The 71,224-nt window shown below is 49.2% G+C and overlaps 2 protein-coding genes and 1 non-coding gene across 3 annotated transcripts; 1 reads left to right on the top strand and 2 right to left on the bottom strand.

The window, feature by feature from the left end:
• Nucleotides 1-12,209: 12,209 nt before the first annotated feature.
• On the top strand, nt 12,210-12,884 carry LOC142461698 (acyl carrier protein, mitochondrial). The gene has a single exon (XM_075563628.1). It carries the CDS (start codon nt 12,222-12,224, stop codon nt 12,690-12,692), a length of 471 nt encoding a protein of 156 aa, XP_075419743.1. The 5' UTR covers nt 12,210-12,221; the 3' UTR covers nt 12,693-12,884.
• A 27,696-nt stretch (nt 12,885-40,580) lies between these two features.
• RGCC (regulator of cell cycle) lies at nt 40,581-55,012 on the bottom strand. Its single transcript, XM_075563020.1, has 5 exons — nt 54,759-55,012; nt 53,890-54,078; nt 45,261-45,356; nt 42,397-42,459; nt 40,581-40,960 (listed from the first exon to the last, which is right to left on the bottom strand). Exons 1-5 carry the CDS (start codon nt 54,805-54,807, stop codon nt 40,953-40,955), a joined length of 405 nt encoding a protein of 134 aa, XP_075419135.1. The 5' UTR covers nt 54,808-55,012; the 3' UTR covers nt 40,581-40,952.
• Nucleotides 55,013-58,875: 3,863 nt separating this feature from the next.
• LOC142461911 (U6 spliceosomal RNA) lies at nt 58,876-58,982 on the bottom strand. The gene has a single exon (XR_012787080.1). It is a non-coding gene; the product is annotated as a U6 spliceosomal RNA (small nuclear RNA).
• Between the last annotated feature and the right edge of the window lie 12,242 nt (nt 58,983-71,224).

The raw sequence follows: 71,224 nt of genomic DNA, 5'->3' as shown, positions 1-71,224 counted from the left end.
GTCAGAGTAGTGGGCGGGCAGAGAGAGAAAGGAGTTCTTGGGGAAGACAGACCGAAAGCCCCTAATTTCAAGAGGAACAACAGTAACCACGAGCTATTCACTTGGGTTGTGCTGGGCACAACATGGCTTGTTTAATCCTTCCAGCCACTTTTCATCATGCTGATACTGACTCGCGGTGGCCCTCTGCTCCCTTACATGGCCAGTGCTGATTTTTCACAAGTCCATCTTTCTTCGAAGGCACTGCTGGGTGGAGTTGTCGTTTTCTTCCGTGGTTCTGGACAAATTGTCTGTGCTCCTGGGAGTGTCAGCCGGACCTCGTTGCTCTTGTCCTTAGTAGACCTTTGACCTGCAAAATGAGCCGCACGCTAACCTGACCCTTCACCGTGCCCATGACCGAGTACAGGTCAAACCCTTGTGGCCCACTGAGTTTTCAGCGCATGTAGATCACCAGGTCTTTCTTGCTGGTTCATTTGAATCTGGAAGCTGAGACTTCTGCATTATATGGGCATGCCAGTGACTACCCAGAGAACCGAACTCATGGCCCTGGAGTTGATTTTAACCCCAAGCGGCTGTTCAACTCTGTCCTACAGGGCCACCGTGAATGTGAACCTGCAAACTGGGGCACAGCAAATATGACTGGGCTGATTTCTGCCCTCTCACCCTGTCCCCGCAAGTCATGCTGTGGTCCTCTAGCCTCATTGTGCTAGAGGAGAGTCCCAAAGACTAGGTGAGCCCCTCAGACCCAAACTCCCAGACCTTCAGTAACCGCGAGTGGCTTATGCCACACAGGAGCTCCTGAACCAGAGTCAGCCATTGTGTGGAAAAAAAAAAAAAGTAGGAGTCTGAGAGGGCAGGAAGAGGCAGTGAGGCTTGCTGCTGGGGTGGACAGTGCCCAGCTCCTGCCCAGCCCCTGGGGAGAATGGCGGTTTGAGATGAATTCCCTCCTCCACTTAATAGGAGACTCCTACCAGGAGCCTGGACCCAGCGCTCTTTGGAAGCTTCTCTGAGAACTTTTCCTTTCCTTGGAATCCCACCCCACCCCCACCCCTTGGCTTGGCTGACCAAACCATAAGCCACAGCCCTCGCTCCGGCAGCCCCACGTGAGTCATTCTCACAAACTGCCCGGCATCTAAGAGCTAAGAAAGAGAGTTAGTTCTCAGAGCCGCCACAATTTCTCAATAATGCAAAAAGTGCACTGGACAAAGATCCCCAGACTCTGGGGCCCCCTTGAGCAGTTCCAGGCCAGGCAGCCAGGAGCCAGCGGCTTCATACCCCTGGGTGTCAGTGTGTGTGCATGTCTGCCTCCCTCATGCAGGAACTACGAGAGACTACAGGCAGAGCCCAGTTCTAGCCCTTCCCCAGCCCCCTCGGCCCATCTTGCTGCTAGTTCTGTCCGTCCATGCCCAGCTCTCGTGCCCCTAAGAAGGCTTGCTGTCAGCCATTCCTCAGAGCTAGCAGTCCACACACCATAACGAGGAGTCTGGCCCAGGAAGGGGCCCAGGCCTGGAGGTAGCGGGGCAGGGATAACTGGGATGTGGTCCAGCAAGGCAGGCATGGCTACCCAGCAAGCACCTCCCTGGGGTCCGCCAGAGTCCTCACCCCATGGGTTGGGGTACAGTTGATGAGCCCCACACCGCATTCTCCAAAACGGGACCTCAAACTCTGAAATGGTTGCAGCAGGTACATCAGCAGGGATGTGCCAGGGGCTCAAATCAGATTCAGAAGAGGGCACGGAAAGAGGGATCTCGACTGAGAGCAGAGAGTGCCAGAGAAATGTCTGCCCGTGCTTTGTTGACTGTGCAAAGGCATGTGACTGCATGGGCCGTAACAAACTGTGGGCAACATGACAGAGAACAGGAATTCCAGAAGTTAACCGTGCTCGCGAGGAACCTGTACGTGGACCCGGCGTAGAACAGGGGCTAGTGCATGGTTGAAAGTCAGGCAGAGCGCGTCAGGGTTGTGTCCTGTCACCATCCTTCTTCAGTCTCTGTGCTGAGTGACTCCTCTGAGCAACTGGCCTATGGGACGAGCATGGCAGTGCTCACGGACAGCAATCGCAGAGAACTTAACATTTTGTTTGAGAGCAGAAGGGATTTGAAGTACTTGCTGGTGGAGATCAAGGACCACTGCCTTCAGCATAGATTATATCTTAACAGAAAGACAACAAAAACCCTCCCACCTAGACCCATAAGTAGCATCATGATACATGGAGGAAAGATCCAAGTTGTCAGAGTTCATTTGACTTGGGTCCATAATAGATGCCTATGGAAGTAGCAGTCAAGAGATCAAATTTCGTATCACATTGGGCAAATATGCTGCCCCCCCCAAAAAAAAAAGTGTTAAAAAGCGAAGATGTCACTTAGAGGTATGCCAGGCTATGGTATTTTCGATGGCTTCCTATTCATGCAAGAGTTGGACAATGAAGACTAAAGAGGAACCGAGGGATGTATTTGAATTATGGTGTTGGCAAAGCACACTGAATAAACGCTAGACTGCCAGAAGAACAAATAAACCCAACTCGGAAGAAGCGTGGCCAGAATCCGGCTTAGAAGCCAGGATGGAGGGGTTTAGTCTTGTGTGCTTTGAGCATTTCATCAGCAGGGACCTGTCCCGGGAACTGGGAGAATGATGTACTCCCAGGACCCAGGAGCATCGTGGTTGGTAAAGAGGAAACCTCAGCAAGATGGACTGACATCGCAACTGCTACAAGGGGCTCGAACTCAGCAAGGATTGGGAGGCCGGTGCAGGCCGAGGCCGTGTTTGCTTCTGTTGTACACAGGGTCCGGTTGAATAGGAAGCAACTCAAAAGAACCCCAAAGCAATCCAGGGCCCCACTGCCTCATCCCAAAGATAATGCCATATGTAGAAGAGTGTGCACGCGTGTGTGTACAATTCAGTGTTTCTTCACCTATTTCTAAGGACTTACAGCCTCGAGCTCACTAATTTGATCTTCACCTCTGCCCATTCTGCTATGTAGCTCATTTATTGAGATTTTTTTCTAGCAAAATTAAGTTAAATTCCAGAAAGCTTTTTTTCTCTTACAGTGATCTGTTTTTCTTCTTGAGTAAATTAACCTCCTACAGCTTGTTGAACATACTAACTGCACTCAGTTTAAAGGAGTCTTCTGTTTCAGCTATTAGCTGTATTTCTCCCATATTTATTTCAATAATTCCCACATTTAGTTATAGATTTTATGTTTTCCTGTTTTAGAAATTAGTTTTATTTCTTTGGAAGTTAGTTCTATTAGGTGAGGAAGTTTCTTTTGACGCTGTAGGCTGTCCTCAAATATTCGGTGCCTCCTGGTTATCTCTTAAACGCTAGATGAAGCAGATGTGTTTCACCCTCGCATTAGCAGCCAATGTAAGTTCCTGTTGCAGCAGCCTGCCTTCAGCACATGTGCAGAAGAGGGGTGGGGTGTGAGCCCGATGGGCTGGGCAGGTACCTGTGCTGCTGAATGTGGATGACTTCATGGTCCTGGAACGAGTAGCTGAGGCGGGATGCTTTTCCTCCAGCCCTAGGACCCAGAGTAGGCATTTCTTACATGAGAACGTCCCCCTCAGGCTCTGGGGGACAAAATGTTTACTCCCTTTTGTTTCTCCTTGCAAAAACGTTCACTACCTAGACAGTAGACAGGCTGCTGTCTACTTGTCTTGCGTGCCCCACCACGGATGGCCCTCCCTAGCAGATCATGACCATTTCTAGAAACTGGCTAGCGTGGTCAGGGAAAATCTGCTTGCAGAATTCGTGTGAGAGCTGATACCCAGAGATTAAGAAGATTCGGTAGATAAAGGAGAGAGAAGGATGAAGCTGTTCCAGGAAGGCAAAAGGGCATAATTTGGATCATTCCAAAGTCCAGTGGGAAATTCTGATGCAGAGTGCTGTGTCTGCATGGTCTTACAATGTCTCTTCCAGGGCTCTTTATTAATTGCAGGGCAGGAGAGGATTTACAAGTATGGCTAGATGACCAAGTGACTGCCAATCATGAGTAACAAAGGGATAGTCTACGCCTCCGGATGTGATGCTGTGAGGCAGACACCACCTCACCCAGGTCCCAGGAGGGTTTAAGCAACCTGGACCTAATCACAAGAAAGCCCCAGACAAGCTCAAAGCCATCAGTGGGGGGCTGAGGGTGCGAGAGATGGGGGTAGGAGGGACAAGAGGAGGATGGTATCATGAAAAGCAGTGACCAGCGATCTAACTATGGAAGTGTGTGCTGTCAGTATTTTATCCAGAAAACGACGAAAAATAAACAAGAAAGAAGCCATTCTTGACCAATGGCTACCAGGGGTGAAGGAGGAAGAGCCTTGTGGAGGGGCATCGAGTTTGTGTTAACGGTGCGATCGTTTGGAAAGGACTAGAAACAATGGTTGCACCACACCAAGAGTGTAGTCAACGGCACTGGTTACACTTGGAGAAGCTGTTAACTTGGAGAATGTTTTGTTGTGTATATTTTTGCCAAAATTGCAACAAAAAATACATGAATCAATTTTCTAAAATTGGTTGTGGTTAAGATTGCACAACTCTCCTTGATATGATTGGACCATCGAATAGTATGATATGTAGATGGAGTGCCAATAAAACTGTTAAAATTTGTTTTGATAAATAAAGAAAACCAGTGAAGAGAGTGTTTCCAAAAGGAGCGGTTAAGTGTGACAAATGTTCTTGAGAGGTCGCTTAAGAAGCAGATCCAGGACCACAGATTTAGCAAGATGGAGGCCGTGAATAACTTGACACCAAGGGTTTCCAGTAGACTCAGGGCGACCTTGGACCAGATTAGCAGCTCCTTGTTCCAAGGGTGAACAAAAGGCAAAGGGAGTAACGAAGGGGGATGTAGATCTCTCTCCAGATGTGTAGCTGAGAAAGAAAAGAGAAAGGTAATCTACTTCCTACACCACTCCAGTCCCACCTGCTACTTTCTAGTAGCTTCCTCAATTTTTCTAGATAATAACTCCCATTCTTCCAGCTCAAACAAGCTCTTCTGTGATTTCTATGGAGTTAGGCGTGGAAGGAAAGGTAATCACGTCCTCGGTCCACCTTCTGGAACCGGAAGTCTACAGTTCGTTCCCATCTTCTGTGGGTTAGGCATTGGGCTGACCAGCAAGTTGATGGCTCCAACCACCGGCTGGAGAAAGAAGAAGATTGGCAATCTTGGGAATTTGGAATACTCTGTTATAACTTGCATGTAGCTGTGCTAGAAGCTAAAACACCAGTATTTTAAACACCAGGAGAGTATTTATACCCAAGGAGACATAAGGTAAAATAGATGCCGAGATACTCAGGAACCGCCAAAGACCTTCCTTAAGAATCAACAGAGAAAGAGAGAGAGAGAGAGACTTCCCTTTGAACTGGCACCTTTAATCCAAATTTCTAGCCACCTTAACTGTGAGAAAATAAGTTCATTTCTTACAGCTAACTAAGAAACCTTCTCACCATATATTCCTCCTCATCTGGACGTATCGAATACCCAATGTCCACAAAAGCCAGCTCTCACTCATCCCCACTGTCTTAATTTCTGAGAGCTGCTGTAACAGAAATCACATGCACACGTGCACATGGAGCTTTTTAATTTTATTTAAATCATTTTATTGGGGCTCATATAATTCTTATCACAATCCATCCATTGTGTCAAGCACATTTGTGCATTTGTTGCCATCGTCATTCTCAAAACATTTTCTTTCTACTTGAGGCTTTGATATCAGCTCCTCATTTCTCCCCCTCCCTCCCTGCTTCCCCTACACAGAGCTTTAAAAGTCAGAAATGTAGTATCTAACAGCTGAAATCTGAAGTCAGGGTGCCGGCTGTGGGAAAGGCTCTCTCTGGGTTGGTTTCTGGGGGAAGATCTTGGTCTCTTTCCATTCCTGTAGTCCTTGACATCTTGGGGTTTGGCCATCTTCATGGGGCTTCCACCTTTCCCCTTTTGTGCTTGCACCAGTGTCCCATCTGCCCTGCTGTATAGCTAAGGAAGGACTAGGTTGAAGGCACACCCTACACTGACCTGGCCTCATTAACATCACAAAGAAACCCCTCTTCCCTGACAGGGTTACACCCAGAGGCCTCATTCCACCCAGCAGGATGGGCGAGAATGGCCCCACAGGACTTCCAAGGCTGTTAGCTGCAGATATCTTTTTTATTAGTCTCTCTTGGCTTAATCAGCCAGAACCAGTTGCTTACAGTCATAAATCCTGACTGATAAGAAGATCTTGTATGCCATCTGCTATGAATTGAATTATATCACTCCAAACTATGTGTTGTAAATGCCCCCTTTCTGCGGTGGTGGACAACATCATGGTACCTGGAGAAAAGATGGAAGGTGTCCAGGATTCGTTTGTCCTTGAATCCACAATCAACACTCGTGAAGCAGCAGTCAAGAAATCAAACAATGGGCAAACTGTTTCAATCTGCTGCCCGAGACCTCTCTAAAATGAGTCCAGATGCTGTCACTGGGCTCAGGTGCACCATGATATTTTGAATCACCACATTAGAAGCTGTCAGTTTTCTCGCACAGCGCCATCAATGGGTCAAAACCACCAGCTTTCAGTTGGCAGCCAGCCACTTTAACCAGCGGGCCACCAGGGCCCCCCTCCAGAGGTGTTGGGATTAGGATCCCACATGGGACACGGTTCAATCCACAACACCCACCTTCACCAGGGACTCCGTGGAGCTGTTCGGTGGTTGAGGAGATGAAGGAAAAATGAAGGGACACAACACTGAAAAGCTTTCTGGAGGCTCGAATAGGTTTGTCTGTTATCTCCTTAACTCCCATTTGCTCTACTTGGCCTGAAATCAGGCCATGCTTGCCAGCACCCTGGGCTGGTACAGGGCTGTTCAGATCCCATAGATCTAGGGGGTCCTTGGTGGTGTCCAAAGCCACCATTGGTAGAGAAACCCAGAGCGACCAAACAGACAAGCCCACGGTGAATTCCTGACCACGACACTGCCAAATCCCAAAACGGTGTGGTAGAGCCACCCCCTCAGTCTTTTCCCTCACGTCTATCTGTGGCTGAAAAGACTGACGCCTTCCCAGAAGCCTCCCCACACTAATTACATGTGTGGTCTGCTGAGAAAGACTGAGGCTGCCTTGGGGGCTGGGAGGCAGTGAGCGCCAGACAGTAAGAGACTCTGTACTTACCTCGTTCCCATGAGCTAAGATTCCCAGGCAGGCATTCTCATCTTTTCCAAAGAGCTCTATGGCCACATGCTTGGCCCCGGCCAGGTTCCACCACTTCCTCTGAGGCCTGGTAAGGATCAAGGGTGGTTCACAGGACACCAGAACCAGGCCAATTCAGGGCTCCTGATACCAGCTGGGGACTCATCCATATCAACTGTCCGTGTCATCATCCGCTGTGGCGTGGCTTTGTTTGTTGCCATCCAGTTGGCTCCAGCAACGTGCTCTATCACCAAACAAAGCATTGCAGCTCTTGTGCCAGCTGCAGGGCCGTGGGTGTGTTGCCACACAGTGCTGCCACTGCTGTCTCAGTCCATCTCGTGGAGGATGTCCCTTATTTTTGCTGACCTCCATCCACCAAACATGACGCCCATTTCTAGCAATTGGTCTTTCCCGATGATGTGGCCAAAGTAAGTAAGTCATCTTTGCTCCTTTCAGTTCTTCTTCTTTCCATCTTTAAAGAAAAACCTCCCCAAAGGGCATTGATAGAGGTCTAAATAAAGGCATGTACATATGCAAATATATATAATTTAAAACATTTTATTAGGGGCTCATACAACTCTTATCACAATCCATGCATATACATAGATAGGGCAAGATATGACAAAATAACAATTTGTGGATTATCAAGGGCAAATATATTTTTATATGAGGATGGGGAAATAGATCTATGTGCATATATGTATAGGTTTAGTACTAAGGTAGCAGATGGACATTTGTCTTCCACTCAAGTACTCCCTGAATGCAAGAATACTTTGTTCTATTAAACTGGCATTCTATGATGCTCAACTTCCCAACACAATTGGTGCAGACAAATGAGTGCATAAGCAAATGTGGTGAAGAAAGCTGATGGAGCCAAGCTATCAAAAGAGATAGCATCTGGGGTCTTAAAGGCTTGAAGGTAAACTATTGGCCATCTAGCTCAGAAGCAACAAAGCCCACATGGAAGAAGCACACCAGCCTGTGTGAACACAGAGTGCCGCAGGGATCAGTTATCAGACATCAAAAAACAAAAAATCATATCATTATGAATGAGGGGGAAATGCAGACTGGGACCCAAAGCCAATCTGTAGGCAACTGAACATCCTCTTACAGAAACGTCTCTGGGAGGAGATGAGCCAGTCAGGGTGCGATGTAGCAGTGATGAAACATACAACTTTCCTCTAACTCCTAAATGCTTCCCCTCCCACTATCATGATCCCAATTCTACCTGACAAATCTGGCTAGACCAGAGGATGCACACTGGTACAGATAGGAACTGGAAACACAGGGAATCCAGGACAGATGTTCCCTTCAGGACCACTGGTGAGAGTAGCGATACCAGGAGGGTGGAGGGAGGGTGGGGTAGAAAGGGGGAACCGATTACAGGGATCTACATATAACCCCCTCCCTGGGGGACGGACAGCAGAAAAGTGGGTGAAGGGAGATGTCGGACAGGACAAGATATGACAAAAAAATAATTTATAAATTATCAAGGGTTCATGAGGGAGGGGGAATGGGGGAGGGAGGGGGAAAATTAGGAGCTGATGCCAAGGGTTTAAGTGGAGAGCAAATGTTTTGAGAATGATGAGGGTAACGAATGTACAAATGTGCTTTATACAATCGACACATGTATAGATTATGATAAGAGTTGTATGCACCCCCAATAAAATGATTAAAAAAGAAAGAAATGATCATAACAATAAACCCTGAAGAAATGTATCCAAAAGAAGAAAAAAAAGAAAGAAAGAAAGGCCTCCCTTGGACGCGCATAGTTCTCTTGGGACTCACAAAAGGGGGAGAGAAGCAATCAATGGAATCCAGACCAACCCAAAGTATTGGGGCTTGCCTACTCTGAAATGAACTCTTTCCCCAACAAGATGGCGACTCTCTCCGTTCACCATCTCCTGGGCCCCGGGTCTGCTTCTCCGGGGGAGGCTGTTCTGCTCCAAAGCTGTGCCTTCCTCCCACCACGAGGCTGCTGCACAGGAGACTGACAGGAGGAGGCAGAGCAAGAGGGAATCACTCTCCAAGTCTGGCTTCTCATTCCTCAGAGATCAGAACACCACTCAGCCTGAGCTGTGGGAGACCATTGCTCTAGGACAATTTAGTCCATCTTTCCACCATATTCTCTCCTGGACTTGGAGGTGAAAGTACGAATCCTCCAAATGCTAGCCTCACTGCTTCTAACTCCAAAACACGATCTTCTGTGACCTTTCCCAACCACAAGCATTGCAGAGTTGGAGGGTGTTAGAGACTGGCCCCCACAACTCTTCATTTTACAGTCAAGGTGACTCTGATAGGTAGGTTTATTGTGCCAACCTGACCAATAGGAACATGTGGGACTAATGAGGTTGCAGTTTGATTGGAGGGTGAAAAGATAAATGGTTCAGCAAGCTCTGCCCCTCTCTCTCTTGTTCTCTGGACCAGCATGTGGCTGCTTTAGCTAGTTTTCTGTCTCAACTTGTGAGCTACACTACCTATGGGACAGCCAACTGTGGATCGTGTCGCCAGAGCTTGAGGTTCCATCGAGACCTGCTTTGCCATGCTGCTGGTGTGTACATAGCTTGAGTGTGAATCTGTCGGATCCTGCATCTTGCATTGCTTTAGTTCGATATCCCATCTGGGCGTGCTTTGCTAAGCTCCTGAGCTGCTGACTGTTGGTGGCCTGCCCTGCTGTTTGCTGCCTGTGGCCAGACTGCCTGCATTGTTCTATGGAAGACTCAGCTGTCTGCTTCCTTGACCTTGGATTCAGCAGCCCTATGAGTTAAAGGACTTCCAGTATATTAACTGCTCCGCAGAGTGAGTTGAATTGAGCCCTCTGTACTGCAGTGTGGACTAATTAGCTGTTCTATTCCTTTGTGATATATGTATCTATTCATATGTATGATATATATGATATCATATTATATATATATATACATATATATATATATATAATGGTAAGTGTCCTGGTTTTGTTTCTCTAAAGAACCCTAACACAGTGACCCTGCACTGATCAGACTTGATTCAAAGATCCAAGATGCATTCTGAAATGTGGCATGCAGGACACACTTGGGATTCATGTATGGGGCTCCTCAGCCCAGCCTGAAACCCACCATGTGGCACAGACGGGGGAAATAGTTAGCAAGCTCCCAGAAGCTGACTCTGCGACTCTTCTGAACTGCTCTCAACACAAGTCTAGCCAAGCGTGCAGAATGGATGGGAAAGAGACCAATGATCTATCAGCTTTGGAGCCCAGTTCTGAGGCTCACCCTCCCCGAGAGACGCCTAAGCACCCTGAGCTCCTCAGAGTTGCTCGAGCTCTGACGTCTGTCCACTGGGTCCTCAAAGAAGCGAGTTTCTAAGGGAAATCCGAACCATCTGGTAGATCTCCGACAACAACATCCTTTTCAGCTTCCCTGCTGTGAGAAAACACAAGGCCTCTGTTTCTCTGCATAGGGAAGCAGCTAAAGCTCACTCTTCACCCGCAGCCCTACCTTCTCTGACTCCCAGACTTCCTCACGCACAAGGAGCAGTTACCAGGCTAACGTAGAGCCTCCATAGTCTGAAGGACATGCCAGGTTGTGACTGGAAGGGGTACCACAGGAGTCTCCAGCTTCCGTGGAGACCGGTGGGGAGAGACACAGGTCACCTTTGGAGAAGGAGCTTGTGTTGATGTTGCTAGATGTCTTTGAGCTGGTTCCGACCACAATGAGCCCATGAACTACAGAACGGAACCCTGCCCAGTCATACAGCATCCTCACAATTGTTCCTGTGTTTGAGCCCATTGTTGCAGCCATTGGGTCAGTCCATCTCCTTGAGGGCCTTCCTCGTCTACACGGCCCCTCTACTTTACCAGGCGTGATGTTGTTCTCTAGAGACTGGTCTCTGGTGACAACATGTCCAAAGTGTGTAAGACAAAGTGTCAACATCCTTGCCTCTAAGGAACACTCCGAGTATATTCCAAGACAGAGCAATTTGCTCTTTTCTCAGTCCGTGGGACTTTCAACGTTCTTCGCCAGCACCACGGTTCATGTGCATCGATTCTTCTCCAGGCTTCCTTATCCAATGTCCCACTTCATGCGCACACGAAGCCGTTGAAAATACCTTGGCTCTTTTAAGAAGACGCGGCTGTCCTCCCGCCATGCTCCACCCCCCGCTCCCATTCCTGACTCACTGCTGTTCGCTCTCACCGAGGAACAAGTCAGTCAGGAAGCGCCCCGCCACCATGGCATTTAAGGACACCGGAAAGACACCTGTGGAACCAGAGGTGGCCATTCACTGAATTAGAATTACTCTGACCAGCCGCAACGTGAAATCCTTGGAGAAAGTGTGTGCTGACTTGATCAGAGGGGCTAAGGAGAAAAACCTGGAAGTGAAGGGACCAGTTAGGATGCCTACCAAGACTCTGAGAATTACGACCAGGGAAACTCCCTGTGGGGAAGGTTCTAAGACCTGGGATCGATTCCAGATGAGGATCCACAAGCGTCTCATTGACTTGCACAGTCCGTCTGAGATAGTGAAGCAGATCACTTCCATCAGTATTGAGTCTGGAGTAGAGGTTGAAGTCACCATTGCAGATGCTTAAATCAACTATTTTAATAAATTGATTTATCTGTTGGTAAAAACAGAAAACACCCTGGCTTGCATCAGGCGTGCCTCAGTCCTCAAAGTAACATCCTCACTTTCCAACGCGTTCAAGAGATCTCGTGCTGCAGAAATACCCACCTCCCCAACCATGTCCACAGCCTGATTCCTAGAACCTGCGAACATGTTACCTTCCATGGCACAAAGAACTGTAGAGGGCTGGTCAAATGAAGGGTCTTAAAATGGGAGGATTGTCCTGGATTATTTGGGTGGGCCCAATGTAGGCAGGAAGGTCAAAGTAAGCAATAGGAGATGCACCGACAAAGCAAGAGGTTGGTAAAATGTGAGGAAGGGACCGTGGGCAACAGTGGCCTTCAGAGACAGAAGAAAGAAGGAAACCACTTCTCGAGAGCCCCAGACGGAAGCCCGGCCCTGCTGTCACTGCGATGTTAGACATGGGGACGCCAGTTCTGTAAGAGAATCAGTGGCATTCTGGGTTGGTGTAGCCATGGCGGCTCGTGTCCTTTCCACCTGTGTCCGCCGCCTCCCCGCGGCCTTCGTGGCGCTGCCTCGGGCCACCACGCTGGCCGTGGCCCGGCCACTCAGCACTACTCTGTTTCCCTCGGGGATCCGGACGAGCCCCAGGGCTCCGCAGTCGGCCTCGGTGCTCGTGCAGGCTCCTGGTAGAGTGACACAGCTCTGCCGCCGGTATAGTGATGCCCCACCATTGACGTTAGATGGAATCAAGGACCGTGTTCTCTACGTCTTGAAACTCTATGATAAGATTGACCCCGAAAAGCTTTCAGTAAATTCCCATTTTATGAAAGACCTGGGCTTAGACAGTTTGGACCAAGTGGAGATTATCATGGCCATGGAAGACGAATTTGGTTTTGAAATTCCAGATATAGACGCGGAAAAGTTAATGTGTCCACAAGAAATTGTAGATTACATTGCAGATAAGAAGGATGTATATGAATAACGTATCAGACCACCTTTCTTCCTTCCCTGTGAGAAGACCAGGATGACTCTGGCGAGTGTCTAGAAGCAAGGCGGCCTAGCAGCATCACTGCTGATGTTAACAGAGTAATTCTTTTGGACTTGTATTTAAGTTGTCTTAAGTGTTTTTCCCTTTGAAAATAAATCTATAAAACTAAAAAAAAAAAAAAGAGAATCAGAGAGTGTGTGTGTGTGTGTTCGTTCTTAAGCCTTTCGGTTTGCGGCCATTTGTTAGAAGAGCCACAGGAAACTAACACAGCCTAGTTCAAGGATCCACAGTGCACGGAGGGGGACTGGGAGCTAGCTCTGCAGAGCACACTACCATCGTCAGAGCAACCCCGTAAGGCAGAGGACAACTGCCCGTGTGGGGTTCCGAGACTGGGACTATTTCCGGGAGTAGAAAGCCTCATCTTCCTTCCTCGGAGTGGTTGACTGCTGGCATTGTGGTCAGCAACCCAACACGTAACCCACTACGCCCCCGGGCTCCTGGACTGAGAGCAGCGCCGTCAAAGGCAGTCCCTGCAGTTCACAGTAAATTACAGAAGGACCGGTTTCAACTGTTTGCACACAGAAGCCCGAAGGCAGGGTGGCTTCGGGCTTTGCTGATGGACTCTATGGCTGTGGTAGTTATATAATCTGTTGTCAATTGGAGAGGATTGAGAGTGAAGGGTTGGAGTTTAGCCTGTCAATCAGGGCACAGCTTGATGAACTCATTTGGGAGTGCCAAGGATATAAATAGCTCCCTGGAGGCAGGACTGCAGCCTCAGTGACTGGGAGACATTGCAGCTGACAAGACATGGAGCTACACTAGTGTCCTGTACTGGAGGAGCCATGAGGGAGACCCCGCCAGCGCTGAGATGCTTACACCGCCGCTGGAGCCACAAGACTTCCCACCCACTGGCCTGTGACCTTCCTGCATTCCACGTCATTGCATGTGTTTCATGAGTCTGAAGAGGACTTTATAGGTTGGTGTTGGACACATGGGCTAATATCAGACCTAGGGACTTGATCTGGACTGGGCTGGGATGTTTTCTCAATATTCAATTGCTCTTGTGTACAAAGCTTTTTCTTTTTTTTTCCCAAAGCTTTTTCTTATACACATATGAGTGTCTATGAATTTGTTTCTCTAGTCTACCTGAACTAACACAATGGCTCCACCACCTATATGACAACAGGCTTCCCCAGCCTTCATGTAATTATTGGTTTTTCTTATCACCTGCCTTCTGCGTCAACTATATAACTGTTTCACCTCTAATCACCATTTCAGTTTTGAAGCGGCCGCCAGATACTGGGTTTTATTGACAGTGTGACCATTCCTTTAAGTATCAATTTATTCATGAGGCTCCTATTCGTTTAGTATAATTGTTACAGCTGGCATCCCAACCAGCTAGATCCAGAATTAATCTAGAAAAGAATAATTAATCTCATAATTGCTCTCTGTATCAACTCCTCCTTGCCCTTGGCCCAGTTCTGACCATAGGCGTGTTCTCCAGACCCAAGCTACACCCTGAATCTCAGTTTGAGCAGGGGGTCTTTAGCTTGCTCTATAACAACCTGCTTAGGACCTAGTTGTTGATGACCCTGGGTGGCTTAGTGGGTTATGTGTTGGGCTGATCACCAAGGTCAGCAGTTCAAAACCATAAGTAGCGTCTTGGGAGGAAAGCGAGGTTCCACTCCCATAAAGAGTTACAGTCTAGGAAACTGACAAGCGCAGTTCTACCCTGGCCCACAGGGTCACTGTGAGTTGGAACTGATGGTGTGTGAGGGCCCAGTTCCTCCATTATGACAATTGAAATCTTCAAACAAACAACAACAAAACCTTTGAGTCCACTCCAACTTGTGGCACTCCCGAAAGAGTTGGAGCAGAGCTGTGCCCCAAAGGCTCGATCCTGCAGAGAGAGGTTGCTCAGTCTTTCTTCCAAAGCCAGGTTGGCACAATAAACATCAACTATCTCAGTATTTACTCACTTTATTGAACTGACCCTCCTGCCATTCCCTGCTCTGGCCGTGGCCAGGACTCCCTCAGTCTCTGAGGCACTGCTGACTGTGATGGAGAGATGGTTCTTAATATGGCTCTTGTAACCCATGTCTCTATAGCTCTCGCCAAATGATTGGACACATAGAAAGGATGGATGAGTTTTCGTTACCACCCCACCCCCTGCCACCTCCACCCCCATCTAAAAGGAGGAGCATCCTCCAAGCAGCAGTCAAGAAGAGGAGCCATGGGGGCCTTGGAAGAGCACTTTCAGGATCTCTGTCTGAAGTGTCAGAAGCTGCCGAGAACAGGTGGCCCAGAGACGGTAGCACGAAGACTCAGAGGAGCAGTGCCAAGACGGTGGGATACCTTCTCCTTATCTGCCCCGAGACTCCGGAACTGTGGGACAGAGTGACAGGAAGCCTGGCTTCCTGGCCCATAAAGGCTAAGACCAAGGGACCACGTGACTGAGAGGCTGAGAACCGGAGAGAGACCAATGACTGGATACTTACTGTTGGCTGAGCCTGACGCGTGTAACCTATTAGCAACCCTCAGAAGCCCCCTCAAGCGTGAGCGCCTGCGTACTCTGTGTGGCCCTTGCAATGAAGGCTGGATCCCAGCCTGGGTGTGGAGTCGTGTGGGGAGAGCGCTTGGTGTCAGAGGAAGCAGCAGGATGGGCCACAGAGGCTTGTCTGATCCCCACCTCTTGGCAACAGGGAAACCCCAGGAGGTCAGCTACAGCCCCCTCCACTGCCATCCACAGTCGCCAACCACCTGCTGCCCCCTGCCTGTGCCCCCTCTCAACACACCCTGCCCAGATTTGCAGACCTCAGCAGAGGCTGCCTCATCCCCAGGGTCCCAGAGGTACCTGACTGGCCCGGTACCTGGTCACAACCAGAGAAAAGGCCAAAAGAGGTGGGAAGGGAGGACAAGGAGGAACAAGAGCAGAAGGGAGGGAAAACTTACAGCCAGGTACCTGGGACAGTCCCAAGTCCAGCCTACCGTCCCCAGCATCATCAGTGTGCCCACCTCTCTGCTGTGGCTACCGGGGATGGTCACAGCAGAGAAGCCTCGCCACACCTGCAGCCGCCAACTTTCCTCATCAGCCCCTTGTCTTCAAGTGACCCCGAGATGAGCTACCCCAAACCCAGAGCAACTGCAGAAGCCTGTCTGGTGGATTATAAAGCGTGTATGTTTTGTGGGTGAGCATCCAGAGGGTCAGGCTCATCAGTGAGCCAGGACCCTGGTCTTCTCAAACTCACCAATGCTTTTGTGAGCCCAGGTGGTCTTATGGGTCATGACTCGGGCTGCTAACGACAAGGTCAAGAGTTGGAAACCAGCAGCCGCTCACCTGGGGCGGAGAAAGTCGAGACTGTTTCCGTAAAGATGTAGTTTCAAAAACCCACAGAGGCAGATCTATTGGGCTATGAGGTCTGGGGACTGTGCAGTGTTTCGTTCTGTGGTGCAGAGTCCCCAGTGGTCGAGCTGACTCAATGGCGAGTCTTCTTTACTTAGAAAGGGAGGCACTGAGTAAAGGCCTTGACCTTTCTTTGCTGTTTACCTAACATTTCGTTGAAATGGCAGCATTTCCTCTTTCCATGTGGCCGCTCACCCCAGAACAATAGGCACCTCACTAACCATCGGTAGTCTGGCAGGATCAAAGAACAAACAAAGCTCCAAACCAAATTCACTGCCACCCAGGCCACTGGGACTCACCTTGCCCCTGAAGAACAGAGTGGACCTTCCCTGTGGGTTTCTGACACTAATTCTTTACAGGCTAGACAGCATCATCTTTCTCCCTAGGAAGATTACCAAAGGGAATTTTCTAATGCCGAAGTTACCGTAACTTGGTCCTGAAGGGTCTCTTTCCAAGTACAATCGGTCACACAGTGAATGTTGAGACAAATAGCAGAACGAATAACCAAATAAATATCTGACATCACTGAACAATAGGGAAAAATTTTAATAAAAACATACTTTCTCATTTAATGAATGCTGGACTCCAAGATTGTCTGAACTCTGGGGTGGTCCCCATGGAATAAAAATTTCCTGAGTGAAATCCCAATCTGGCGGGCCTCTGTTTTAGGGTATTAAAGAAACCCCAATCTCAAATACAATTCAAGGAGAAGATTTGGCAAGTCCCAAAAGGTACAAAACCAAAAACCCAATTCAATTGCCATGCAGTTCATTCTGACCCAACGGCCCTACAAGACAGGGAAGAACTGCCCCCTATGAGTTTCTCAGACTCTTTATAGGAGTAGAAATCCCTGCCTTTCTCCTGAGGAGTGGCTGGTGGTTTCAAACTGCCAACCTCGCATTTAGCAGTCCAAGCCATAACCACTATGCCAGACAATACAAAGCCACAGACACGTCCTCTGATGAGGAAGGCCATTAGCACCAAGTCATAATGGCACCCCAGGATTCACAATCAGGAAGCTTAGTTAAATAAGGCATGGAACACAGGAAGTTGCCACAAATTCATGATTGGTGGCAGATCAAAGTATCACAGATACTGGTGGAACTACAGAGTCCAGAACAGGATCATGCTTGGGACACATATGTTAGATAAAAGATCTTTCAAGACTGGTCCTGGGTCTTTTGACCAAGGCAGTCAGAGCATAAGTGATAGGCCATGACTCATGACTCTGTAGACCTCAGCATTGTCCATCGAGGACACACCCAGACAAGAGCCAAGAGAGAATGCCCCTCCCCAGGCCATCTGGAGAAGGATGGAAACAGTCCACTTTCCAATGCACGCTGCCTGGGGGGAAGTTTACCCACATCCTGGGTTAATGACCAGAAGGGTTTCAGGAAGACTTAATCCTACCTAGGACTCTGCAAGTGGAGTTTGGGTCTTCAGCCGTCAATAACCTTCTACAAACGGAGTGCTTCGAGTTCAGGCTGTCGTACACCTCACAGCACCCAGGGAGACAAGGTGCGAGTCCTTAGGAGGAGTGTTTTCTGAATGGCACAAGTCTATGTTATTGTTAGGTGCCATTGAGTTGATTCCAACACGTCCGACTCAATGCACAACAGAGTGAAACACTGCCCTGCCCTGGACCATCTTCACAATGCTCTTCTGCTGAGGCCGCTGCGGCAGCCACTGTGTTGATCCATCTGTTTAAATTCTCTGCCTCTCTCCTTTGTTAACCATAAGGTCCTGCAGAAACTGGTCTCTCCTGATAACATGTCCAAAGTCCGTGAGACAAATCTTTGCCATTCTTTCGCTAAGGAGCCCTGTGGCCTTCCTTCTCTCATGCCCGTGGCTTGTCTTGATAAAGGAGGCCTTCCTGCTGCCCTAGAGGCGTTGCCATAGAAGGCCAAAAATCACAAGGGACCAAGTCATAGCTGAGGATACACACAAGGAAGGAATCAACAAAGCAAAGACCCGAACTGTAAGAAAACAAATTTACGTTCTTTAAAGTCACCCACTTGTAGTGGTAGATAACGAAAACCATGAATGTAATTTTAATATTATACATTACAAAAAATAGTTCCCTGCCACCAAGTCGAGAGTGACTTACAGCGACCCTATAGTGGGTTTCCAGAACTGTAATTCTTTATAGAAGTAGAAAGTCCTGCCTTTCTCCTGAGGAGCAACTGGTGGGTTCGAACTGCTGGCCTTGCCATCACCAGCCCAATTTGTTACCAGTAGGTTCCCAGGGCTCCTATATGATACATATATGATATGTTTGTGTTGCTGCCATCAAGTTGGTTCCAACTCAAAAGAGCCCTGAGCACAACAGAGCTGACACTGCTTGGCCCTGCACCCTCCGGATAACTGTGGTGTTTAAGCCTGTTGTCCCAGCCACAATATCGATCCATCTCACTGAGGAGCCTCCTCTCATTTGCTGTCCCTTTACCAAGCTCGAGATCCTCCTCCAGGGACTACCAGCTCACGTCTGAGGAGAATTCAGGCTGTCCTTCTTCCAAAAAAGATTTGTTTGTTCCTCAGGTAGTTAATGATCGATTCAATGTGTTTCAACAAGATCATAATTCAAATGCGTCCATTTCTACAGTCTTCCTGCATTTTGTCCAACTTTCACGTGTGTGTGAAATGATTGCAAATACCATGGTGAGGGGCTATGGCGGGGCACCTTAGTCTCCAAATTGACATCTTGGCTCCTTCAACTTTAAAGAGGTCTGGTGCGATCCATTTGCCAAACGCAATCTGTCATTTGATTTGAGTGTTGATTGTGAATTCAAGAGAAATGAAACCCTTAACAACTCCAATCTTCCGTCCATGTATCAGGGTGTGGTTTATTAGCTCAATTGTGAGGAGTTCTGCTGCGTTTTGTTTATGTTGCGATGTAACCGATCTGGAAGGCTGTAGAGTCTTTGGTTTTCATCAGTGAGTAAGGGCATCAAGTCTTCTTCAACTTCAGCAATGAACCTCTTTCTAGTTTCTTCCTCCTAGTCTGCCTTATTTGAAACTCCACTGAAGCCTGTCCACCTCAGGTGAACCGCCTGCTATTTATAACACCAGTGGAATGGCTTCCAACATCAATGCAAGCCACCCAAATACGACAAACTGATAGATGAATGACTGTGTCATACAATTAAGAATAAAGCCCTGCCAGACATTACTTTCCAGCACCATTGGTCCAACAGAACCAACACTTCGGCACCTCCGGACAGCTACGCGGTCAATGGAAGGAACTGCAGTCCACCACACCACAGCATTCTGGCAAAGGTAGGATCCGATGACAGGTTCTGCTTGCAGGACAGAAATGGCAGAACAAAACTAAAGACTTTGGAACAATTGGATCAGCCCATCTTGGCCTGCTGCTTCAACCACAGCGGAAACCTCGCTGCCTCCTCGTCTAGCTATGGTTGGCCCAAGGAATGACTTTCATAATCCTAGAGGAAGAATTGCAATTTCCTGCAAAGCGTAGCTGCAGAGCTGATGCCTTAGAATAAGAAGCCGTGGGCTGCTCCTCAGGATGCTCTGCCCCATCTCTGGGTGAATGAGGCCCCTGGCATGTGGGCATGGACCTCACCCTGGAGGCAGCGACCAGCCTGCCCTGCACACAGCCCCCCAGCTCCGCAACGCCCACCCACACTCCACCACCAGTTACAGGTTTTCCCGAAGCTTCAAGCAGGCTGGAGTGATGGTGGGAGTTGGTTGCCTGGACACATGCTTCATGCAACCACCACATATATGTTAGAGTCCTGGAACATGTCCTCTGAACCTCTCCTGTGTTCCATAATAAGATATTTTAAATACTGATAATATTTCAGCCATAAAGGCTGAAATAAACTTCCCAGTTTCTGCTAAGGGGTCAGCTTTTCAATCTAGCCAATGTAATAAGTATGTATAGCACACAAATGAAGGTTCCCATGCATCGTAATAGACTCAATCAGCTCTGTTTTGCTTCATTTCTTTCTCTATTTGGTCTTCAAAATATTTTATTATGAAACACAGGGTAGGTTCAGAGGATCAAGAACATACAGAGGAACAGCAAAGACACCGAGAAGGAGCCACCAAGGAGCAGAACAAAACCCAACAGCAGCCAGGGAACCAGAATGAACAAAGTGTTCAGGAATGACACGCCGTGTAAAATGCCGCGGAGGGAGACAGGTGTGGGCCACGGGGGCGCCGGTACCTTTGACCGATAGCTGTCTTAGCAGAGGAGCGGAGATTAATCCAAATGTGGTCAAGAGAACATGAGAGGCTGTAGGGAAGGTGATTAGATTAACTCGTTTAAGGACCTTGGCTATAAAGGAAGAAACAGACATAGCTGGAGGGTTAATTTGTTTTGTTTTATTGGTCTGTTTATTAAGATGGGAGACATTATGGTTTGACACTCACAGGAATAGTGCAGGAGAGAAGGGAGGGGGTGCCAGCGTGAAGTCCTTGGGTGAATGAGAAATGTTTCAATCAAGTGAACATTGGAAAGGGGGGTCTCGGAAACCATCATGATGTGGGAGGTAATTCTGTCTGCCTCTATGTTCTCAATGAAAGATGGAACCGAGTCATCCCCAGAGACCGAGAAGGGGAAGGGGTGGGGAAAGGAGGTGGTAATGTGTCCACTCCTGCTCAGAGCAACCCCGGGTACAATCAATAGATGAAGCAATGCCCAGGCCTGTGCCATCCTCACAATCAGTAAGTTCGAGCCCATTGCTGCAAGCACCGTGTCAAATCCTCTCACTGAGAGAGTCTTTCTCTTTCACGTGGACCCTCCATGTGTCCAGGAGGATATCCTTTTCCAGGGACTGGTTTCTCCTGATCACATATCCAAAGCACAGGAGATGGGCCCTTGCTTCTAAGGGGCACACTGGAGGTACTCCCTTCAAGTCCAGAGGAGAGGGTAGGAAATGGCAGTTGAGGACTTACATAAACCCAGGGGCCCGCTAGAGGTTACCAGTGATAGAGTGAAAGCGAAACCCACCAACATAGTTGTGGGCACTTCTCCAGCCACTAATAGTGAGTGGCACAGGAACGGGAGGAGGAGACAGAGTGTAAAGAAATACAATCTAAAGTAAGTGTGGTAGTTACATTATCTGTTGTCAATTTGAAGCTTAAGAGTGAAGGGGTGGAGTTTAGCCTGTTGATCAGATCGCAGTTTGATGACCTCATTTGGAGGCACTTAAGAGATAAATAGCTTGTTGGAGGTGGGACACATGCTCACTCCCTGAGAGACTCTCTACTGACAAGACACATGGGGCTATGCTGATGGCAGCGAGAGCCCTGGACCTGCAGGAGCCACGTGGAAACCCACTCCAGCGCTGAGATGCTTCCACCATCACAGGATCCGCACGACTATCCACCCACTGGCCCATGATCTTCCGGCATTCACGTCATTGCATGTGTTTCATGAGTCTGAAGAGGACTTTATAGATTGGTATTGAACATATGGGCTAATATTGGACCTAGGGACTTGATCTGGACTGGGCTGGGATGATTTCTCAATATTCAATTCCTCTTGTACATAAAGCTCTTTCCTGTACACATATGAGTGTGCCTATGAATTTGTTTCTCTAGTCTACCTGGACTAACCCAGTAAGATATAATTTTTTTAAATTGCAGGAAAAATATAGAGAACACAGTATGTGTTCATTCAACGTTTTGTGCATGTAACATTCCATGATGTTGATTGTATCAATCATGTTCTGTAGCCATCACTATGTCATTGCCAAGATGTGCATTACCATCCGCTTCTTACGGATTGGTTTCTCCTTTCTCCTCACCCTCTCATCCCTGGTAACCACTAACGAACGTTGATCGCTGTATACTTACCTAGATGGGTAAATAGAGAGACAGTATGTCTTCCTTTGACTGACTTATTTCACTCAGTATACTGTTATCAAGGGTCACCTATGTTTCACGTCTCAGTCATCTCCCATTGTATATCAGTACCACATTGTGTTGATCCATTCCTCTATTGCTGGACATGTCGGCTTTTGGCTCTTGTGAATAACATTGCTGTAAACATGGGTGTACAGAAGATACCAGTTTTAAAAAATTCACTTTCACAGCCAAGATTTTTAAAAGCCTACCAGGGAGAAGCAAAACAAACCCTTACCCACAGCTGGTAAGAGTGAAAGCTGGCACCGTTGCAACAGAAATTACATCCTGGGTCTTTAAAAATACTCATTTTATACCTCTAGAATCTCATTTTAGCAAGCAAGAAAAAGTAACAATCACCACAAAATTAGTTTTAAAATATGATTTAGCGAGTATTTATATTTGTGAAAACTTAGAAATAACTTAAACTACTAACATTAGGGGATTAGGAACATAAATAATGTGTTTGCTAACCCTCCGATGAAATAGCAGCATTCATTGAAACTGAGGTTTACAGAGTTGTTTGCTACATGAAAAATTCATGAGCTATAAGACTGCATAAAAGGCATAAAATATACTTTAAAAACTCAAGGTAACATTCCAAATGTTAATTGTAGCCATCAATGGGCAGTAGATTACAGATCATTTTCATTTCTTTTTTAGGAGTGTTCTGTTTTCTAAAATTGCACTTCTTTCAAACTCCGAACAAAAATGCGAGGTTTAAAACTGCAGGCCTCCCTAGAAACTGGGCGGTCACGTGGGCCCTGGAGTCATCTCCAATGCATGGCTCACAGGGAGCCTCCACAGCCTTGCCCTTCAGACTGCAAACTCCAGACACATCTGAAAGCTTGCTCTGGAAGAAACTTGCAGGGGCCCCATCAAGAGTTGCACACTCCCAAGCTTCAGTCACTAAGGCCGCGGTCCTCAACCCTTTCACAGCAGTCGCCCGATTCATAAAAGTAGCAAAATGACAGCGATGAAGTAGCAACGACAATAATGTTATGGTTGGGGGTCTCCACCACACGAGGACCTGTATGAAAGGGTCGCGGCGCTAGGAAGGTGGAGAACCACTGCTCTAAGGAGTCCTGCTGGCTCAGTGGGCTGTGTGTTGGACTTCTGACTGCAAAGTTAGTTTAAAACCATCGCACCATGAGGAAACGTGAGACTTCCTGCTCCCATAAAGACTGACAGTCTCAGCAGCCTCCCAGGGCAGGGATACTCTGTCCTTCAGGGTCACCGTGAGTCACAATTGACTTGCGAGCAGTGAGTTTGAGTTTTGCGGCTTCAACCTGGAGACAAAAAGTGGTGATTCGTTTTAAAGCAGTCTATTTATCCCAGTTGTTAGAAAAGATTCTTAATCGTGGTTCATTCCTTCTCTCCGTGAGTTGCCCGAGTCTCCCCAGGATGTGGAGATGGCCTTCTACATTTGAGGGCCCAAGACCTCAGCAAATATCGGCGTCCATAGTTGGGAAATTGTTTCACATATAATCATAGTAAAGAGAACACCGGAGTGCATCAAAAGGAACTTTTACTAATGTAGCAGAGAGCTACTGTTACGTAACAAATATCCCTAGAGCCCGGTTGCAAACAATAAGCATGTATTTCATATATACATCTGTCTCAGTGGCTAGAGATAATCTAATATAATCTGAACTTGGCTGGGGTAGCAGTTACATAATCTCATGTCAACTTGAAGATATAAAAGTGTAGGGGTGGAGTCTAGCCTGTCAATCAGGTCACAGCGTTATGGTACCTCCTTATGGGTGTGGCCTTCTCACAAGGCAAGTCCTGAGAACCTCCCCTTCTCTCTGGGCCTTCACCTTCCTGTTACTGCCACGTAGACACCTGCGCAAGCCCTGCGATGCGGCCACCGCCATTGGAAACATGCAACCCTGCGCTCACCGGCCTGTGATCTTCCTGCATTCTGCATCATTGCATGTGACCGCAGGAGTCTGAAGAGGGACGTATGGAGTAGTATCCGACATATGTACTTGAGCTGGGTGTTTTCTTGATGTATAATTAGTTCTTGATGTTAATCTCTGTCTTACACATATATGAGCGTCCCTGGATTTGTTTCTCTAGTCAACCCAGCCTAATGCACCTGGGTGGCTCTCAACTACAAGTTGTGACAGATCTGCCCCATGTGTCTCTTACCCGGCTTAGACAAGAGCTTATTCTTTTCATGATGATGGCAACTCACGACCATTGAGTCAATTCTGACTCGCAGCCACCCGACAGGGCACAGTAAAAGTGTCCCTGTAGGTTTCTGAGATGGTAACTCTTTACAGGCTAAAAAGCCTTGTCTTTCTCCTATGGAGTATCTGGTAGTTTTGAACTGCTAACTTTGTGGTTAGCAGCCCAATGCATAACCACTACAGCACCAGCAATTCTGTGATGACGGCAAAGACCTGAAAAAGTAAAGCCAACCATCCAAGCAAGCACTTGCCAGCTCCTTGCTTTGCATGACTGTTAGCCCTTTGGCCCTGTGGCCAGCCCATGGCCAAAGAGCAAGTAAGTAAAGTCTGAGTCTAGTGGGCGGAACTGCAGTCACGTGGGGAAGGTGCGACTACAGGGAGGAGTGGGACACCAAGAGACCGGGGCCAATAAGTCCATCTACCACCCCCAGTAATGCAGGAACACCAAAGGCAATGCAAATATGGAAGGTGGGCATTAAGTCACAGAAAGTAACTTCACCAGAGTCTAGCCATGAAGGGCCACGTCCTTCTGTTGAAAGCCTATTCTCCCAAAGTCCCAGTACTCAGTCTCTGGACACTTATTATATTCATCTGAGAAACTAGAGCCAGAAACCCAGTCTAGAGGGACGAAAAATAGCCACCAGAGTAACGGACATCATTCTCGGAAAGGAGAGAGAAAGTTTGGATTTTCTTTCTTCCAAGCACATCAGAAATTGAAGCCTCTTCTAAGCCAGGCCAGAAAGGGTCCCAAGACTCCAGGTCTGTCCTGCACCCCAAAGACCATTGTAGTAGTGAGAAAACAGTTCTGGGGGTTTGTCTCTCTACTCATTCTAGGTTGCTTCTAAATGGGAGGTTTGGGGAGTCTGTCACCACTACCGGAAACGGTCTTTTGTAATGAAAGGCAAAGGAGCAACATTCGCTGGTGGCATTAAAACCGGCTGTATGCAGCTGGAGTTCCCAGCCCACTTGCACACACCCCATTTTCCAACTGACTGTCAAAACAGGGCCCTAAACCATCCCAGCCACGTGGCGTGGGGTCTGGAGTGGCACAATTGTAACGATTTCCATCCCAACGTTACACTGCGCCATTCAAAAGCAGCCAGGCTTTCCTCTTTCGCTGTGAAACACATGGTTAAGAGCGCATGCCCAAGCGCAGTGTGCGCGGGCCCCCGGTGGATCCCCTCTGACTGCGGACCAGCGGGAGGAGTGAGGAGTACAGTGGCAGGTGGATTACTGCAGGTGTGGTTAGATTAAAATGTGACACCTTTATCATTTCATCTCCCTTTTGATTCGATGTATATTTGTTCCAATTTTTAGTATTTTCTACTTTCTTTTCAACTGAGGTTGTTCCCTGCTTTATTCTATCGTTGATGTTACAGTGTTTTTCTGGTTTTTATTTGATTTTGTGGGCTTTTCTGTATATGAAATCCAGGATAGCCAAATCTTTAGAAGACAGCAGGTGGAGCAACAGTGTCCTAGGGGCTTGGCAGGAGCCCTGGTGGTTTTGTGTTGGGCTGGGATCCCCAAGGTCAGCAGTTTCAAACCACCAGCCACTCCTCAGGATAGAGAAAGAGCTTTCTACTTCCGTGAAGAGCTAGTCTAGAACCCTGCAGGGATACTTCTGCCCTGTCCTATAGGGTCACCATGAGTGGGCATCAACTCGATGGCAGTGAGTTTGGCTCCCAGGGAATGGCAGGGGAGGCTGGTGGGAAACGGGGAGCGAACAGCAGTGAATACAAGGAAGAAGAAATGTCCTGAAAGTGATAGTGGTGCTAATTACACAACTCTTTTTGAATATGATTGAGCTATTGAAGATGTATGATATAGGAATTATATGTCAGTAAGACTGGAGGGGAAAAAAGAGTACTTGCCTTTGGAGTCAGGCAGACCTGAGTTGGAATTCTGTCTCCCACCTTTCATTACCATGTGACCATAGGCAAATGACTTTACCCCTTAACCCTTCATCGCTATTTGAAATAAAGTATGAAAGCATTTTAGTACTGTGCTCAATAAATTGTAGCTATGATCATTTGCGCCTTGGTGGCTTAGTGGTTATACGTTGGGTTGTGATCTGCAAGGTCAGCGGTTCAAAACCACCAGACAGTCTGCAGGAGAAACCTGAGGCTTTCTACTCCCATACAGAGTTCCCGTCTCAGAAATCCACAAGGCAGTTCTACCCTGTCCTGTAGGACAGTATGAGCTGGCATTGACTTGAGGATGGCGAGTTTGATGTGGGGGTTTTGTTGCTCGTGTATGAGGGTTCAGTGGTAGAATTCTCTCCCAGTGTGATTCTCAGCCAGTCACTTCATGCACAGCCGCCACCTGTCTGTCATCCTAGTCTCTTGCTAAGATGCTGAGCAGGTTTTAGTGGAGCTTCCAGACTAAATCAGACTAAGAAGAAAGGCCTGGTGATCTACTTCCAAAAATAACCAATGAAAACATTACGCATCACAATGGTCTGATCAGGCAGCGTTCCGTTCCATTGTGCATGGGCTTGCTGTGGGTCGTCAGGGCTTACTGGAGTCAGCAACCACAACAAATGAAAAGTGGTATTGAAACGGTTCAGCATCATCTGCCCAATACCCAATCCTTGTGAACTCCAAGAACCCTGCTTCCTGGATCTCACCTGTCTGGCATTTGAAACAGTTAAGGCGAGTGCCTTCCTTGGAGGAGGAGGGGAAGTATTTGGGCCCGCTCACAGTTAGCCACTCCTGGGCATTCAAATGTCATCAGGAGACTCTTTGTGGCTGAGCAAGAACATGCAAAAACACAGGTGTCTGTGGTTAGTGAACTTAAATGTGGAGCAACGCGCGCCCCACAATCAGCAGGAGCAGCTGTTGGTATCTGTTTGCTGACGCTGCACGGCACAAAGAATTTCCTCAGCGTGTAACTAGTCTAAATATTGTCATCACAACTCCACCTTCCAAAGAAATTGTGCCTTCTTGTGGCAAATGCAATATATATCCAAGGACCCTTAATTCACTCACTTCAGCAAGAATCTATGGGGTATTTTTACCTGTGGCAGATACTTTGGATATTAAAAAGGCAAGAAGGAAGAAATGTGGCATCTTTTGACTCCCCACGATGATAGACAAACCAACGAACGCTTATCGATCACCCCCATCTCCCTGCCTTGCTTTGTTTAAGGAAGGTGGGTCCAGAGAGATTCTGTGTTACTAGGAAACTGTTGTTAGTTAACCATCAAGCTGACACCCCTCACGCCATGGGAGGTGGCCCCATGCCCAGGGGAACAAAATAGTGCCCAGTGCTGCCCCTTCTTCGTGATCACTGCTACCCTTGTCCATTGTTGTGCCTGCTTTGAGTATCTTCCCACTTCGGGGCTCATCCCTGAGCACTACGTTGTTGTGTGCCACGGAGCGGACTCTAACCGATAGCACGCCTACCGGGCAACATTCCATCCCGAGTCACAGGGCTGCTGTTACTTCTTTCAGAAGGAGGTTGTCAGGGTCTTCCTCCTAGTCGGGCTGAGCTTGGAGGCTGTCCTTCAAGCCGTTCACCTGGTGACCCTGCTGGTATTTGAAATGGTGCTGTGTCGCTTGCAGCAGCATCACAGTGACACATAAGCCACCGCAGCATGACAAACTGACATGCCATAGCTAACAAAAATGACACATAAGCCTCCAAAGCATGACAAGCTGATGTGCCACAGCTAACAAAAATGACACATAAGCCACTGCAGCATGACAAACTGACGTGCCACAGCTAACAAAAATGACACATAAGCCACCACAGCATGACAAGCTGATGTGCCACAGCTAACAAAACGAGAGTCTCAGAAGATCCCACACCAGAGGGTAGGCCACAAGACTGACTTCTTGGAGCGGAATGAGTAGAGATGAAATGAGGTGCCGGGCAGTAGCACAAAGCTGGAAACAGCCTAAATGCCCCTCAGGGAAAGATTGCATTAGGAACATGCATACACATACAACATGGAATATTATGCACCCCCCCCCCAAAAAAAAAAGAACAACGCACACCATACAGTCATGAAACACCTCATAACATGGATGGCCCTGGAAACCATTTTGCTGAGTGCAGTTAACCAATCACAACAGGGTATATGTCAAGATGAAGGCAGGCTTCTGCTCCCCAGCCATGTAATCTTCTAATCTGGTCTCCCAAGCAATGAGGGAGAGAGCCTGTGTAGTGCCCATGGACCATACATCACCCCCTTTATATGTCCATCTTAAAAACTACTTCCACTGAGACAGCCTCACCTCACTTGGGGTCCGTGTCTCAAGACCAGGGCAGAGGGAGAGGACCAGTCAGCGCTGCCACAGCATGGTGCTAAGGTCATCCCTTTACAGTATTTTCATAGAACCCAAGGGGAGAGTACATCTGGTACGATGTCCTGAATTTGACATTTTTGACCTAGTTTCTATCCAGCCTTTGGTGACGCAAGCTATGTGCTGTAGACTACTGAGACTTTAGACCCTGTCCCTTCAAGGCACAAATATTGTCATAGGCCACACCAGAAGGATTCAATGTGGAAACCCCACTGAGGGAATTGGGCTTTATTTCAAACTCGCCTGTGGCAGATTTAAGGAAAAGACACACTCCCTTAGACTTAAGGCTGAAATGCCCTACAGTGAGCAGAAGCAGTTGACCGCTACCTCAAGTTTATGAAATTTGACTTGGGATCAGATCTGTTTTTAAGGTGCCCAATGAATGGTGGCCCAGGACTACCATATATTTACTATTAATTACTGTTATCATATTCTCCTTACTTTCTATGACATATATTAGTCTGGCAGGCATAGTTCTGCACTTGTGAATGAGTGTCAGTGAAAGTTTTACCCTATCACCAACCACCATTGTTTGTGTAAATAGTGTCCAGTCACGGATGAGTTCAATCTGTACAAGTCAACAGTTCATGTACTGTTGTCTGACAAGCAAGCCTATACTTGTGTGATTCCCTTTGCTCAACAGTTGTAAAGTCTATACCAGGGCTCCTCAAACGTTTTTAAACAGGGAGCCAGTTCACTGCCCTCAGATCCGTTGGAGGGCCAGACTATAGTTTTAAAAAAAAGCTACAAACAAATTCCTATGCACACTCCACATATCTTATTTTGAAGGTTGAGGTCCGCTGGTACACCATTGGCTAAATTAATGACGTTATCAGTTGAATTACTTTATGCCCCAGGGGAGATGATTGATAATGTTCTATAACATAAAATAACAATGGTGTCTCAAAGAACCAGAGACATAAGTAAACCATAGATATATAAGTGGATCTTGAGCTTGCATTTAATTCTAGCCCCAACCGAAGAATAATTAGTTCTCATGACATGGCTCTACACAATCTGCACCGTCATGAAGCGATCGCTGAAGATATGAGGGCTATAGCAAAAGTAATGAAGATCAAGGACTGTAGCCTTCAGTATGGATTACAACTCAATATTAAAAAAAAAATCAAATCCTCCCAACAGACCAACTGGCAACATCATGATAAACTAAGATTAAAGTTGTCAAGTATCTCATTTTGCTTGGATCCACAATCAATGCTCATGGCAGCAGCAGTCAAGAAATCAAATGGTTTGTTGCTCTGGACAAATAGGCTACGCAAGATCTCGTGCACCGCAAGGATGTCAATTGAAGGGCAAAGGTGCTCCTGATCCAAGCCATGCTATTTTCTATCACCTCATATGAAAGTCAAGGTGGGACAATAAGTAAGGAAGCCCGAAGGAGAATCCGTGCATCTGAATTACAGTGCTGGTGGAGAAGATTGAAAGTCCTGCGGACTGCCAGAGAAACAAACGCATCTTGAAGGACAGCCAGCATGCTCTTTAGAAGGGAAGAGGAGGGCAGGACATCATCTCATGCATTTGGGACATGTTGTCAGAATAGTCAGTCCCTGGAAAAAGACACCACGCTTAGTAAAGGAGGGGTCACCAAAAAAGAGAAAGACCCTCTATGAGATGGATAATGCCGTGACGGGTTCAAACATAACCGTAACCATGAAGATGGAGCAGACCAGGCAGTGTTGTGCTCTGTTGTGCACAGGTGCACGGCATCGCGCATTAACACTGTCCACCAGATTAGCCCATGCTGAGAGGTGGCATGGACTCATTGCTTCTCTTTATCGCTGCATGGTATTCCATTGTATGTCTATTCCACAGTTTGCTTATCCATTTATCCACTGACGGGCTCTGAAGTTTTTCCATATTTTTGCTCTCATGAATAATACCACAAGGAACCTCAGGGTACCTGTGTCTATTCCTGTCACAGATCTTATGGCTTTAGGGTATATACCTAGGAGCAAAATTGTTATCGAAGATAACCACACACTTGCGTGTATTGTGAATGTCAAGGACAACAAGCACCAGACCAAACAGGCTGGGAGGAAGCGCTATGATATTGATGTACCAAGGTCCACCCCTTGATCAGGCCCGCCGCGGAGAAGGCATAGGTTCATCTGCCTCTGACTGTGACGCTTTAGATGTTGCCAACAAATCGAATCATCAAGCAGTTCAGCTGGCCAAAGCTAAATAGAAATGTTTTCAATAGATAAAAAATAAGCTAGACCTGTGCACATCTCCCAGGCAATTTCTTTTCCTCTTTTTCAGGAGGCCCTGGGGAACCCGGAGGCAATCCCTTTTCTGGGAGTCACGTGTTAACCTCAGCACCATTGACCCCGATCCCTCTGAGCTTGCCAGTCAGCGGGAAATTGAGTGAACCCATTGGATTTTACCGAGAGAAGGTAAAGATTTCTGTCCAAAGGTCACTCTAATGAACCTTGAGTGACCTGAGGTTGACTAACCTCGTCTTCCCTCAGGGGACAGCTGTTCGGAAAGGAATCGCAAGATTCAGCCAGCTGCACCTGGGTGTGGTTGATCCGGCTCTGCCACCCTACCCTGCCATAGGGAAAGCCTGTTTCCGTATTCCTGTGTCTGCCTCGGGAGACGCTGAGCTCTAACTGGGGTTGGAGTCAGAGCATCTCATCCACATCTGGGGAGGGCATTCACGTAGTATCACCTCCGGGCAAATGGGCCCCTTTGAAGAAGACGCCAGGCTCCTTAGAGGCTACACTTGGCTATTTAAATCCCAGAACAGGATGTCTTTGCTGTGGAAGCCTTCCAGTGCCCTCTCAGGCGATCGTGCTCCTCTGCAGAGGCACGTGCTTCGCGTGACAGTCACCTCATCCCACTGTGTAGAGGGGACGCGGCTGAAGAGGTAACTTGAGGCAGGCGAGCCCAAGTTACCACGTGAGCTCCAATGCTCACGTTGTTCTCAAGCACGGGAGCTGCCCTGCAGGCTCTATGTGCAGAGGTGCCAGCTCTGGAGGCGACTGCAGCGCACGGGCCGCCTGCGTAGGGCTCAGGGCGTTACAGCAGAATTGCTCAAACCGAAGGGCCCAGGGAGGAGCAGAGCCCAGGGACAGGAGCCCAGGGACAGGAGCCCAGGGACAGGAAAAGCCTTGTTGCTGTTGTTGGTCTCATTGATTTTGACTCATGGTAACTGCGCTCTACTCTATTTTTAAAAAGAAAAAGAGAAAGCAGTGGTGTTGGGGGTCGGGGGGAAGGCAGGGGTGAGATCCAGACTTCAGTTACCCACGTGCCTTGAGGCCCACGGGCCAGGGCCCTAAACTGCTGCCCTGCCTCTCTGGGGAGCAGTTTTCATCCCAGCACCTGGGCTTCCTCAGACCAAGGGGACCAAATGTCTGCCTCCCCGTTCTCCTGCCTCCAAGGCTGTGATCCTTGGGAAACAGATCACCTGGCTGTCCCCTGAGGGGCCTCGGGGGTGGGGGCCCAGGGGAATCCAAACCACCAGCCTTTCCTCAATGAAGTTTGTAAACAGAAATTATGCCCGATTTCATGCTTCTTCCATGGACTCTGATTAAGACGGTCAGTAATGTTAGCCAGGTACCACCCAGTTCTCTGGGTCTCATGGCAAAGGAGGCAGCTGCTCATGGGGGCGACTAGCCCCCTCTTCCAGCTCCAACCCCTCTTCTTGACTCTCCATCTTCCTACGTCATTCCAAGTGAATGGAGACACACAATCCTGCCTTGGAGAGCTGCTTGCAAACTTGTTTGCACACTAGAACAGAACACTATTATGTGTTATTAGGCCAATTAACTGGGGTGTCCCATGACCCTAAACCTCCAGACCAAGGAGCCAAATCTCTCCCGGGAGGTGTTTGGTTGTCCATAAGCCACGTCACCAGACACTCTCTTTTTTACTGTCCATATACCGTCCAACCCCTGCCAATTCAACTTTTTCCAGATGGACAGCAGTTACCGAGATTGGCTGTGCAGCCCTGCTAATGAAAGCAAAGTTCCTATCACGGGGAGCCTCCTTTCCTCCCTCCACCCTGCCCGGGTAGCCACGAACAAACCTTGCCCTCCATACATTTGCCGGATCTTGTCCTTGTATGTAAGGGAGGTCATGGAATACCAAATACAATCTGGGTGCCTTCTCCTGTGATCCTAAAGTTAGCAAACTCTTCTGATCCTCCACGTGGACAGAAAATTGTGCTATATATGACCAGGCATGTGTGCATGCATGAGCATCTGTATACGCAGTGTGCACGAGTGTATAAGTGCACGCATGTGTGCACCAGGAGTCTCGGTGTAGTGGGTTACCCATTAGGCTGCTAACCATTAAGTCAGAAGTTTGAACCCCCCAGACGCTCCTGGGAGAAAGATGAAGCTTTCAACTCCCATTAAGATTGACAGCCTCAGAACACCCCAGAGGCAGTTTACTTTATCTTGTCTGGTTGCTATGAGTCGGAATTGACAGGATGGCAGCAAGATGTGTGTGTGTGTGTGTGTGTGTGTGTGTGCCTGCTGTTAAGATGGTCCTGCTAGAAACAGCCGGGTCACTGCCTCCAGGGGCTGGACTGCCCTGGGCACACACGCCCCCTCCCACAGGCTTGTCCTTGCTTGTCAACGTTACAAAACAGGATTATGTTTGTAATCAGGGTTTCATGCATCACATGGGAAGTGCCCAATCCCACGTGCTCCCAGGAGGCCCGTGGCCTGTTGTCCTAGGCCCGGGGCCAAAGCCTGTTCTGGAACCAGAAGAGCCAGCGCTTGGTGTGGCTTCTGGGCCAAAGGAAGCCCCCACTCAGCCAAGAACAGGTCTGCGCAGGGCAGGACCAGAGCGTGACCCCTCACTTGTCAAGTGTCTTGGACGTGAGGCCTGAGCTGCAGGAAGCAGGCCCCGAGAGGCCTGGGAGGGGGAGGGGGGGCAGAGCGCTGCCAAGTTGGGTCAGAAGGCCAGGTGGAGGAGGCTCTTTCTGACAGAGGGGCCTCCCCTTGCTGTGCTCGCCACATGGCCTTGCTAGTATGTTCTAGTAAATTCCTGAGGCAACTTGGGTAGCAGTGAGGAATCCTGGAAACAGGACGAGGTAACCAGGGAGGTTTCTGGGAGATGAGTAGAACAGAAGGAGAGCAAGAGCAAACTGGAGCTGAAGATCATTCTAGAAGGTAGGGTGGAGGCACACCTTCCCAACGCAAGAGTCGCTGGAGTCTGGGCATTGGTTTGGTCTGCATTCTGTCTCTCCTTGGGGCGGATGCATAAAAAGCTCATCCGCTCTAGCTGCCTCCTTTTGGAGCAAGACAGGTGAGGTGGGGCATGGAGGACTTGTACCTCGCCAACAAGAGTTTCAGGGAGGTGGCATCAGAGGCCAGAAGGACCCTGGAGAATAGGACCGACACAGCCACCACCCCCAAGTATAATTAACCATCATAATCTCTAGGGATCTGGGCCTGATGGAGAGATTAGCTCCATCCAGAAGGACACCTATTTACTTGGGCAACAGATAAGAGAGGTGAGTCAGGCCTGGAGGCAGGGAAGTGGAGTAGAAAAAAAAACGTTTGTGGAGGGAGGTCCCCTTGGTCTGAGGAAGCCCATTGTGCTGAGATTCAGCCACTCCCTGGGGAGTTTATGAAGCAGTTAGGGCCATGGCCCCTGGAGCCCCAGGCACATGGAAAATGAAATCCGGAGCCCGCCCCCACCCCCCTTTTTCCTTCTCTTTTAAAATGTTGGTTGGGCAAGTGAAGAAATCGCTCCTCCTTGGCAGGCGGTGGTTGAGTGGTTTGTCAAACCCAGGCTGACTGCACACGAGCGTTTTGTAATTTCTGACCTGCAGCTACCGTGTCTGCTGTCCTCCTGTGAGGGAATTAATTTCCCTTTTCAATCCAGCAGCGAGCGACCCGGAGCCCAGACTGCTACTCCTGCTGAGTTGTCCCCTATGTACAAACGAAATCTTTTTTTAACACACACACACACACACACCCGCCCCCGGTCAGAAAGGTTAGATGAGCATTTTCTTCTGATCCTCAAGTCTCCTCAGTTGACGGCCACCCTCTTCTATGATGGTGGATACCTGGCTGGCGTGTTTCTATGCAGGACTTGTTGCTGTTAGCTGCTGGGGCGGCAGTCCTGATTCACAATGGCCCGTGCATGAGGGAAGGCCACAGGACCCGGCCCCGTGTAGCCCCACAATTGGCCATGGACCGGGTCCTTGTGCTCCTGCGGGTTTCCCTGGCTGGTTTTCCGAAGTAGCTGGCCAGGCCTTTCTTCCTGGCCCATCTCCGTCTGGCAGCTCTGCTGAAACCTGTTGAGTATGATAGCAACACGACAGACAGCCACAGCTGTGTTTGGGGGGTGTTGGTGAGAGGGGATCGTGGGCCCCTGTCCTCAGTGTTTGGACATCTGTCTCTGTGTTTTACACAGAGGTACGATCTAGGAGAGATGGAGGAACCAAGATGGTGTTACGGATTGAATTGTCTCTTCCCTAGATATGACTTGGACATCCTATTGGACCTGTGGTTCTCATCCCATTTGGGAATAGACTTTTCTTTGTTGTATTGAGACAGTCATAGCATAGGGTGTGTCTTCAGCCAGTCTCTTCTGAGAGCTAAAAGAACCGACTGAGCAAGCAGCAAGACAGCCAAGCTGGCGGGGACAGAAGACACACCACCCGGGGCCGAGCGCCAGCAGAGGGAGACGGCCTGCCTGCAGGAGCAGGCATCCAGAATGCCGTCTTAAGGGCACATAAAGAGTAGCTTAACAGGGACCAAAACTGTGCCTCAAGCCCCATGCTCTTTCCAGAACGAGCGATGTGGGACCAGAGAGGTTGACTTACACAGAGAGGGGTGCGGCATCAGGATTGGAGGAAGCAGGCTTATTAACAACCTTCGATATGCAGAAGACACAACCTTCCTTGTTGAAAGCCGGGAGGACTTAAAGCACTTGCTGATGGAGGATTGCAGTCTTTAGTAGGGATTATAACTCAGTGTGAAAAACAAAGATCCTCACCACTGGACCAGTAGGTAACAGCATGATAAACAGAAATGACTAAAGTCTTTAAGGATTTTCTCTTGCTTGGATCCACAATCAGGGCTCATGGAAGCGGCAGCAGTCAAGAGATCAAACAACACATTGCAGCAGATAGATCTGCTGCACAAAACCTCCTTAAAGGGTCAAAAGCAAAAGATGTTCCCCGATGAGTAAGGCGCTCCTGACTCAAACCATGGTCTCCTCCCTTGCTTCACCTGCGTGGCATAACAGAAAAGGCCTGCCCCAAGTAGGTGATGCCGGAAGGAGGCCTGGCTGACGAGCACTCCACAGACACCTTGTCTTGGCCAGGTTCATCCACTCAACAGGTGTAGACTGGGCACAGGCAATGTGCCGGGCACCGTGCTAGACACTGGGGCAAGAAGAACGAGAGACGGAGCCTGCGCTTGTGGGGCCTAGAGTACAGGTGCAGGGGCTGGGAAGACAGGCGCCCAGGTAAAGCAAGCTACCAACGTGTCACTGCAAACCAAGCTGCGGACGTGTAATAGAAGAAAACAACCAGGTTCTCCACCCCAGAGAGAGCGGCGCCTGAGCCTGAGCTGAAGGAGAGGGCAAGGTCGCTGGATGGTGGGAGGAGCAGAGAGGACAGTTCCAGGAAGAGGGTAAAGTGTATGAAAAGACCTTGTGGTGGGGAGGGGTCACCTCACACTGCCACTCGGGATGGGCATGTTCCTTAGCCTTCAGTAAACTTCCAACTTGAAGGAAAATGTTCCCTTCTAAACATGTGTTTCCCTTTCCATTTCCCCTTCCACCTCCCCCCCGCACGTAAATCAATAGTGAGCGACACAAAGCAGGTGAGCCCTGCCGGAGAAGGCCTTACAAAAACAGAGCTAGCAGACAGCAGCTATGACAGCCGTTTCCTGTCTGGTGTCCCTGACCACAAACCTTCTCAGCCAAAGAAATTAACGCAGGAAAACATTTTGGAGGAGGGTGTGCAAGAGGCGCATACCAACCATCCCAGGAAAATCCCACTGGCTTTTCAGTGGAAAACTGCAAGTCTGAGGGAAGGGCTGGCACCCGCATCCTGGGGCTACGTACTGTGGGGCTGGAGGGACCCCAGGGACAGAGAGTCCCATTCCTTCACGTTGTCTGGAGGCGTCTGCAACTCAGAAATGGCCAGGGCGAGTGCAGGGCTGGGGCTCGAGGGCGGCCTGCAGGCCCTGTGTGAAGCTTCTCTCCTGCCTGCCCACTTTATCAGGCCAGCAACGAGACGGAGCCTGGTGTTTGCGTGCTATAAGGAGGAAGAGGAAGCGTGGCAGACACATGTGGTGTATTTGACCTTCACAATGGCCCGGGGAGACAAGGACTCACACTTCTATCCACAAATGAGGAAACAGAGCTCTGAGAGGCTAAGGAACTTATCCAACATGGCCCAGCTACTAAGAACTGGAATTTGAACTGGGTCGCTGAGTCCAAGTCAACCCAATGGCAATGAGCCTCGTCCATCCTGTCCCCATTTTCTCTCCATCCATACCGTGGGATATTTCCGTGTGGAAGCCTCTTCAGAGTTCCCAACCCTGGCCGATTGCTCATCGGCTAGCCATCATTACCTAAGGCACCTCCACTCCCGACATGCCTTCTCACATCTGGGGACAAGCAGAGGGTGCTACTATCTGCCCACCTGTCATAACCTCCCTGGGAAGAGACATTCGGTGGCTCCTCTGCCCGCCTAGAACACAGATGGTGTATAAATATTTGGGCTGGCACTAACTCTTGGGTGTGTGCGGTATTTTTTTGTTTTGTTTAGCTGTGGCTGTTGCTACAAGAAGTTAGAACTGAGAATTCCCAAATTCAAAGACATGCTCTTCATATCCTAGCAGGTTTGCATGCAGTTTCCAGTCCTGCGACGGTTCCGAGAAAAGCCACTCTCCAGGTTTCACCGGGGCAGTTTCCAAGGCTCGTCCTCTCACATCTGCAAGCACTCAGGTCAGGTTCAAATGATGTGGATTTTTGGGAAGTTTCCCACCAAAACTAAAAGGAAGGACGGGACCAGATTTCTTGGTTGCAGTATTTCCTGAAGCCTCCAACCTGCTGTGACAGAGATGGTTGGTTGTCCTTCAATCACCCTTTCTTTTGTCTTTCTCTAATAATAAACCCACTGCTGTCGAGTTGATTCCAAGTCAAAGAGACCCTATAGAACAGAGTGGATGGGCCCCATAGGGTTTCCAAGGTGTGAGAGTTAGGTTTTGTCTCAACTTGGCTGAGCCAGGATTCTTAGTAATTTGGAAGTAACCCTCTGTGATGTGAACTGACATAATATCATCAATCCCATGATGGGATCTGCTGTGAGTAGCTAAAGCAGTTGTGCAAAGATTAGGAAGGACCCCCTTACTCAGGTCACATGCCTGATGCCGCTGGAAGGAAGTTTCTTATATAGGGGTATAGCCTACTGCTATAAGGAGACTCTGCGGAAAGCGTGTTTGCTTCGGGCTGCTCTGGATCCCATCTTTGGCTCGTTGAACTCTAGTTCTTTGGACTTGAAATGTTCAACACCTAAGGCTGTATTGCCTGCAGAGGCTAGGAGCTATCAGCAGTCTGCCACTTGATCTGCCAAGCTTACGTGCATTTGCCTCTGCAGCCTGCAGGGTACTTGCTAATCCTGGACTCATCAGCCCCCAGAGCTTCATAAGTCAGGAGAAGCCTCCTGACCCACAGACTTGAAACCAGACTGACCCACAGACGACCCACAGACTGACCCACACCTGACCCACAGACTTGAAACCATACTGGACTTGACCTACTTCTGCAACCGTGGGAGCCATTTTCTTGATGTCAATGTCTTTCTATGGATACATGGATAAGCATCCCTGGGTTTGCTTCTCTAGAGAACCAGGCTAACACACAGCCATATCTACTCTTTCCAGAAGCAGAGTGCTCCGACTTTCTCCTGCAGAGTCCCTGGGGGTTTGAGCCACCAACCAGATAAGTCAAGCTATCAGTCACAGCACTATCAAGGCACCTCTCTTTAATAAGAATGCATTTTAAAACCACTGCCATGGATTGATGACAACTCATAGGAGCCCTGTCTATAGGGTTTGGGACACTGTAAGCCTTTACAGGTGCAGAACCTCCTCTTTCTCCCATGGAGCATGGACCCTTGGCCTTGTGGCTTGGCAACCCAATGCCTAAAGCTCTCAGCCTTTACCTGAGCACATACCCACATTTGGCTGCCTAGAGAGGTTCCCCCCAGGTGGGATGGCTATCTAAGGTCTGAACAAGGGGTTATGGACAGGAGTGACTTGTGTCTCTTCTAGCCACCGTATTGAAAGAAACAAGCCTTGGCCTTTTTGAAGGTACAGGATGTACAACCAATATGAAGAAATCAGCTACATTTGTATAAACTACCAATGAATCCAGAAATCAGATTAAGAAAACAAGTCCACGTAAAAGAGTATCAAGAAAAATAAAGTACGGAGAAACAATAGAGGGGGAAAGTGCAAGATCTATACACTGAAAACCACAGACTATCGTTGAAAGAAGTTAAAAGCAACAAATATACAGAAAGGCATCTAATCTTCGTGGACTAGACAGAAGACTTAATGTGAGGATGGCAGTACTCCCTGAACTGATCGATAGACCGAGTATAATGACTATCGAATCCTCTGCTGCCTTTGTTGCAGATTTCTAAAATCCAGAGGGAAATGAAAGGGCTGCAGAGTCGTCAAAACAACCCCGAAAAAAGACAAAGCAGAAGGATGCACACCCCACTTTCAAAACTTACCACAAAACTATAGTAGTCAGGATATGGTAGTGACCCAGAGGTAAATACGGAGATCAGTAGATTGTCCCCATCCCAAGATCAACCCCAATATTTGTGGGTAATTGCTTTTTGACAAGAGTACCAGAAATCAAATAGCTAAATATAAGGGGCAAATGATAAAACAAGGGTCAATCTATACACACACACATATATGGCTACATATTTATATGGTTTCCTTTTTATATAGATGTGTGTGTAGCTGCAACTAGAAACTTAGAAGAAAAGTTTCCGCCACCCTCAAAAGCAGATCAAATATAGCTTTTGACAATATGAAATAATCCCTAAGAGGTTTTCCTTCGGCATGTATGCCCTTTTGGCCTGGAGGGGATGTAGTTCTTAGTTAATTGCTCTCCAGGATTTTCAAGGTTGTGACTTTTCTCATTAGGCTGGTCTTCCAAGGTGCGGCTGATGCATTTGAACCAAGAACCTTTTATTGAATAGTCGAGCACTTACCCATTTGTGCTACTCAGGGACATCTTCACTTCCTGCTAGTTTTTCCCTGAAAAAGGAAGGCAGGGGCGTCCCATAAAGGTGTCTGCAAAGCCCACCTCTCCAAGACCTCTCTGGCACCTTGCTGCACCATTAACATGGAAGTCGGCGACATGGAACCTTCCTTTGGGCATACATTAGACAAACGCTATCGTTTTTAAAAGACCTCCAGCTGCTCCAACTCGCCTGCATGTTTGAAGCCTCAAGTTTGAGGACAACTGTTATTTCCCTGAATTCAAGAGAACTGTTTGTGGCACCTGGAAAGACAGCAAGATAGGAGCAGGAGGCAGGGATGGAAAAGCAACCCACTGTCCACAGAAACCATGTTTTCCCAACCCCTCTGTCCCCGTCACTATCCACCAGGAGTTTCCTGGCACACCAACTGCACTTCAAAGGAATGTTTTCTTACGTGTGTTGCTGCCAAAGTTGGGCCCTGACGTATGATGATCCGGTGAACAACAGGGTCCTGCACCCTCTCCCTTGGACAGTTGTGGATGGGACATTGGGATCCATCAGGTTTTCATTGGCTGGTTTTCTAAAGGAGATAACCAGGCCTTTCTTCCTATCCTATTTTAGCCTGGAAGCTCCACTAAAACACTGTCAGCCTCATAGCAACACCCTCCTCCGGCAGACTGGCTGTACTTGACGCGCTCTGGCCAGGAGTCAAACCCTGCTCTCCCACCTGGAAGGCAAGAACTGGGCCAAAGAGCCACCGCTGCCTCCTCTCTTCCTACTGCCCTGGCTGGGAGCCAAGGGTACGTTACTTCCCCTGGAATATTGTGGGGAATGTAAACGCAGATATTAAAAGAGAAAAAAATTCAGAGAATACAAAAACACAGATTGCAGTTCCAATTTTATTTGTATACAAAAATATATTATAATGAGAAAGCATATTACTGTTTCCAGCTATATATAATTAATTACAAATACCATGATATAAGCACTTTAAATTACAGGAAAGCTACGTTTGAAGAGAAAATACAATATTAGCAGGGTCGTTCTTCTAACACGCTGCAAGCAGGCCGACAAGGGAGTCCATTTCTCTGCTGAGTTGCCCAGGGATGAGCCCAAAGGCGCTGAGATACAGGTGGTTGGTGAGTCCCATCACTGTCTTTTCTGAGGGCTGAATGGAGGTACTGATTTTACCAGGTCCTCGGGGCTTTCTGCAGCATCTCTCTTCCGAAAAAAGGACCCGGAACCTCCCCTTGCTTTTCACATACCTGGATGTGGGAGATAAGTAAGAGGATCCACTCACAAAAGAGGACAAATCCTGTATTTAACCAGCTCATGTCCATCAAAGCACCCCTCGCAATGGCAGGCTTCCCACCTGGTGTGCGTCTGATGAACTGGCATGACGGGGCAGCCATCTACAATTTCCAGCGAGGAGGTAGCAAGCACCAATGGGGTTGCAATGACAACAGTCTCTGTTAAACCAAGCCTTCCTCTTCTGATGTAGGATGGCGGGCGCGTAAGAAAACGCGCAGTAAAAACCTTCTGGTGGGCTTTCTACTTAGGCCTGCCTGAAATCGTCCTAAGAGCAGAGAGCTGTTGTTTTTATATATTCGTTTATCTTACATAATTATTTTTAAATGGCCAGCTACGCATCTCATTTTTCAAATGCATACTGCCTTACTGTTTCACCTACAGGAGCCCTGGTGGAGTGGGGGGGGGTGTTACTCAGTGAACTGCTAACCTCAACGTCAGCAGTTTGAAACCGCCAGCCACCCCAAGGGAGACAGAGGAGGCTGTCTGCTCCTGTAAAGATTTACAGTCCTGAAAGCCCGCTGGGGTAGTTCCACTCTGTCCTAGAGGGTTGTCACGAGTTAGAATCGACTCGATGGCAGTGAGTCTGTGTTTGAGTTTCTAAGATTTCTTATAGAAAACCGACACTTCATCAAAAAATGAAGCCCACGAGGCTCCACGTCTCCCCACCTCCATCCAACAGTGAGTTCACCTCTGGAATGCCCATCCCCAAAGTTCAAGTGGCTGCTTCTAGCTCCTGACATCTTGTCTCCGTCCTACAGAACAGGGGCTGTAGATGGATGGTTCCATCTTCGATGCCAGCCTGGACCCCTACCCCACCCCCCATGAGAGGGAGGCCTTTGGTTCTCAAAGGTCACCCTTTGGTCACATAACATGGGGGTATCACGGCTAACCTTCCCAAATAGGAGGCGAGGTGTGGAATGCCTGGTTCCAGCCAGTTCATAATTAGAAGGTCTCCCCAAGCCATCCTTCCAGGACTCGAGTCTCACCTAGTCCCTGGAGAGAACCTGGAGACACTGCCCTAGCCCACAGGATGGGAGCCTCTCTCTGCTGGGCTCAGGGAACCCTTGCGTGGGCAATCAGTTACCCTGTCCGCAAGCCTGGCAGCCAGTGGGACAGCCGGTCTAGTTCTCACTAGGGCAGTCCACCCCGTTCCTCAAACAAAACTAGCCACCGTGTGCCTTTGGGCACTCCCCGTTCAGACCAGCACGCGTGGGCTTCTGTCATGAAAGCTTATCTTCAGAAGTGCCTTCAGCCACTAGGGTCATGTTTCTGAGCCCAAAGAAGCCTTATGATGTAACTTCCTGCTCCCCCTCTTGTAAACATTATAGCATCTTAGCAGAGGTATAGGCTAGAGTTCTGTTTAATTTTCTAAACACTGTCATGTACTCACTTGCTAATGTTCTGTCAAGATCAGCAATAAAGTCTTCTAATTCCTTTGTGTCTCCCAGCTTGGCTGTAAAACAAGGCATGAGGTTCAGTTTCCCGCATCAAAGACAGCTACTGACTCCCGTGACTGAAGATTTTCAGGCCCTGTAACACATTTTGCATCTCTCTGGTCTCCAGAGAGTTTACGAAAGGGGTTCTTTACCAACTCTAAGTGCCAGCTTTAAAAGGTGGTGTTGTTAGCTGCTGTCAAGTCAGCCCCCCACTCACGAGACCCCATGCACAAGAGACCAAACTGCTGCCTGCCCCCGAGCCAGACCCATGGTCAGCTGCAGCCCGGGCCACCGTGATACACAGGGTTTGCATTAGCTGGTTTTCGGAATAGATGGCCAGGCCTCTCTTCCTAGTCTGGAAGCTCCACTGAAATCTCTTAGGTGTTACACCCACCACCACCACCACGACCGCCTCCTCCACAGACTGGTGGTGGCTGTACAGGGGGAGCCGTGGCCACTAGGGGACAAACCTGGGCCTCCAGTATCTGCGGCCAGAAGTCCACCAATGAGCCAGAAACACTCCAAGATTTAGTGAGCTTAGAAACCAGGTCTGAAGAGAAGCCTTGGTTTTCTTGATTCTCAGTTCAAGCCTAACCCCATGTCTCATCAACTCAAGGAAGAATTTCCCTTCAGCCTGAAAGTCTTGGAGGGTCTGCGGGGAGGGGAGAGAAAGGGCTGGGGCCGCACGATGTGGAATGGACACCCAGATGCTGCCATCCCTGCTGCTCCTCCTTTCTAGCACACTCTTGCAATTACTCCAGGGCCACTGCCCCGCCCCCACCCTCCCAAAGCCCTCCACTACTGTTCCAGTGCTGCAGAAGGCTTCAGCCCAGGGCAGCCTTCCCCTAGTCAGATGCCAGCTCAGGGAACATGTCCTCACTCAATTCTGATGTGCCATCACACCAATTCTGGATCATAGCAACTCTGCGGGACAGAGGCGACCTGCCCAGGTTTTCCCAGGTTTTCCCAGGATGAAATCTTTACAGAGCACCCCGCCAGGTCTTTCTGACAGGAAGCCGCTGGTGCATTCCAAGTGCCAGCCTCTTGATTAGGAGGTAAGTGCTTGATCCCTGTACCACCAGGCATTAGTGGGCATCTTCCTGAATGTTCCACTGCTAGCTACAAGTGAGGGAGCCCTGGTGACACTGGTAACCTGTTGGCAACTACAAGATAAGCAGTTCAAAGCCACCAGCTGCTGCACAGGAAAAAGATGAAGCATTCTGCTCCCGTAAAGAGTTACAGCTTCGCAAGTCCACGGGGACAGCTCTGCTCTGTCCTCTAGGGTCACTAGGAGTCGGAATGGACTTGACGGCAGTGGGTTTGGTTTTCTTGGAGCAAAGGAAGGAGCACTGTGAGCAGCAGGTTACGGGTCAAGCTGTTAACAACAAGGCCAGCAGTTCAAAAACACCAACTGCTCCACAGGACAAAGATGAGGCTTTCTACTCCTTTAAAGCTAGGAAACACTGAGGGGCAGTTCCAGCCTGTCCCGCAGCGTTGCTCTAAGTCAGAATCCATTTGAGTTTAGTTTTTCCTTTTATTCTTTCCCTGCAGCTACAAGTGGCTCATTGTTCTCAGCTTTTAAAGTCAACTTGCCACTGAAGTTCCTCCCTCCCTGCCCCCCTTTCCCTTCTGTAATTTCTGCCTCTTGAGGATCAGGTAACAGATCTGGGCCCATTTTAAGCCACTTTCTAGAGTGCTCTGTCTGTCTGAGCCCAGCAGATCCATTACTGACCGGGGACTGCGGGAGGGCAGCTCCCCGGGGCTGCTCACGTGGCCGGCTGGGCAGAGGGCTGCTCGGAGAGGGCCGCTCGCCGCCACACTGCCAGTGTGAACGGGGAGGGCTCTGCAAAACAAGACTATGCTCCATTTGTATGGCATTCGGCTGCTAGGTTCAGCAAGTGTGACTCTCCTTAAGGAAGAAAATTAATTCTTTTGGTTTCAAAGGGCGCGTGTCCAACTTTATAGGACATTCGGCTCTCTGGCTGGGAACACCCCACTTAAGAAACAGCTCCTTCAAGGGAGGGCTTCTTGATTCTCTAAATGCCACAAGAGGAGATGAAGGGGTTTTGAATCAGGGTCAGTCATCTCTTGTCGAAGAGCCCATTTAATTGCCCAGGTGGCGACCAGAAAACCCGGATGAGCAGCTCCTGCAGGACCAGGAGACTTACCTTCACAAGGAGCCCTGGGAGCCCTGTGGGCTGATTCAAAGGAACCCCCTCAGGGGAAAAAAGATGAGGGTGTCTGCCCACCCCCCAAAGACTTACAATCTCAGAACCTCTCTAGCAGGTCGCCATGGATAGCAATGGGCTTGTAATGGGTTTCCACAGAGTCCACCTGCTGGGTGCTACATTCCAGAGCCACCAGCCAGCCAGGAGACTTACAAAAGCAGTCTCACACCACCTGGTCTTCTTTCTCTAGCTTTCTCTATGGATTAGAGGTTTCTGCCCCAAATCTGATTTAATTCTGACATGGATCGGAACCCTGAGGAATCACAATTCCACTTTACCCTCTACCACACTAAGAGCTTCGCCTGGCTGTCTGTCCCTACTCACAGTGACACGTGTGTCTGAGGACAGCTGTGCTGTCCGGGGTTTGTGGGGGCCAGTGTTTCAGAAGTAGACCGCCAGGCCACGCAGGGAGCAGACTTGAACCATCAGCTGTCTGGTTGGCACCACCCAGGAACACCACCCCTGCCCCACACTGAGGTACGCTGTCTTCTCTGTCTGAGCAACACTGGTTAGGGACAAGTGGGGGAGAGAGAAAGGCTTGAGAGGCGGAGGAAGAATGAAAGAGCCCACATCCCCAGGATAGGGCTTACCTTTCCGAGGAGAGAGCAGGGCTGGAGTAGAATCTGTCGGAGAATTCAGTTTCTCATCACTGAAGCTGAAGCTGTTCCTACAGAGTGAATCTGCACCTTTCGGGAAAGAGAGAGAGAGAGAGAGAGAGAGAGAGATGTCCTCATGAGAAGCGGTTTTCGGGCGAGGGTCTGTGGTTGATTATCAATGGTTCCCGCTCCCAAAGAAGTGAGTGTGCGAAGCGGACAGCGGAGAACCCGGGCTGCTGTCCAGGTTTTGCGTGGATGCCCTGGGGAAGGGTCTGCTTCTCCCTGGGCCCGTCTTCAGTAGACACATGCAAGGCTGTGGGCCCTACAAGAAGCAGGACAGCCTGGAGCATGAGGGCTCGACCATCTTCTTCGGCCAACATCTCGACGTCCGCAGTGCAGCTAAACGAAAGAAAATGTCTCCTCCGCTCTCCGAACTCCCGTGACTCAACCTCCCTGCCTGCGCATGGTGTCCCCAACCCACTGACCCCCCAGCCTGTGCTCTCGGGGTCCCCCAGAAGGTCCAAGACATTCCGTATCCTGAAGGTTCCGGGTATTACAGACACCTTCAAGGGATGGTGTGGCTCCCCACACTTCCACACCCTTGCGGGGCCCTCGTGACATCGTTGGTGGCCTGTCGGGCTCATGATAACCACAAGGTCAGTGGCTCAAAACCACCTGCCACTCCACAGGAGCAAGATAGGCTTCCACCTTCCGTAAAGATGTCCAGCCTCGCAAACCCACAGGATTTCTCCCCTGCCCTATAGGTTTGTTAGGAGTGGGAACGGACTTACTGGTAATGAGTTTGTTTGTGTGTGTTTTGACAGCCCAAAGCAATAGCAAGGGGAGGTTCCAGAAGCAGGATTAGGCCGAGAATCCAGAGAACCAGCTCAGCTGCTGGGTAGGTGATTTCCCCTCAGGCAAATCAATTAGGTTCTCTGTCTGCTTAAATAACCCCGAGAGTCCCTTCCAGCCCTGAAGTTCTCTACGTGCAGCTGTGCAGCGGTGACACAGGCAGCACTGGTCCCAGCGACTCACAGGGCTCAAAGGCACAGCAGGCAGAGGAAGCAGGATGTGGCCAGTGTGGGAGCCGCCTTCCTGCTGCAAACCAGACCCAACGCCAGCACACGGCAGCCGGCAGCCGCAACGAGCACAGGAAAGGCTCTTCAGGTAAGCTGGGCCTGGCCTGCCCTCTGCTCCTTGCTGGGATTCTCTCACTTTCCTCCATTTGCATCCAGCTCAGAAGGCCACAGGTGTCTCCTTTGGTCCTCTTACCTCAGCATGAACTTCACTAAATTCCAAAAGATAGGCACAGTTTAAAAAACAAAAAACAAAAACCAGATGCTCTTGAGAAGCAGAAGTTTCTGGTCCTGAGAGAAAGAACGCAGCTTCAGCCCTGACAAGCTGCTGCAATTTCTCAGGTACCTCACCTGGCTTTCTTCCACTTTCACCCCACCATCCCGCCCTTTTCTGACCTAGTAGCCTCCCCGGCTGCCATCGTGTCTTTCTCGCCTACTGGCCCCTATTCTCCACTTTCAAACAGGCCCGAGCCCCTTCCTTGCTGACCGATCCTCGCCTTCGTCTCTGCTTTCAGAGGTCCAGCCTAGGTCAGATAAAAGGATTTAGGTCCACAATCATCTTTCAAGGCCTTGAACACCCCAAACGCTGAGCTAAGACTCCAAACACTCAAAAAAGATATTAGTATCCATGCCCTGGTGGTGCGGTGGTTGTGTGTTGGGCTGTGACCCGAAAGGGCGGCAGTTCAAAGCCACGAGCAGCTCCACGGGAGAAAGACTGGCTTTCTACTCCCATAAACAGTTACAGTCTCGGCAGCCCCTAGGGAGTGGCTATGAGTCAGCCTTGACACAATGGCAGTGACTATCATAGAGCAGTCCCAGTGAAGTCTGAGAAACACCAAAGGCCCGTGGGTCTTCAAACAAACAGAATGCTCACAGCATCGGGGCCACACCCGGACGTGGGCGCTCACTGTGCAACTAATGGAAATGCCCCCTCCTGTCCTCTAACCAATCCCAAATGCCAGCACCAAGCTGGATCTCCCGGCCTAGTCTCCCAGCCTGCTCAAGGGAGTCTCTGCTTTCCCACAGGCTTGCCCCTTGAGATGCCCAGGGTGTGTCCCCACTTTAATGCTCCTGAGGTCTTGTAACAAAGAAGTCAAGTAGCCTGACTTCCCCAGTTTACTTAACCTTGGGATACTTTCGGTTTGTATTACTTGTGGCGCTCCTGATTACATTTCTCAGGACACTCAGACCCCATGGTACTCATTAGGAACCCTTCCGTTAGGTGTAACAGCTGAGCCCACCACCACAGCGGTCTGGCTTTTCTATCAGGAAAGGCTTTGGCTCTGCATACAGGAGAGTGGCTGTGTCCCCTGCAGGCCTGCAGTGGAGCATGCCTGTTACCATGCAGTTACCAGAAGTGCCATTGATCTAACCTGGAGGACAAGCTGCCGTGAGATGTCAGGCTTGGGGCAGGAAAGCACACAGGGTACTAGGCAGGCAGGCCTTGTGCCTAGACTCCTGAAAGACTCTAGGAATATTGCGCTTGGCTCTGAAGGACGCCCAAAAGCCCCTCCCCCACCCCTGGCACTTGGGGTGCCAGACCCGCTCACAGTGGCCACACCTTAGGTCTCTATCTGCCAGAAGCAGCCTGCCCTTAAAGCTGATAACACTCCACACCCCGTTCCAGCCCCACTGCACCCTGCACCCAAGGACCTTCCCATGACTTTGGTCTTCCGCTCGAGCCTGACTCCACTCTCTGAGGGTCACGTCCACAAACACTCACCCTTGCAGAGCCAGACACCCAAGCACAGCATCACAACTGCCTTTCCTCGGGGTGAAGCAGACAAAAAGCTATTGAGTTTGGGGGAGAAGCACATGGTAACTCGGGTAGATGGTTTGGGGGTGCGCTGCAGAGAATAAGCCATGGGACCAGGACACCAACTTGGCTCCCTTTTCCTTCCTAGACCCTGATGGTAAGCCATGTCACTGCACTGACCTGAGTACTTGCCTCAAATTCAGACAATGAGGGGGCTTCAAACCCTGATTAAAAACTCCATTATCTTTTCATCCCATCGCCCCGCGAATGTTCTGAAGCCTTCTCGTATCTAATCAAAAGGATCGACTCAGCCACAAACTCTTAGAATGCTCAGAAGGTGACGAATGCCTGCTTCGCTCCCAGTGAGCAAGAATGAGGAAGGGAACTTCTGCCAGCCCAGGCAGCTTCCGAAAGTTTGTGGGAAACTGGAACTGGAAGAGAAGGCCCTTTATCCACAAACATTGAACTCCCGTGGGGTTCACACACACACACACACACACACACACACACACACACAGGGGTAGGGTACTGTAGCCTTTATTCACGCCCCCATCCCACCACACGCACAGGTTCACACAGCAGCCCATTGCTGCCCCATGGCCCCCCTTTTCTGGGGTCCAGCACACTATCTGGGCCAGGCCTGGCTGCAGGCTCCTACATGTCCGATCCCCAAGAGGACATTCCCAGACCTTGAGCCCACCTGTCCATAGATCCATTCCGCCCTTGGGTACCACTCTACCCACATCATTCTTGTGACCGAAGAAGACAGGATTGCCTGGAGAGCCCAGAGTAACCTGGATCCAGCAGACGGCGCGATGGTATGGAAGGCAAGTAGCACTAGAGGCCAGGAGAAAACTGGGTGCGTGGCCCTGTGCTCACCTCTGAGGGGGAGGATAGGCCAGGAGCTGTGTCTCATCACTACAGTTGTGTTACTCTAGCCGTCCTGGCAAAATGGAGTGCTGAGTGCCCAGCACAGGAAACATCATCACAGAGCATGACAAGCAGCACGATTCTGGGCCCGGCTTCCTGCTCCGCTCCAGGGAGTGGGAACTTCTTGAAGACAACTTGACCATCCCTGGTGGCCTGGGAGAAACCTTCCAAGAACGATCCACCAGCACAGACCTCACAGGTAGCTCAAGCTCTAGCCCACTCTCTACCCTTTACCTGGTAGCATTTCAGGCCACAGTCAGTCATGAAGCAGTTTATTAAACAAGATGGCACAGACGTTCTGTTCTTTGTACTCTCCAGGGACTCTGTTCCTTATAAAACAGCAGCCAGGGAATCAGAGAAAACAGCAACAGGTTCTCCCCAGCCAACAGATGTTCCCCACCTGTGGAGCAGGTGCTGCTATTCCCAAAGCAAACCAAACAAGCTCACCACCATCGTGGAGCTGTTATTTGTAGAACTGTCCCCCGGAGGTTTCTGAGACTAAAGCTTTACGGCAATAGAAAGCCTCGTCATTCTTCTGCACAATGGCTCGTGGTTTTGAACTGCTGACCTTGAAGTTAGCAGGTACAGCTATTCGGAGAGGTGTACAAGATTCCTGATAGTTGTGATTTATGGAACCTTGGCAGGTGGTAAAACTCAATATTTGAAGGTCCCTTACAAAGCAGCCTTGGTAGTAATGAGGTTTAGGCACTAGACTGCTAACTGCTAGGTCAAAGGTTCAAACCCACAAGCCGCTCCTCAAGAGAAAGCTGAGGTCATCTGCTCCCATAAAGACTTAGAATCTCAGAAGTCCTATGGAAAGCCACTACGGAAGGGTGGGTTGACAGTGTCTACTTCAGTCAGCTCTGAAGCTCACCTCACAAACATCTCAAAGCCTCATGAGATACCCTTTTAAGTCAACTCGATGAGTACCCAAGTCAGGAACCTCAAACTATCTAAGTACCCAAGTCAGGAGGGCAAACTATCTAAGATGCCATCAAAAGTATATGGAAGCATATGAAAGACACAGATGGACACTGGGTGACAAAGGAGACGTGTTCCCCAGTCTTTAAGTTGAATTGTGTTGGCAGGTCAGAGCAGGGGCATGTGGTTTTCACCAAGTCCTGCTTTATGCAAGAAGCCCAGCTCTCTGTTCCCATGAAGATTATCTGGCTCCAGGGCACTGGGCTTGGTTTGGGGTGGTTGGTGCTACGAGTCAAAGTCGACTGGATTTGTTGGGGGTGAGACAGGCTCACAACCTAAGCGAGTTGAAAGCTACAAGCAAAGGTAGGCTGCAGTCAAGGTTGTGAGCAGGCATTGGTTCATCACTGCAAAGTGACTGAGCTGTAAGGCAAGTGGACACCATGATAAAGGGCACGTAGGCATTGTCGGCGTCCGAGGGCTCCCTGTCGAGCCATCAAGCTGGTGGGGTGCCCGCAGGCTCAAGAGACTGGGCTGCAGGAACTCTTTAAAAGGTAGGTCCACATTTTTAGTTTGGTGGGGTAAGAAAGGTAATGCCAGGTTTGCACTGACTGGGCTGCTCCAGTGGGAAGAAAAACCACAGGCAGTAAACTTAGTCTCAAGCTCCCATAAATATAGAACAGCCCTACACGTCCGAGGCAAGCCAACTACAGTAATCAACTGGAAGAACACCTTTAGGACTGCTCCATCCCTCCCCTCCGGATACCTTGGAGGCACCGATCAGAGTGAGACTTGTCACCCTCTTGGAATCCCAGAGTGTCCCTGGAACTCCTAGCTGGCCTCAATCTCCCATGGCTGGAACAAGACTGCCTTCCGGTCTCATGGCTCCTGAGCCTGACTAGCCAGTCATAGAAGCCTGTCATGCTGACCCCAGGCTAAATAGAATCAGGTCCCCTCCCCCAAGAAGTCTGTCTTCCCTGAACCTGCCAGATGACCACCTCACCCTGAGGAGACACCATCCACACACAGCAATCACTGATTAAAGACCCATGGGACCAATGGGTTCCGGTCCTGAGAGCGACGGTCCTGTTCAGCCAGCATCCTCAGACATGGGGAGAGGGTCTATGGGGCTGCACTGTCTCATCAGCGACACAGAGATGACAGTGCCTCCCTCCACTGGGGTGGTGGTAGAGATCCCAAGAGGTAACTGAGTCAAGACCTGAAAAAGAGACTGGTCATATCACGAGCCACTAATAATAACAGGCATCATCCTAAGTAAGGGCTTAGGAAAACTGAGCATCTGATCTCCCTTTTACCCTGGTAAGTCTCCCTGTGCGGGGAGCCAGAGAGACCCCTCTCCAGCATTATGTTCCACAAAATAGCATAAAGCAGACAAATGAATAAAACAAATGTCTGTGCTTAATTCTTGGCAATAATTAAGATACACATTATGCTGACTTAAGAAATTGCTATTTAGATACACACAGCTCCTGCCAAGATTATTTCTAACTAGTCTTGTAGGGGAAGGCCAACATGTTTAATCAAAGAGACCCCAAAAGAGCGTACGTGCTCTGCTGTTAACGGAAAGGCTGGAGGTTCGAGTCTAGCCAGAAAAGCCTGGAGATCTACTTATGGAAACCCTGGACCCACAGTTCTACTCCAGCATCTTGGAGACATGCTGAGGCAAAGTTGGCTCAATGCCAACAGACTTTTTTTTTTTAATGTCAGCTGAGCCTCCTTTAAGGAGCCCTGGTAGCACTGTGGGTTAGGCATGGAGCTACTTAACCACAAGATCGGTGATTCAAACCCACTGCCGCTCTCTGGAAGAATGATAAGGCTATAAAGATTTAGTCTCAGAGACCCTTCTATAGGAGTTAGAATTGGCTTAATGCCAACGGGTTTCGTTATGTTTTCTAAGCCTTCTTTACACCTAGACCAGTCTTCTCCTTAACCATCTCAAATGGCTAACAATCAAGCCAAACAGAGAGCAACATGTGCACACACTCTGAGACAAACTACAAAAAATGATTGCAAATGTCTCCCCTAGACTGTTACACACGCTCCTCAGACTGTGAAGGATGTGCCTTCTCTTTAAGAACCTTGAGAAATAAATAAATAGATAGATAGATAGATAGATAGATAGATAGATAGATAGATAGATAGATAGATAGATAGATAGATAGATAAAAAAGAACCTTGAGAAAAAACATCTTGAGACCCGAGATCCCATCCAAACCAAGCTGCTTCCGTCCCTGGGAATGGGCATGCTCACACTGCATTCTAACTGAGCGCCCGGGCTTCTAAAGGAGCTGCTCTTCGCTGCACAGCGGCACTGGGCAGCCTGCCCCCGCTGTCTGGCCTGTGTGGGAGAGACTGTATTTTATGAGGAACTTGCTCCAGGCCCCAGTGGAAGGAGACAGGATGGATGTAAGTTTGGCAACGAAATCTTGAGACAAATTTCAAAAACTGCAAGACACTTCCCTTAGAAGGCAAACTGCAAAAGAGAATTGGTGTGAAGGGCTTAAACAGTGGCCTGGTAATGAACAACCAACCAACCCCCCCACCGTGCACACACACCAAATTCAAAACAGAAAACTGAACAGCAGCACAGTGATCCCACTGCCTTTCACCGCGATTCAGGCTGCGCCTCCGGGAGAGCTGCCAAGGGAACTCGATTTCTGAGTCCAACTCTAAGCAGGGTGGCAAGGTGTCCTGCCACCCTTTTGAGGAGGTCCGTTCACGTTCAAGACTAGGAAGAAGAGAGAGCTCAAGCTCTCAAGAAGCGAGGCCACAAGGAACCAGCTCCCCACATGCCATCCAGCGGACTCTAACTCCTGGAGACCCCGGGTGGGGGGGGGAGTGTAGTCCTGGGCCCCCAAAGTTTTCAGTGGCTGATTTTTGTGACGTAATCTCCAGGCCTGTCTTTCAAGGTGTTCGAGATGGATTTGAGCTTCCAACCTCACCGTTCACATCCCAACACATGTATCCTTGTGCTTCAAAGAGTCCAGAGCAGCACAGAGACGGACACTCAAGCTTGGAACACATTTAGGGATCCAGGATTTAATGTTGAAAAGTCACAAAATTTACTGTTTGCTATTCAACAGATGTATAGCCATCATTCTTATGGGAAATTTGAGATCCTGAAGAATTATACCTCTTTTCATACAAGATTGTTGACGACTGAGACCCTGGGGTAGTCTTGATGGTTAAGAAAGGCCACTGGGAGGCCTGTCTTCCCCTGATGGGCAGGGGTCAAAGTCAGCAGTTCCTGGGGGTGGGGGTGGGGGGACTTGCCTAAGAGGAGGATTCCCTCTCTATACTAGAACTCAGCAGCACCAGGCAGCCTTTCAAAAGCGCCCCCCCCCCCCTCAGCAGAGCAACACTGCAGAGCTAAGGGTCAGAAGAATGGGCAGGAAGTTATTTGAAACATCCCAAGAACACTCGTTTATGAAACAGGTTTCACAAATATCTGGGTGGTATGCCCTTTCTTGCCTTCCTCCCTCACCCCCCCCCAACCCCCGCCCCATTCCTGTGACACTCCACATCCTCCTTTAAATTCTTGCTGAAAAGCTGAGCGGAGAGGAGAAGCAAGGGGAGTGTCCCTGGACAGCCTGGCTGGGGTCCCCAGGCTGTGCGTCACAGAAGCTGCTGAGACCCGTAAGCCTGACACCTGCAGGCGGCCAGGAGTTCGGCTCATCCTCCACTAGCTTCCCTCCAAAAGCCTGGGTGCTGCTAGGGCGGGCCTTACCGACCCTATCTATGGCAACCAGCGCAACCGCGGTCCCGCAGGGCACTGATGGGGCCCTGAGGATTGCGAGCCTGTAAGTGTCCACGCCAGCAGACTGCCTCCGTCTTTCTCCCCCGGGGTATTCCCCGAACTCACTGCGCTGGGCCGCGCGGCCCCCAGAGAGCCACCGTGGGGGCAGGGACTGGGCGCACTTACTCTCCGAGTCACTGAAGCCGCTGCTGCTGTCGCTGACGCTGGCGCTGCTGCGCCGCTTCATGCGCTCCAGGTGCTCCTCGTAGTGGAAGTGGCGCTCGTGGACTGGCGACGAGAAATCGGCCAGCACCGCGTCAAACTCGCACAGCGCGTCCGTCAGGTCCGCGGCGGCCGCCGAGTCCAGGGCCGGGGCTGGGGACAGGGAGGGCAGCCTCGGGTGAGCTACGGGGCCGCGGGCGCCGCCATTCCCTGGGGAGCCATCGCCCAGTGCCCGCCAAGACCAGGGGAGCTGGTGGTCTGGGCTCCAGTAGGAAGGCGAAGTTTGGGAAATGACAACGGCAACACGTGTACCAGTCGCATGATATAATTGATGTTTGGCTAGTTAGGAATTGTTCAAATATCACTGCTATATGTAAGAGCCCCCAATAAAATGATTTTTTTTTTATGAGAAAAGGAAAGAAACAAAGCCGCCTCGCTGTGGCCGCCGGGTAGTAGTTGGTCTCAGCCACGCCCCGAGCCCCAAGAAGGTGCAGACCAAAGGTCGCGCCGTCCACGCGTCCTCCTCCAGCACGACTTGTCCTAGGGGCGAGTGTGAGCCCCGGGGGCGGCCAGACTGAGTCACCGGGTGAGGGCTCCAGGCCTGGGACCGGGTGGGGGGATGTGGGATGACGGCGGGGACCCCCCTGCCCGAGCCTCGGAGGGACCAGAGGGCGGCTGAACCCCCCAGTGCGGAGCCACGGGGATTCAGGGTTCCGATGGTGAGAACGCGGGTGTGGGGGCATAAAGGACCGCTCGGCGCCCTAGTCTCTCCCTCCAACCACCACGACCTCCCGCGCACGGGGATGCAGAAGAGCCGGGTCCCCCGCACTCACCTGCGGCCGCGGCCGCCACGGGGCGGCCCTGCGAGGCTGGCGGCTTCATGGGGAGGCGTGGCCCGCGGCCGAGGTCCTGCGGAGCGGTGCCTGGGCCGACCTGGTCCCGCGGGGTGCCGGCAGGGATGGGTGCGCGCGAGGGCGAGGGCGAGGGCGAGGCGCTGCTCCGGGCTTGGGGTAACGATCCGCGGCTTGCGCGGTGTGTTCCAGCTGGGTCCTGGTCCGGCTCCCGCAACGCCCGCCACCCTCCCGCCCGCCGTCTTATAGGGGCGGACGGGCGGGGCGGGGCGGGGCCGAGCGGGCGGGGGCGGGGCCGAGCGGGGACGCCCCCGCCCCAGGCCCCGCCCCGCCACGCGCCACCCGGCGGCCACCGCAGTGACGAGGAGGCAGCGGGGCCCGGGTGACAGCCCCAAATATTTACCCTCCCGTCCTCCCACGCGCCCTGGTGACTCGACCCTCGGAAGTGTCTGGGTTGCGGCTTGGCGCCGCCCGAGTACCTAAGAGTTGACGGTTCGGTTCCCCGTCAGTGACACGAACTGGGAATGCAGCGCTTCCGGGAGTCAGCGCGCGAAAGCCCAGGCGCTAGCACGGTCGGCGGCGGGGATTCTCCTCCGCGTGGCTCCCCCCACCCCATCCACACCCCACCCCAGACTTCGGGGTAGAAGGTGGGGCGCTGGGCTAAGGGCTGGAAGTGTCCCAGGAAGTCTGCAGCGCTCGCGTGCCACCCCCAGGGCCCCAGCATCGCCCTGCGCGCCCGCAGTCCCCGCCTCACTCGGGAGCGGCTTGTTAGTGGACCACGTTGCAGTGTAGACGCGGCGCCTTGAACTCCAGCCTGGCGGCGTCCACACTGTCTGGAACTGGGGGGCAGTCGTGGTCACGGCGAAGACTGCCCTCCTGGGAGCCAGGGAAACGCCCCAGCCTAGTGGCCCCAGCCCCAGCCACATATTATTTCAATGTAAAGCAACTAAACTTGAATGAAAATTGTAAAAGTTACAAAGTCAGCTCCTTGGGTGGTCCTAGCCACATTTGAAGTGTTCAATCGCCTTGATCCACCACCCCACCACCACCACCTCCCCAAACCGCCTCTGACGCGGAGGAAACTGAGGCACTGGGAGCGCGTAAGTGTGTTACGCAGCAGGGAAAGGCCGGTTTCAGTCACTTTCCACTGCACCACGCCCTCCTTGCCTCCGCCGACCGGGAGCTGGGCGGAGCGGAGGAGGCGGTGGAAAGAAGTACTATGTACTGAGGCGTCTGCATCTTTGATGTTCTCCCTTTTGTCGTCCTCTGTTCCTACCCCGCACCCCCCAATAAATTCGCTTCCTATCTCGCTACCTTCATTCTCTCCAAATGGCCCGCCGGCCGCCCTGTGGAAGGCTGGAGCCCGCAGAGCCCCCACGATGCTTGGGGGGGGAGGGGGCTCTCTGTCTCAGTCTCTCCAGCTGACCTGCAAAGGAACAGCCAGTCTACCCCGTGAACAAGGGGGAACCTCCTTGTCCCCACCCAGGAAAAGAGGACGTTTGGATTGGTCGTTTGCTCCTCACTGTAAAGGAGCCCGAATGTGTGGACTGGGGAAGGGAGATGGCTGGGCAAGTGGCTCCAGTTCCGTGACTCCATCACCTTCAGTAGGGTCTGCTCTCTGGAAATGCAGGTCTGCTATTTGCTCTCTTTCCTCCCGCAGGCACACACACATCCTTTCTACCAGGGCTTTTCAAAAGGTGAGTGGGGAAATTCCAATATCTCTTTATCCCATTTTCCACCAGTTTATGGAAGCCCTCTTGTATTTTTTTTTAATATACAGCAGCAGCAACAACAACAACTAACAAACTCACTGCCATCAGGTTGATTCCAATTCATAGTGGTCCCCTTTGTCGGGTTTCCAGGACTTTGGCAATCTCCTCGAACTGCCCGACTTGTGGTGAGCAGAGGGGCTGATGAGTTCGAACTGCCCGACTTGTAGTGAGCAGTGCCATGCTTATCTGACAAGGTCACCAGGACTCTTAAGTATATGGGAGAATATAGAGAATTTGGCTCCTTTTGTTGGTACAATTGTTTAAACTCTCCACTACTAACTAATGAAGACAGGCTGATCTGCTTCCGAAAAGCCACCACCTTGAAACCTGTGTGGAGCCCCTGCACCTAGGGGCTCACCCATCAGGAGTTGAAATCAACTTGATAGCAACTGGTTTAGTTCTACAGAAAATTAGGTAATGACCCCCTGAGGACCACCATCCCAAATTCATGGGGTTATGTGTTGCCCTGCTAACTTCAAGGTCAGCAGTTTGAAAACATCGGTTGCTCAACAGGAGAAAAATGAGGCTTTCTACTCTCATAAAGAGTTATTGTCAGGATAAAGGAGAGCGGATATCAAAGAGTTCAAGAAAAAAGAAAACGTTTTTTAAATGATGGTGGCAGCGACTGTACAATTATGCTTGCTGTAATTGAATTATTGATTGTTATAATATCTGTGAGAGCTCCCAATAAAATGATTAATTTAAAACAACAAAAAAAGAGTTACTGCCCTGGAAACCCACAGGAGCCATTTCTATCCTGACCTACAGGGTCACTATGAGTCAGAATTGGCTCAATGGTGGTGAGGTTTTTGGTTAATATTTTGACATTTTTGCTTTGGATAGTTTTTAAAATATAATTCACAGGCTATACAGTACACACATCTTGAGAGAACAGTTGAATCAAGGTTGACATAGTCATGTAGCTGTGAAAGGATCACCTAGTTTAAGGTCTAGTCCGTTCCCATCACTCAAGAGGGTCCCTCTGCCCCTTTCCAGCCAATATCACTCCATATCTGTCGGCATTGAGTCGAGTCTAACTCATAGTGACCCTAACGGGACAAAGTAGAACTGCCTCGTGGGCTTTTTGAGGCTGTAAATCTATGGAAACTGCCACGTATCTCTCCCTCGCAGTGGCTGGTAGGTTCAAACTTGAGTGCTTAGCCACTGGGTCACCCCTTATACTGCCCATCCCCCAACCCAAATCCACTACCATCAAGTTGATTCTGACTCATCGCAACCCTATCTAGCATTTCTGAGACCATACATCTTTATGGGAGCAGCCGGCCCCATCTTCTACTGCAGAGTGGCTGGTGATTAGCAACCCAACAGGTAACCCACTCTGCCACCAGGGATCCTGTATCCCACCTTATTCTGAATCCTGTCACTAGGGATTAACTTTGCCTGTGAAAGTTGGGCACTGGATAAGGAGGACCAAAGAAGAATGGAGGCATTTGAATTATGGTGCTGGGGAAACATATTGAAATTACCATGGGCTGTCAAAACAACACATAAATCTTGGAAGAGCTACAGCCAGAATGCTCATTAGAGGCAAGGATGGCAAAATCGTGTGTGTTTTGGAAATGTCTGTGGAGAAGGACATCCGTTCGGTAAAGTTGAGGGGCAGTGAAGAACAGGAAGGCCCTCAAGCAGATGGTTGGCACAGTGGCTGCAACAATGGCCTCAGACATAAAGGCAATTGTAGGGATGGTGCAGGACCAGGCGGTGTTTCATTCTGTTGAACACACCATCCCTATGCGTCGTGACTGACACAACAGCACCTGACAGCAACAACATTCTAGAACTCCTTAAACAAAGCCAGAGTATGCACTTTCTTTGCTGTCTGGCTTCTTTTGCCTAACATATGGTCCATGAGATTCATCCAGGCTGCTGCAGTAGCTCACTGTTCAGCATGACCTCCTCCCTCATTGCAGACGTATCGGGGCTGTGTCTTTCACCAGCCTATATTAACCACACTCTGGGCATTACACACAGCCCACCCAAGTTCAGATGTCATCCGCCACACAGGTTTCCTTCCAGAAAATGACATAGGTGGCTTATGATTTTGAAGCAGGATAATTACAGGCTTTTACCTTTTTAAGATGACTTGAATTGGCATCCCTGCCCCCTTGCTGTTGTTGGCCACTCTCTCCTTGAGGCTTGTCCTGATTGTCCAGCTAACCACTCCATCAGTTCTTCTCCTGTGTCTGCTGAATTCTACTCTCTGCCTAACTATTCGGCGCTGTGCTTCCCCCAGGTCTGCCTGGGCCTTTTCTTCGCATCCTACACTCTCCCCTGGCCAGCTCATCTCTGCTCCGAGTTGGTTTGTTTTAATTATGGACCGCTTAACGAATTTGTGAGTCATCCTTGCACAGGGGCCATGCTAATCTTCTCTGTGTCGTTCCAATTTTAGTATAAGTGCTGCCGAAGCGAGCACTGTTTGTTTTTAACCATTTTATTGAGGGCTCTTACAGCTCTTATAACAATCCATACATCAATTGTATCAAGCACATTTGTACATATGTTGCCATTGTCATCTTCAAAACATTTTCTTTCTACTTGAGACCTTTGATATCAGCTCCTCTTCTTTTTCCTCCCTCCCCCACCCTCCCACCCTCGGGAACCCTTAATAATTTATAAATTATTATTCTTTTCATATCTTATACTGTCCACTGTCTCCCTTCACCCAGGTTTCTGTTGTTCATCCCCCTGGAGGGGGGCGGGAGTTATACATCAATCATTGTGATCAGTTCCCCCATGCTCCCCTTTCTTCCCTCACCTTCCCCTACCATCATGGTATCACTATCCCATTACTGTTCCTGAGGGGTTATTCTGTCCTGGATTCTATGTGTTGACAGCTGTTTTCTGTACCAGTGTACATGCTCCAGCCTAGTCAAATTTGTAAGGTAGAACTGGGGTTGTGATAGTGGGGAGCGGGGGGAGCATTAAAGAACTAGAGGAATGTTGTGTGTTTCCTTGGTGCTGTACTGCACCTTAACTGACTTGTTCCTTGCTTTTGACCCTTCTGTAAGGGGATGTCCAATTGTCTATAGATGGGCTATGGGTCTCCACTCCAGCCCCCCTCATTCCCATAGATATGATTATTTGTCTTAGGTCTTCTGATGCTAATACCTGATCCTGATGACACCGTGAACACACTGGCTGGTGTGCTACTTCCATGTGGACTTTGTTGCTTCCCTGCTAGATGGCCGCTTGTTTACCTTCAAGCCTTTAAGACCCCAGATGCTATGTCTTGTAATAACCGTACACCATGTAGAAGCTAAAACCATAAAACTTCCAGGAGGGAAAAAAATCACACAGGGGAATAGTTTCATGATTGTGATACATGGCAATATATTTTAGATATAATGAAACCAAAACACACTGCTATTGAGCCGACTTCCATATGTGACTAAGTAGAACTGCCCCTGTGGTTTTTGAAGCTGTAAATCTTTATGAGAGCAGAAAGCTTCATCTTTCTTCCACTAGATATAATAAAAGGCATTAATCATAGTCATATCTGGAAATCAAATTTCATTAAAACTAAAAACTTTCATTCACTTAAAAGACGCCATTAAGAAAAGGAAAAGACAAGCGACGGACGGACTGGGAGAATAGATGCGACCTTCACAGGTAAGTTGAAAACGTTGCTACTAAGCTGCGAGTGTGTGTCTGCGGGTTTAAACCTGTCTCTGCCATCGTGGGGCGGCCACTGTACGTTCAAAGAATAGTGCCCTTTTCCAAATCTTTTAGGGTGTCTTCAAAAATAAAAAAAATGTTGTGGTGGGGGGACAATTTTGAGGTGAAGGTGGATTTTTAACAAAACCCAGTGGATCTCTTCCCAAATCAAAAACCAGGCCAAACACTTGAGCAGACACCTCCTGAAAAAACAGATATGAATGAACAATAAGCATAATAACCAAGCCCATCCCTGCATATCTTCCCAAGAGAAATGAAAAACTATTTAAAAATGAATGTTGACTTGTAATAGCCAGAAAGAAGCAGCAGCCCAAATGCTCATCAACCATTGGACACACAAATCACAGAATATCCCTGCAATGGAATGCTGTTCCACAATAGAAAAGAACACACTACTAACACACATGGCTTCATGGATGAACTTGGCAACATGAAGTGCTACAAAGGAAGCCAGGCACCAGTGAGTGCTGCGGGAAGGCAGGATAAGAAACCAAACCAAGTTCATTGCCATCAAGTCGGTTTTTGACTCATAGTGACCTACTGTAGGACAGGGGAGAACTGCCCCTGTGCGCTTCTGGGACTGTAACTCATCTTTCTCCCACAGAGCGGCTGGTGATTTCGAACTGATAACTTGTGCCTTGCGGCCCAATGCATAACCACTACACCACCAGGACTCCTCTGGGAGACCTGTAGTTACTGGAAAAGGTGTTCAGCCCTGCTAACACCTTGATCTGAACCCAGTGAGACCCAGACCCGTGTCAGACTTCTGACCTACAGAATTGTAAGATATTAAATTGGTGCGGTTCTTAAAATGCCAAATGAGTAGTGATTTGTTACAACAATAAATAGAAAACAAATACGAATGTATTTTGCCTGGTTGCCCGAGCACAGATCACACTAGCCTGCTGCCCTGCAGGTAGAGCAATGGGCCCCTCTAGGGAGAGTCGCGGCCGCATCGGAGGAAAGGAGCTCGGGAAATGGCAGGGCTCGTGGAAATGCTCGCTACCTTGCCGTGAGGGACGGCTGCATGGGTGTGCACATCTGTCACACTCATCCAACTATTGGCTGCAGGGCGATGCAGTTTTGGTTTGGGCTTGGGTTGTTTGACACAAGAGCAGCGATTGCAATTCGCCTTCCTGGCCACGGACCAGGCTCTTACTATTCATCCCTCCATTCTGTTTCTCTTCTCAAGAGGAAGATCACAACTCTCACCACTCAACAACAAAAAGGCAAGTGGCCCAAACGTACAATGAACAGATATTACTCCAAAGCAGATGTACAATTAAGAACATTAGGAAGTGATCCGCATCACTAGTCACCAGGGAAGCACAGATCAAAACCACAATGAGATACCACTTCACACCCACTCAGGTGCTGCACACAGGACAAAAAGAGAACAGCAGCCGTTGGCAACGATGTGGGGAAATCAGCACCGCGTGCACAGCTGCCTCCAGAGGTTAAATGCTGCACTACCCTCCCCATGAACTTCATTCAGGGCTGTGATCTGAACAAAGGGATTGCATCCACTCTATGGGAGAAAGATGAGGGCTTCTACTCCCATAGAGAGTCACACGGGGAAACCCAAGGGGTTACTTCTACCCTGTCCTGTAGGGTCGCTGTGAGTCAGAATAGACAACGGCAGGGAGTCTGATTTTTGTTTTGGTATTCCACTTTAACCTTCTTGGCTGCTCACAGCAGATCCCATTTTTGGAGTTGATTAGACTACTAGGAACATCATAGTGGATTCCTAGACCTCTGTTGCCAAATAATTGAGAACCCAGGTCGAGCCAAGTTGACACAAAATTAATTATCACAGGCATGTTATTAAAAAAAAAAAGTCCTGGGGAAAGGGTATTGCAGAGGCAGTGAATTATTTAGTGTGGCTCTTTTAGCCAAAGTCACTAACTTCCACCACCAACCTTTTCCTGCCTGAGTCTGGTAAGAAGGTGGGGTAAGATGCTGAAAGGATTCACCTGTGAGTAATTGTGTATAGGATTCCCTGGAATGCCAGCCTTCTGCATATAAAATAAGCCCTCTGAGGTGAAGGAGGAGGGATTTTATTACCAGCAAGAGCCAGGAGTGGAGTGTATCCTCTCGAGCCCATATCCCTAAGTAATGACCCTCCTGGATCCAGGAGACAGATGTGGTCTCAGAGAAGCAGCAGAACCCAGAGCCAGCACCGGAGCAGAGTGGTGGACTTCCCAGTGCACAGAGCAAGTAAAGCCGAGTGCTTTTGTGCAGGAGACTGGCTGGTGGAGTAGAGTGGATTGCCTCTGGGCACTTCATTGAGGGAGCTGGGCATGCTGACCCATGGAAGTGGAGCTGAATGCTTTTGAACGGAGGCTTACAGCGGAGTGGCATGCCCGTTGGTCATCTACTAGTAACCCTGACAAAAACTTTGTAACACGTCCCGATGAATAACTCCATCCTGAGCATTCCTCACTTGCAATACAACCTGCAAGCTTCCTTAATAGAACCTTTAAGCATGACTTTTGTCTGTGAGTTCTGTGTAGTCGTTGCAATGCATATCAGAACTTAGATGTAAACGTAGAGGATGAGACTTAAGACGACACAGACAGTGTGCTTGATAAAGTAGAGGGGCGGCAAAATAAAGCCCCTCAACGAGATGGAGTCACACAGTGACTGCAACCACGGGCTCCCACATAGGATTGTGAGGGTGACACCGGACCGCAGGGGGTGTTTCCTTCTCTTGTACCCGGGGTCTCTGTGAGTCAGCACCAACCCCACGGCACGTACCAGCAGCAATACCCTCATTAGAATGTGACAAAACCAACACGGTCTACGAATGCAGTAGTTACATCCATCAGCAACAAGGAAAGGGGAGCTGTGAAGAGGCCTAAAGCTTCAGAATAGGCTGAGGAGAATCCCTTTTGCCTTCCCTTGTTCCCAGTCCCACGTTGCCCCAGCCCCACTAAGGGGGCGCTCCACTACCCATTTCGGAAGAATATCTTATTTGGTTTGGGGTTGGGGTGGATTTGAGAACAGAGAACATTCCTCTCTGTGGGAAGCAGTACATTGTGGTTTCCTGAGAACTAGACAGTGGGATCTCCCTCTTCCATGATCCCACCACATTGTTCTGTGTGTTGCAGTGGGATTACGTCATGAGTCTCTGTTCAAGTGCAGGTGTTCATGCAGGGAGGACTGAATGGGCACATGGAGCAGACTGTCACAGAACCCACAGTGTGTGTGTGGAGGGCTGAGTGCATTATTCCCTTCTGGGCCGCCACGCATCCTTTGCCAAATGTCCTGGAGCAAAAATTTCTGGCTGTTCCTAGTAACAACAGTGAAGTATGAGTAAGACAATGGTGGGTTGTGATAATAAAGCACAGAGCAGTTTCAGGGATTTCCAGGTCTGGGATCCTGCCCTGCGTCATTCTGCTCTGATTTCAGGACACAAACTCAGGCTACTCTCATCTCTCATTCAATGATGCCTTCCTTCTCTTGAAATGCGTGCCAAAAAGATGACATTTGAGAAGAAAACAGTCTCATTTAATAATTTTTATCAATGATTTTGCTGTGGAAAAGATATAGCTAACAAGACTTGGGGCCATTTTTACGGTCTCCATATCTACAGCACAGTGTCAAGGATGCTCACCAAGCCGCCCAACCTTCTCCATTAACAGTCCCAAACGTCTCCATTACCGTCAGCAGCGCTCAGGGTCCCCTAAGCCACGAGCCTTCCTTTCTCCTCCTTCCACCTACACGTGGTGACCACTTCTAAATGTCCGTTTCTGTAGACGTGCCAGTTTCAGATGATCCATGCAGGTGAGATCAGCCATTTGACCTTTTCTAACGGAACGGACCAACTTCACTCAGAAGAAAGTTTTCGGGGTTCCTCCATGTGGTAGCAAGTATCTGGACTTAAATTCCTTGACATTGTAAGCATTAGGAATTTGGGCCGCTTCGCATTATCCAGACATAGAGAAAATGAGCTCTACACTGTCGCCCCAGTAGGAAAGCCAATTGGTGTATGAAACGTCCAGAGGTAAGCTGAGTAGAGTGCACTAGCGTACTCTGTGAACTGGAAAACAAATCAGCGTGAACACAGAGCCATTAAGCTCTCTCCTTAAACGTGTTCCAACATCAGCAGCTGTTCTCTGGATCATCCCCAATACGTGGAAATTTCTCTAGGCTAGGGTTTTGTTCTCAAGTTTCACTTAATAGGAGGATTCCTTGGAGGATATGACTGGATGTCTTAGGGAAGGGGAACAGCCCGTCTTGGAGTCCGGCCTACCTCGTTGCTCCAGTAGGTCAAAAGTGCTCTTCACAATAACTCAGAAGCTAGCTCAGGGTGGGCTCCCACAGGCCATGCAATGGCAATTCAACGCCAGCATCTTCGTTATGGTTCAGGGGCAGTTGCGTGAACAGAAGGGAAAACTGCCTGCTTTAAAATCAGGGGAAATGTATGTCGGGATGGTACCCGCTCCTCACACTTACTCAATCTGTATGCTGAGCAAATAGAGAAGCTGAACTACATGAAGCAGAATAGGCCATCAGGATCGGAGGAAGGCTTATTAACAGCCTGACATGTGCGGAGGACACAGCCTTGCTTGCTGAAAGCGAGGGGGATCTGAAGCTCTTGTTGCTGAAGATGAAAGATGACAGCATGGATCACAGCTCGATGTAAAGAAGACCGGATTCCTCACAGCTGGACTGGATCCCCACAATTGTCGCCGAGTCTGTCTTGCTTGAATCCACAGTCCGTGCTTAAGGAAGCGGCAGTCAAGAGACCTACGGATTCCTTCCATTGGGCAGATCTGCACAAGAGCCCTTAACAGTGTTGGAAAGCAAGAATGTTACTTTGAGGACTAAAATGTGCCCCAAGTAAGCCATGATATTCTCCATCGCCTCATATGCATATGAAAATGGGCCACTGAATAAGGAACGACCTGAAGAAGAATCGATGCCTTTGAATTATGGGACTTGCATAAAAGAATGGAAGTACCACAGGCTGTGAAGAGGATCAACTAAGCCTGCCTTGGAAGAAGCAGAGCCCGAACGCTCCTGGGAGGCAAGGACGGCAAGACTTTGTCTCACGTAGTTTGGACGTCTTGTCAGGAGAGACCGGTCCCTGGAGAAGGACGTCATGCTGGGTCATCATGTGGAGGGGCAGTGAGAAAGAGGAAGACACTCGATGAGCTGGTCTGGCCCAGGGGCTGCGACAGTGGGCTCACACAGAAGCACAATTGTGAGGACGGCGCGGGACCGGGCAGTGTTTTGTTCAGTTGTGCAGAGGGTCACTATGAGTCAGAGCTGACTTGCCATACAACCAACAACCAACAGATATTAGTAACAGTTTAAACCCTTGGTGCTCTGTAGGATATTAAAAAGGCTTTTCCCCAGCTTGTCTCCCCGACATATATGTCAGACCTAGGACACTGCTTGCAACTCATGGTAAATGATTGTCGTTATCTCCCTGAAGACACGAGTCATCAGAGCAGCCAGACTACTGTCTGGTCCACCACAGGTGGGGCTCACTCCTGACTGTGAGGGACAGTGGACTGCTTTCCCTGAAGGGCTCAGAATAAATCAAACCACCAGCTCAAGAACGAGCAAGGTTAGGCTGCCATCATCAATCTAGGATCCACCCATCTTGTCATATGTGTACCCCTAATCCCTCCACTTCCTATAGTGGTACACCCTTAGATTGTCCCCCTCCCACTGCTGTATTGCCCCTGGTACAACCCCTTCCTGTGATGTAGGTCATTATCTGTAATCAGGGGTTGCACACCCCCCCCCCAAAGACATATAAGCCTTGGTTAGAAATAAATCGCTCTCTCCTCCTCCCACACCTCCACCTGGACCACCAAGAAGGGCTAAGGTGAGCATGCTATTATGAAATGTGTCTGACTCCTCTCTCTCCTATCTCTCTTATTCTCTATGACTTTTCTATAATCTTTCTCTATTACAGCCGTACAATTGCGCCTGCGGGCCTGTGATGTCATCAAGGGTTGGCTTTCATGACAGTGCTCAAACTTGAGTGAGCCTCCGAATCACCCGGAGGAACAGTTGAAACACAAGTGGGCAGACTCCAACCCCAGAATATCTGACTCGTTAGGTCTGGGGGTAAAAGCTGCGTTTCTAATGAGGTCCCAGGTGAGGCTGCCCTGAGGTCCCAGGTGAGGCTGCCCTGCTGGTCCAGAACCACACTTAGGAATCATCAATGTCCACACCACGGTCTTCAATGGAACTCATCAAACCTCTGAGTCTGTGGGTTCGTTCGTACACTAAAAAAAAGTCGATCTAAAATGCGCAGAGACAGCATTAAAAATCATTGCCGCGTGTATTAATATATGTAGGGTTTTTTATCTCCTTTTAAGTGCATGTTGGTTTACAAAACACAGTTACTTTTAAATCCGTGTGAACAATAAAGAGTGAACGTGCAACATAAATAAAAACAAACAAACAAACAAACAAATAAATAGCTAAAGTCCTACAAGTTAAGGAAACAACTCCAGGAAAAGTAGGAGCCATCCTAAAAGCGCGAGCACGTCATCAGCACCAGCTGCAGCCTCACTAACGAGGAGGAAAGAGGTCAGACCAGTGCTGCAAAAGGACCGGTCTAGTGCCTCGTGCTCCAACGTGATCAACCAGCCAAGGGACTCGCAGGAGTGAATCCACTCCGTCCCTTCTCTCCTTGAAAAGAAAACCTCGCCACGAGTCACTGTGATGAGGTTCTACCAGATAGGGGCTGGTGCTATTCAATAAAAATAGAGAACAAGGGCAATCCATCAATACGACTAGACAATGTACTTGGCAATACCCACCATGGACACCTGCGAAACATTCACAGCCATACGGTTGGTGCTGACTCAGAGGGGTTCCCCGCGGGTTTCTGAGGCTGTAACTGTTCACAGGAGTAGAAAGCCTACTCTTTCTCCCTCGGAGCTGCTGGTGGTTTTGAACTGGCGACCATGCAGATCACAGCCCGATGCATAACCACTACAGCACCAGGGCTCCTATAGGTGACACCTAATCTTACATAATTTCAAGGAAGACCCCAGTTTCAACACACTAAAATCTATGAGAAAGTCATCGACATAAATCCCCATTAATAAGCCAAGGTACAACTTAAGTATGAGGCTTCAGACAAGAAGTAATCAGTTGACATCATAGATCTTGAGACTATAAGAAGTCTAAGAGTTTTATTTATTCTAGACCCTAGTAAGACTAATTTTGGAAAAAGCAAAGGTAGAAATATGTCAAATTTCTACAGTCTCCCCAAATGCCAAACTCACTGCCATTGAGTCAATTCCAACTCATAGTGAGTTTGTAGGACAGAGTAGACCTGCCCCTGTGGGTTTCCAACCCTGGGAATCTTGACAGGAGGAGAAAGCCTCATCTTTCTTCTGCAGTGGCTGGTGGTTCCAAACTATGACCTTGAGGCTATCTAGCATGTGACCCACTGCGCCACTAGGCCTCCTTCCTGTAGCTCTCAGTAGGCAAACAAATAAGAGTGAGAATCACAATGAAAGCAGACCACATAAAGGCTAGTGGATGAATATTTATAGCTGTTGTATTCATACTAAATAAATTCATTCATTCTGTATTCCAGTATCAAACTGGAAACTTGCAAATACATAAACAAATTGTAGTGTGTCCTTCCTTAGAAATACAAAGAAATGACAGATGGATACATGTTGCAACATACGTAAATCTTATTACAGATGGATACACGCTGCAACATACGTAAACCTTAAAACAATGGTGCCAAACAAAAGAAGTCAGAAATAAAGCACATACTGACTGAAAGATCTCTGTGTTATTGGGTATGTATTGGCTAGTTCTTTTGGTGCTTAAAACAATTATGAAAAGCAAGTCTATTAATCAGATGATTTAAATCAAATATTTTTTGGGGGGTTGATGATTGTTTTTGCTCAGTGTTGCAGTGAATGGGGAATTTAATTTGCCAAAATTTGAAATGTTTATTACTTGTGGAATTATCTAAAGGAATGCACATTTCAATGATTATAGGAATGCTAGCTAATCAAAAGAACAATACTGGGGGAGGGGAGAGAGTGGGAGGGTGAGTGGATGTGGGGAGCAAACAATGACTGTGGGAAGGGGGTGAGAACACTAGAACTGATTATGATGAGGTACATGCAACTCATTTTAAAAGCGATTTAACCATGGAAGTGCATGCTATGTGAATACTATATCAAGAAAACGAATATATATCTGTGCCAAACCAGACCAGGGGTTACCACAAGTGAAGGGGAAGGTTGTTGCTTAGCGGGCATTGAGTTTGTGTCAATGGTGGTGGAATAATTGTACAACATGAAGAGTAGAATCAATGGCACTGAATTATACAAGTCGAAGTTGTGGAATTGGAAAATGTTTTGTTGTGTATATTTTTGCCACAATTACAAAAATATATATAATTACATGAATACCAATGAGTACAAGGAAAGAGAAAATGGTCGGAATTGACTATGGTGACAATTGTACAACTCTTCTTGATATGATTGAATTATTGAATGGTACAACATGTGGATGAAGTGCTAATAAAACTGTTTAAAAAAAGAACAATACTGTTACACTAAACTTGACATGGTAGAAGGTAGTGCTCCTAGACAGCAGTCTTGGAGCCATTTAGTCGTGTATGAACCTCTGTTGGCATGTGTCAGTACAAACCCCCCTGCAGCTTCCCCAGCGTGAGCATGCGCGTCGGGCAGAGCTACAATCTGCTCCATAGTGCTCCCTTACCAACGCTCCACAGATACAGCTTGGCCGATAGCGGCAGCCTACAATGTCATCTCTGGAGACACTGGTAAGGCATTCAGAACACACCACAGTTTCCTGGACCCTCCCCTCAGTGCTAGGGATTGCTGTCGATTGAAGCGTGTCTCCAAACAAAAGTATGTCCATGGGAAGGTGGTCTTGTTTGGAAATAGGGTACTGAAGACGTTATCAGTTAACATGAGGACGGTCTTAATCTAACCTGAGCGGTGTCCTTTTTTAAGAGACAAAATACAGAGAGATGAACTTCACCTTGAAGTTATGCTGCATCTCCCAGTCCAGGAATGCCTGGGATACCCAAAGTTGCATAGACAAGAAAGAATCTTCCCCCAGTGCCTTTGGAAAGCAACTTGGCCCTACTGACCCCTGTCATCAGTTGTGACTCAGAGGCTTCTAGCTCAGTACTGTGTGGCGATTAATGTGTCTTGTTGAAAGCCACCGTTCGTGTTGATTTGTCACAGAAGTCCCAGGGCACGGATGCAGAGCTTAAGTTGACAATCCCTGCAAAGTACTGCAGGAGCGCTGGTAGCACGGCTGTTTAGGCTGCTCCTCACCAGCCACTCCACAGGAGAAGGATGAGGCGGACTGCTCCCGGAAAGACTTCCAATCTTTGATCCCTGTGGGACAGCTCTACTCTAGTCCAATGGGCGGCTGCGGTTGAAAATTGTGGCTACCAACTCTTTCCTCCTTGATGTGGCAGAGAGCAGGACTTTCTGGCTACACTCTGACCGGGGGCAATATCCCGGCTCCACCCTCTAGTAGCCTTGTGATCTTGAGTAAACCATCTGCCCTTTCACACTTCTTCTTTCTTCACTTATCCTCGCCTGGAAGGGAGCCCTGGTGGCATCGTGTTTATGAGTTGGGCTACTAACTGCAAGGTCAGCAGCTCGAAACCACTAGCCTCTCCAGAGGAGAAAGTTGAGCTTCTCTCTCTTGACTCTGTAAAGAGTTACAGTCTTGGAAACCTGAAGGGGTGGTCCCACCCTGTTGCTGTCTGCCGGGCAGGAGTTTGAGTTGAGGCAGTACTCTACAGAGTTCAGTGCCCGTTTCCATCAAGCCAGCTCTGACGCCCAGAATAGCACAGAATGAGGCGCAAAGGAGATAGATCACTCACTGGAGGCCAGTCACACTCTCTGTTTCAACTCGCGGTTTGGTCTTCCTGTCCACAACCACTTGGAGCTAGTTGATGGAGCCAGAGCCCTGGAGCTAGAGGAACCACGTAGAGACCCATGCCAGCACTGGGATGTTTCCACCACCACTGGATCCACACGACTTCCCACCCACTTGCCTGTGATCTTCCTGCATTCGGCGTCATTGCATGTATTGCTTGAGTCTGAAGAGGAATTTACAGACTGGTATCAGACATATGGGCCAATATTGGACTTAAGGACTTGGACTGGACTGGGCTGGGATATTCTTTAATATACACTTACTCTTTGATCTAAAGTTCTCATTTACACACATATGAGTGTCTTTGGATTTGTCTCTCTGGTTTACCCAGACTGACACACATACATTCATGAAATCGCTGGGTCATCAACAGAAGGCCACTCTGCCCTGTCCTGGGCCATGCTCACAGTTGTAGGCTTGAACCCAATGTTGCAGCCCTTGTGTCAGTCCATCTGGTGGAGGGCCTTCCTCTTTCTCACTGCCCCCCTGCTTTACCAAGCATGCTGTCCTTCTCCAGGGACTGGCCTCTCCGAAAACACGTCCAAAGTCTGTGAGACAGGTCTCACCTCCCTCACATCTAAGGAGCGCACCAGCTGTCTGCGTTCCCAGACAGATTTCTTTGTCCCTCTGGCACAAGTCAGGGGACTTTCAATACCCCAATTTACTTTCACTGGGTCAGGGACAGTAAACATGTCAAAGTCATTTCATGTGTCGTTTCACACGGCCTGCACGAGATCATGCCGAGCGTAGACAGAGCTTTCTGCCGAATAGCAGGCAATATGATTACATTCACAACCTTCCTTTCCACACTGTTCTATCGGCCACGCTGCAGAGACATTAATGTTTCACCTAGCATCCCCCAACGCAACAATCATAAATGAAATCATTGGAGCTCCAGCTTCAGCGATCTGGGACAACAGAAGCAGCCCCTTTGAAATGCCGCCTTTATTCAACGAGGCTCTCCGGGGCACCTTGCAGTGCGGTGGCTGTCTGGCAGCAACACATTCTCCTTAGGGGGGTGGGGAGACCCCCTTGCAGGCTCCCTGTGGC

Source organism: Tenrec ecaudatus, chromosome 11 (assembly GCF_050624435.1).
Source record: "Tenrec ecaudatus isolate mTenEca1 chromosome 11, mTenEca1.hap1, whole genome shotgun sequence".
NCBI classification, from domain to species: Eukaryota; Metazoa; Chordata; class Mammalia; order Afrosoricida; family Tenrecidae; genus Tenrec; species Tenrec ecaudatus.
This window is presented reverse-complemented; position numbering and strand designations above follow the sequence as displayed.

Coding starts and splice junctions, on each gene's coding strand:
- LOC142461698 (XM_075563628.1), top strand. CDS start 12,222: ATGGCGGCTCGTGTCCTTTCCACCTGTGTCCGCCGCCTCCCCGCGGCC.
- RGCC (XM_075563020.1), bottom strand. CDS start 54,807: ATGAAGCCGCCAGCCTCGCAGGGCCGCCCCGTGGCGGCCGCGGCCGCA. Junction 54,079..54,758: donor CGTGGCGGCCGCGGCCGCAG/GTGAGTGCGGGG, acceptor CCCTGTCCCCAG/CCCCGGCCCTGGACTCGGCG. Junction 42,460..45,260: donor CCTGCTCTCTCCTCGGAAAG/GTAAGCCCTATC, acceptor CTTGTTTTACAG/CCAAGCTGGGAGACACAAAG.